The 65,096-nt window shown below is 39.5% G+C and overlaps 1 protein-coding gene across 1 annotated transcript; it reads left to right on the top strand.

Moving 5' to 3' along the window:
* Window positions 1-13,139: 13,139 nt before the first annotated feature.
* SLAMF6 (SLAM family member 6) lies at window positions 13,140-43,772 on the top strand. Its single transcript, XM_068538310.1, has 8 exons — window positions 13,140-13,245; window positions 33,024-33,347; window positions 38,340-38,603; window positions 39,074-39,139; window positions 39,536-39,574; window positions 40,619-40,698; window positions 43,217-43,291; window positions 43,641-43,772. Exons 1-8 carry the CDS (start codon window positions 13,140-13,142, stop codon window positions 43,692-43,694), a joined length of 1,008 nt encoding a protein of 335 aa, XP_068394411.1. The 3' UTR covers window positions 43,695-43,772.
* The last annotated feature ends 21,324 nt before the right edge of the window (window positions 43,773-65,096 follow it).

The raw sequence follows: 65,096 nt of genomic DNA, 5'->3' as shown, positions 1-65,096 counted from the left end.
TATCATAGGCAAATAATTACATAAATTATTTTCAGGGAATTTTTAAAAATACACATAATCTCAATCACTAATTTATAATCTATATTTCCAACTGCTTATGGGTCATTTCTGCATGGATGTCAGAAGTCACCTTAAATTCAGTGTGCCCAAAGTTGAACTCACAGGTCTTTCCTTGACCTCCCCAACTTGCTTTCTGTCTGTTTCCACTGTGCTAGTTAATGGCCCACCAAATCATAATAGCTGACACTTACTGAGTGCTTACTATGTACCATTCCCGCCCTGATGTTTTATATGTATTCACCCATTTAAAGCCCATAAAAAACATTAAAACTTATCTACCCCCAAAGTAGATGCAATCATCCTCCATTTTACAAGTTAGAAACTGAGTCACAGAAAGGCTAAGTAACTCAGACAAACAAATATTTAAACCAGGAATCAAATCCTAGTCTTCCAACACCAGGGGCTGTGTCCTGAACTGCTATTCTTCACTGCTTCACCAATCAGCAGCTACCCAAAGCAGAGAAATCTTTTATCCTCGAGTCTTCTTTCTTTCTTCCCATCACCTCACCTCCCCCCTATATCTAATCAGCTATTTGGTCCTGTCAATTCCAACTCCTCTATATGGCTCCTCTCAACCATGTCTCCTCAATCTGTCTAATTCTCAAACACACCCTCCCTCTCTATCCCAGTCTCTCAGTTCATTCCTTTATCATTTATTACCTGGGCTGCTATCACATAAAGAGCAATCTTTCTAAAACATGGAAGTTATCACTTCATTTTCCTGTGGGGCCAGACTCCTTAGCAATCTGACCCATCAGATTTTCCAGGCCCCTCACCTGCCTCTTCTCTAGGCTCCAGCCACATAGAAATATCGTGAGTCCATGAACACACCAAATCCTTTTCCACTCCCATGCTTTTGCCCATGCTGCATCCCCCACCTGAAATGCCTTTCTCTCCATTCCATCTCTGGCTCTTTCATATTTCAAGGATCAGACCAAGTATCCCCTCTTTGTGTAGCCTTCCAAAACCTCCCACTCAAAGCTAAATATATAGCTCCCTATTTACACTCCTACAGCATTTAGTACATAAGTGCATAATAGTAGCATTTATCATATTCTTTTATAATTATATAGCTGTGGCATTTTCTTAACTGTCTCCCCAACTGGTCAATAAGTTGTTTTGGCTCAGAAGACTTTCTCCTCTTCTTTGTGTCCACAGTACCTAATAAACCTTGGATCCTCAAAAACTTGGATTAATTAATACAAGCATGAAGATTATGCTCACTAGTAGCAAATGCTGCTAAACCTATTTCAGAAGCTAGGTGCCATGATTGTAACAGGGTATTTTATCCTTTCTACATGTTATCTTTTATTTCATGCATTTGTAAATTTCCATTAATAAACTATTGTCCACACCTTGTAAGTAGCTAAGAAATGAGACTACAAGCTCCATTTCAGCGAGTAAACCCAAAAATATTTGATGATGCATCTATTCTGTTTGTGTCTTACTTTGCTTTTTCAAGAAAAGGAGAGATAAAATAAGTAGCTGAAACGTCAAAGACTATCAACAATATGATAAAGGCTCTGAGCAGCTGAGAACTCAGACACTGAATAGACACAAAGTTACCATGGATTGAGTAGTCAGACAGAGAATGGGGAAAAGGAAGTCTGTTGTGAGAGAGATGACCAGGATCCTGAGAGAAGATGGAAAACCTAGAGATAGGGAGGACCAGGACCAGAAACAAGAAACCAGAGCACAGCAGAGGCATATGGCTAGAGGTAGAGCAGGGAGTTCTGCCTTGATCATCCTAGAAACAGAGAAATTGGACACTTAAATCATATGTTTTGGGGTCCATTTCCCTCCAGTACAAGAGCTTTGTCTTATTCATCTCTTCAGTAAGAGCGCTCATCACAGAAGCCAATGCCTAGGAGAGCTTAATAAATATTTGCTGATTCACTTTGTTATAAAGCAGAAGCTAGCACACCATTGTAGAGCAATTATACTCCAATAAAGATGTTAATAAATAAATAAATAAATAAATAAATAAATAAATAAATAAATAAATAAATATTTGTTGAACTGAACTCGGATTGGGACCCAGACATCAAGAGTAGAATAGAAGTCCTGGAAACCACTTTGAGTCTGTTTCTAGGGAATTTGAGAGTAAGATTGCATGGATCACCCACAGTGCCACTTGGAGAAAAGGGATAAAAGGACTAGGTTTTTCAATGACGAGACTAGGGTGTGGTTCCCTCAGAACTATGGGTGCAGGGCCTCAGGATGTTTTGTAAAACTTTGAAGAAATGACTTGCTAAGAGGTGGTATGTGAGATAGCAAACAGTACCTTCTAGATCTGAAACCACTTCCTTTACTCTCTACTTATCAAAGAAACTTCAGATCCTCTGCTCTGAGCAACTCTTTGCAAATACGCTTGGGCTCCCAGCTCCCACAGTTACATCTCTTCATCCGTTTCTTGTTGGGCTGAAATGGAACCACTACCCAGAAGAATTTCAGAGCCACCTGTGTAGCAACTTTATAAACAGATACAGATAATCTTGAGAAGACTTTTTAAAATTTTTGGTGGTGTTTTTCTAGTGCCCTCTGAGGTTCTGGCACATTTCATTTAATTTAATCTACACATTAGCCTTAGGACTCTCCCTCTGTCTGAAATGTTTTACCACCCACTCCGTACCTTCACTACCTCTAATACACACTTCACTTAGTTAATGCCCAGTCATCCCTCAGGGCTCAGCTCAAATGTCCCTTCCTGAGGGAAGTCTTCCTGTTCTTCAAACCATGTCTGATGCCCATTTTTACTCTCATTATACTAGATCTCTTTCCACCACAGCAGTTTTCAAATTTTATCTTTAAATATTTCTCCTTGTGATTATCTGATCAATGTCTCTCTTTCCCCACTAGACTGTGAGCTCCATCAGGGCACAGATCACATCTGATTTTGCTCATCATTTGTATGCACAATGTCTGATCCTGTGCAAGTTGCAGAGGAAGTCCTCAATGTATAATATTTTGATTAACTAGTGAAGATGCAACAGTTTGTACAGCCTTTAACTGTCTTACCTTACCTGGAATGAGTAATTCTTCAGCACGTGTCTCAATGACAAAGCTATTTATTCCAAAGTATATTCCCTTAATAAGTTTCCAACCTTCAGATGGAAATGCAATAGACAAATACTGGCTTTACTTCCTGTGTAGAAAACATAGTTAAGAATTAGAAAACACAGAAAAGAGTTAACATTAACAATGTGGGCCTAAGACTGCTATCCTTTGAAAGGTGTGCTTACAAGGTTGGCCCTTGGCTGGTGTCTGGGAACTTGGATTTGGGGAGAGTTCTACCATTCCCTGATAAGAGGGAGTCACTGAACTTAAACTGTTTATACAAACAATTTGCTTTGTGCTGAACACCTTCTTTCCTTCTGGGATTCTGAAATTTTGTACATGCTAGGTAGACAGCGCCTGCGTGACTACTGATAAAAACCCTGGAATCCTAGGCTCAGACAAACTTCTCTAGTAGAAAATATTTCACACTTGTTGTCATCACATGTCACTAGAAGAATTAAGCATATCCTGTGTGACTCCACTGGGAGAAGCCTCTTAGAAGCTTGTACCTTGATTTCTCCTGGACACCACTCTATATACCATCTCCTTTTACTGATTTTACTTTGTATTTATTCACTGTAATAACTCACAGCCATGCGTATAACTATATGCTGAATCCTATAAGTCCTCGTAGTGAACCATTGAACGTGGAAGTGGTCTTGAAAATCCCTGACATACCTCCTTGAATGTTTTTATAATCCATCCAACTTTTCTTCTTTCATCCAGCGGTAGCTACAGCAGTCAAGCCACTATCATCTCTTACCTGGACAACAGCACTTTACCTCCTGAAGTCACACTTGCCCTGGTCCAATCCATTCTCTACACCACAGCCAGAGTGATCTTTCCAAAGCACAAACATAACGCCATCTTGTGGCAGGGAGAACAAATGGATTGCTCTGGTATATAGATTTACATCCATAATAGTTCATAAGTTGAAAGGTTATAACTAGAAGAACTTCTTTAACCAGGGATAAAATGGAAAATATACTCAGTTATCTAATTCCCCAAGCGGCACCAAGCCTAGACCGTCTTATGAGCTAGCTCCACCACCTTCAATGAAAGGATAATTTCTATGTAATTTTAACTGTTCCAAAGTGTAAAAAATACTGGAAAATTTCAAAATTCATTGAGCACTATTAATATAGCACTGATTCCAAACTAGATGAGGATGATTCCCAAAATAGAAAAATATAGACCAGGGATCAGCAAACTACATCCTGTGGACAAATCCAGTCTTCCAAGTGTTTTTATATAGGTCGTGGGTTAAGAATAGTTTCTACAATTTTTAAAAGTTGGAAAAACTCAAAATAAGAATAATATTTGGTGACATGCAAAAATTATATGAAATTCAAATTTCAGTGTTAATAAATAAAATTTTGCTGGAACACTCCCAATACTCATTTATTTACATATTGACTGGGGCTGCTTTCATGCTACAACAGCAAAGTTGAATAGTTGCAGTGGAGACTGTACAGCCCCCAAAGTCTAAAAATATTCACTATCTTGACCTTTACGGAAAAAAATTTGTCAATTCCTGATATTGATCAGTCTCACTTATTAATATGAATGTTAAAAATCTTAATTCAAATTTTAGTAAATTGAACCAAGCAAGGAATTAAAAGGAAAAAATTGCAATCAAGTAGGGGTTCTCTCCAGAATGCAGAAATGATTTATCTTTAAGAAATCTTTTTTTTTTTAATTAATTAATTTATTTATTTATATATTTATTTATGGCTGTGTTGGGTCTTCGTTTCTGTGCGAGGGCTTTCTCTAGTTGCGGCGAGCGGGGGCCACTCCTCATCGCGGTGCGCGGGCCTCTCACCATCGCGGCCTCTCTTGTTGCGGAGCACAGGCTCCAGACGCGCAGGCTCAGCAGCTGTGGCTCACGGGCCCAGTTGCTCCGCGGCATGTGGGATCCCCCCAGACCAGGGCTAGAACCCGTGTCCCCTGCACTGGCAGGCAGGCTCTCAACCACTGTGCCACCAGGGAAGCCCAAGAAATCTTTTTTAAAAAATTTTTATTGAAGTATAGTTGATTTACAATGTTGTGCCAATCTCATGTAGACATTCTTTTTTTATATTCTTTTCCATTATGGTTTATCATAGGATATTGAATATAGTTCCCTGTGCTATATATTAGGACCTTGTTGTTTATCCATCTTAAATGTAACGGTTTTCATCTACCAACCCCAAACTCCCAGTCCATCTCTCTCCCTCCCCACTCCCCCTTGGCAACCACAAGTCTGTTCTCTATGGCTATGAGTCTGTTTCTGTTTTGTAGATAGGTTCATTTGTGCCATATTTTAGATTCCACATATAAGTGATATCATATGGTGTTTGTCTTTCTCTTTCTGACTTACTTCACTTAGTATAATAAGATCTAGATGCATCCATGTTGCTGTAAATGGCATTATTTTGTTCTTTTTTAGGGCTGAGTAGAATTCCATTGTATATATGTACCACATCTTCTTTATCCATTCATCTGTCGATGGACATTTAGGTTGTCTCCATGTTTTGGCTATTGTGAATAGTGCTGCTATGAACATAGGGGTGCATGTATCTTTTTGAATTATAGTTTTGTCCAGGTATATGCCCAGGAGTGGGATTGCTGGATCATATGATAATTCTATTTTTAGTTTTCTGAGGAACCTCCATAATGTTTTCCATAGTGACTGTACCAACTTACATTCCCACCAACAGTGTAGGTGGGTTCCCTTTTCTCCACACCTTCTCTAGCATTTGTTATTTGTAGACTTTTTAATGACAGCCATTCTGACTGGTGTGAGGTGGTACCTCACTGTAGTTTTGAGTTGCATTTCTTTAATAATTAGTGATGTTGAGCATCTTTTCATGTGCCTACTGGCCATCTGTGTGTCTTCTTTGGAGAAATGTCTATTAAGGTCTTCTGTCCATTTTTCGATTGGGTTGTTTGTTTTTTTGTTGTTGAGTTGTATGAGCTGTTTGTATATTTTGGAGATTATGCTCTTGTCCATGGTATCATTTGCAAATATTTTCTCCCATCTATTCCGTAGGTTGTCTTTTGTTTTTTGTTTGGTTTTTTGTTTGTTTTTATGGTCTGCTGTGCAAAAGCTTGTAAGTTTGGTTGGGTCCTATTTGTTTATTTTTACTTTTATTTCTACTGCCTTGGGAGACTGGCCTAAGAAAACATTGGTACAGGTTGTGTCAGAGAATGTTTTGCCTATGCTTTTTTCTAGGAGTTTTATGGTGTTATGTCTTATGTTTAAGTCTTTAAGCCATTTGAGTTTATTTTTGTGCATGGTGTGAGGGTGTGTTCTAACTTCATTGATTTACATGAAGCTGTCCAACTTTCCCAGCACCACTTGCTGAAGAAACTGTCTTTTCCCCATTTTATATTCTTGCCTCCTTTGTTGAAGATTAATTGATTGTAGGTGTGTGGGTTTATTTCTGGGCTCTCTGCTCTGTTCCATTGATCCATATGCCTGTTTTTGTACCAATATCACACTGTTTTGATTACTGTAGCTTTGCAGTATTGTCTGAAGTCTGGGAGAGTTATGCCTCCTGCTTTGTTTTTTTTTTTCCTCAGGATTGCTCTGTTAATTCTCGGTCTTTTATGGTTCCATATAAATTTTTGGATTATTTGTTCTAGTTCTATGAAAAAATGTCATGGGTAATTTGATAGGGATCACATTAAATCTGTAGATTGCTTTGGGTAGTATTGCCATTTTAACAATATTAATTCTTCCAATCCAAGAGCATGGGATATCTTTCCATTTCTTTGAGTCCTCTTTTATTTCCTTTATTAATGTTTTAGAGTACTCAGCATATAAATATTTCACCTCCTTGGTCAGGTTTACTCCAGGTATTTATCTTTCTTTGGTGCAATTTTAAAAAGTATCTTTTTTTGCATTCCCTTTCTAATATTTCGTTGTTAGTGTAAAGGAATGCAACTGATTTCTGAATGTTAATCTTCTACCCTCCTACTTTGCTGAATTCATTTATTAGATCTAGTAGTTTTTGCGTGGAGTCCCTAGGTTTTCTATATATAATATCATGTCATTTGCATATAGTGACAATTTTACCTCTTCCCTTCCAATTTGGATAACTTTTCTTTTTCCTGTCTGATTGCTGTGACTGGGATTTCCAATACTATGTTGAAGAGAAGTGGTGAGAGTGGGCATCCTTGTCTTGTTCCAGATTTTAGCAGGAAGGAAGGCTTTCAACTTCTCACCATTGAGTATTATATTGGCTGTGGGTTTGTCATAAATGGCTTTTATTATCTTGAGATATGTTCCCTATATTCCCACTTTGCTAAGAGTTTTTTTACATGAATTGATGTTGAATTCTGTCAAATGCTGTTTCTGCATCTATTGAGATGATCATGTGGCTTTTGACTTTTCTCTTGTTAATGTGGTGTATTACATTGATTGATTGATTTGCATATGTTGAACCATCCTTGTGAACCTGGGATGAATCCCACTTGGTCGTGGTATATGACCATTTTTATGTGTTGCTGGATTCAGTTTGCTAACATTTTGTTGAGAATTTTTACATCTATATTCATCAAAGATACTGACCTGTAATTTTCTTTTTCCATGGTGTCTTTGTCTGGTTTTGGTATCAGGGTGATGGTGGCTTCATAGGATGTCTTTGGGAGTGTTCCCTCCTCTTCAGTCTTTTGGAAGAATTTGAGAAGAATCAGTATAAGTTCTTTGTATGTTTGGTAGAATTCACTTGTGAAGCCATCTGATCCTGGACTTTTGTTTGTAGGAAGTTTTTTTATTACAGATTCTATTTCACTTCTAGTGATAGGTCTGTTCAAATTATCTATTTCTTCTTGATTCAGTTTTGCTGGGCTGTATGTTTCTAGGAAGTTGTCCATTTCTTCTAGGTTGTCAAATTTGTTGGCATATAATTGTTCATAGTATTCTCTTTTTTTTTTAATTCCTGTGGTATCAGTTGAGCTTTCTCCTTTTTCATTTCTTATTTTGTTTATTTGGGTTCTCTCTCTTTTCTTCTTGGTGAGCCTGGCCAGGGATTTGTTAATTTTGTTTTTGCTTTCAAAGAACCAGCTCTTGGTTTTGTTGCTTTTTTCTATTGTTTTTTTTAAATCTCTATTTATTTATTTTCTCCCTGATCTTTATTATTTCCTTCCTTCTGCTGACTTTAGGTTTTGTTCTTCTTTTTCTAATTCTTTTAGGTGGTGAGTTAGGTTGTTCATTTGAAATTTTTCTTCCTTTTGATGAAAGTCTGTATCGCTATGAACATCCCTCTAAGAAACGTTTTTGCTGCATCCCATAGATTTTGTAGGTTATGTTTTCATTGTCATTTGTCTCAAGGTATTTTCTAATTTCCTTTGTGACTTCCTCATTGACCCATTGGTTTTTTAGTATCATGTTATTTAGTCTCCATATAATCATTTTTTTTCTCATTTCTTTTCCTGTGGTTGATTTCTAGTTTCATGTCATTGTGGTCAGAGAAGATGCTTGAAATAATTTCTATACTATTAAATTTCTTAAAGTTAGTTTTGTGCCCTAGGATGTGGTCGATTCTAGAGAATGTTCCATGTGCACTTGAAAAGAATGTATATTCTGTGGTTTTTTTGGATGTAGTGCCCTGAAAATATCAATTAAGTCTAACTGTTCTATTGTATCATTTAGGACCTCTGTTGCCTCATTGGTTCTCTGTCTGGAAGATCTGTCCATTGATTTGAGTGGGGTGTTAACGTCTCTTAGTATTTTTGTATTCCTATCGATTTCTCCATTTATGTCTGTTAGTATTTGTTTTATGTATTTGGGTCTTCCTATATTAGGTGCATATATGTTGATGAGTGTAAAAGTCTCTTCTTGTATTGATTCTTTTATCATTATATAGTGTACTTCTTTATCTTTCTTTATAGCCTTTGCTTTAAAGACTATTTTGTCTGATATGAGTATTGCAACTCCCACTTCCTTGTCATGTCCATTTGCATGAAATAACTTTTTTTTTTTTGGCTGCATTAGGTCTTCATTGCTGCATGTGGGCTTTCTCTAGTTGTGGCAAATGGGGGTTACTCTTTGTTGTGGTGTGCAGGCTTCTTATTGTGGTGGCTTCTCTTGTTGTGGAGCATGGGCTCTAGGCGTGCGGGCTTCAGTAGTTGCAGCATGTGGGCTCAGTAGTTGTGGCACATGGGCCCTAGAGCACAGGCTCAGTAGTTGTGGTGCACAGGCTTAGTTGATCCGTGGCATGTGAGATCTTCCCAGAGCAGGGATCAAACCCATGTCCCCTTCATTGGTAGGCAGATTCTTAACTACTGCACCACCAGGGAAGTCCCTGCATGAAATATCTTTTTCCATCCCCTCACTTTCAATCTATGTGTGCCCTTTTCCCTAAAGTGGGTCTCTTGTAGGCAGCATAGTGTAAGCTCTTGTCTTTTAAATCCAGCCTGCCACTCTATCTCTTTTGATTGGACTATTCAGTCCATTGACATTTAAAGTAATTATTGATTATATATGTATTTATTGCCATTTCAAACCTTGTTTTCCAGTTGATTCTTTATTTCTTCTTTGTTCCTTTCTTTTTTCTTTTTGTGGTTTGATGATTTCCTTTTATTTTATGCTTGTGTTCTCTTCTTTTAGGTTTTTGTGACTCTTGTAAGTTTTTTATTTGTGGTTACCCTGTTTTTCCAATATGTTAACCCCTTCCTATATCTCCTTGCTTTAGACTGATAGTAATATAGACTCAAACACATTCTAAAAAAAAGGAAAAAGAGGGCTTCCCTGGTGGCGCAGTGGTTAAGAATCTGCCTGCCAATGCAGGGGACATGGGTTCAAGCCCTGGTCCGGGAAGATCCCACATGCCACAGAGCAACTACATCCGTGTGCCACAACTACTGAGCCTGTGCTCTAGAGCCCGCAAGCCACAACTACTGAGCCTGCATGCCTAGAGTCCATGCTCCGCAACAAGAGAAGCCACCACAATGAGGAGCCTGCGCACTGCAATGAAGAGTAGTCCCTGCTCGCTGCAACTAGAGAAAGCCTGCATGCAGCAACAAAGACCCGACACAGCCCAAAAAAGTAAAAATAAATAAAATAAATAAAATTTAAAAAATAAATTAAAAAAAAGAATCTGGATTTTCTTACTCTCCTTCCCCACACTTTATGATTTTGATGTCTCTTTTTACATCTTCATGTTTATCCTTTGGCTGTTCCTTGTGTTTACCATTGCTTTCACAAATAAGTTTTTTTTTTCTTTTCTATCTGTATACTGGGTAATTTAAGTGATTTACTTTCCAGTTGGATTTACTCCTTCTTATTTCTTCTTGCTTCTTTTCTATTTAGAGATGACCTTTCAATATTTCTTTTAGGATAGGTTTAGTATTGCTGTATTCTTTTAGTTTTTGTTTTTCTGAGAAATTCTTTATTTCTCCACTTATTTTAAATGATAGTCTTGCTGGGTAGAGTATTCTAGGTGGCAGATTTTTCTCTTTTGAGACTTTGAATATATTTTGCAAAAGAAATCTTTTATTGCAAGGTTTTCTTTAAACACATTAAAGGGGAGGGAAAAAATAATCATCTGGAGAGATTCCAAAAAATGTATTTGATTTAATTCAACCCTGAATGACCAAAACAATCCTGAAAAGGAACAAAGTTAGAGGGTTCACACTTTCTGATTTCAAAACTTACTACAAAGCTACAGTAATCAAAACAGTGTGGCAGGGGCTTCCCTGGTGGCGCAGTGGTTGAGAATCTGCCTGCTGATGCGGGGGACACGGGTTCGAGCCCTGATCTGGGAAGATCCCACATGCCGTGGAGCAACTAGACCCATGAGACACAACTACTGAGCCTGCGCGTCTGGAGCCTGTGCTCCTCAACAAGAGAGGCCACGATAGTGAGAGGCCCGCACACCGCGATGAAGAGTGGCCCCCGCTTGCCACAACTAGAGAAAGCCCTCGCACAGAAACGAAGACCCAACACAGCCATAAATTTTAAAAAAATTAATTAATTAAAAAAAAAAAAAAACCAGTGTGGCAGGGGCATAAGACAGACACAGGGTGCTGTGGAATAAAACAGAGGAGACCAGATATAAACCCTCAAATATATGGCCAAATGATTTTTGACAAGGATGCCAAGAACATTCAATAGGGAAAGGACAGCCTTTTCAACAAATGGTACTGTGAAAGTTAGATATCCTCATGCAAAAGAATGAAGGTGAACCTTGCCTTAAATGATATAGAAAAATAACTCAAATGTATCAAAGAGATAAATACAAAAACTAAGACTATAAAACTCTTAGAGGAAACACAGGGGAAAATCTTCATTACATTGGATTTAGCAACGATTTCTTGAATATGACACCAAAAGCATAGGAAACAAAAGAAAAAACAATTAAACCAGCCTTCATTAAAATGAAAAACTTTTGTGCATCAAACCATACTATCAGGAACTTCCCTGGTGGCACAGTGGTTAAGAATCTGCCTGCCACATATGGTCACCTTATCTTTGATAAAGGAGGCAAGAATATACAATGGAGAAAAGACAGCCTCTTCAATAAGTGGTGCTGGGAAAACCAGACAGTTACATGTAAAAGAATGAAATTAGAACACTCCCTAACACCATACACAAAAATAAACTCAAAATGGATTAAATACCTAAATGTAAGGCCAGACACTATCAAACTCTTAGAGGTAAACATAGGCAGAACACTCTATTACATAAACCACAGCAAGATCCTTTTTGACCCACCTCCTAGAGAAATGGAAATAAAAACAAAAATAAACAAATGGGACCTAATGAAACTTAAAAGCTTTTGCACAGCAAAGGAAACCATAAACAAGACCAAAAGACAACCCTCAGAATGGGAGAAAATATATGCAAATGAAGCAACTGACAAAGGATTAATCTCCAAAATATACAAGCAGCTCATGCAGCTCAATATCAAAAAAACAAACAACCCAATCCAAAAATGGGCAGAAGATCTAAGTAGACATTTCTCCAAGGAAGGTATACAGATTGCCAACAAACACATGAAAGGATGCTCAACATCACTAATCATTAGAGAAATGCAAATCAAAACTACAATGTGGTATCACCTCACACCGGTCAGGATGGCTATCATCAAAAAATCTACAAACAATAAATGCTGGAGAGGGTGTGGAGAAAAGGTAACCCTCTTGCACTGTTGGTGGGAATGTAAACTGATACAGCCACTATGGAGAACAGTATGGAGGTTCCTCAAAAAACTAAAAATAGAACTACCATATGACCCAGCAATCCTACTACTGGGCATATACCCTGAGAAAACCATAATTCAAAAAGACACATGCACCCCAATGTTCATTGCAGCTCTATTTACAATAGCCAGGTCATGGAAGCAACCTAAATGTCCATCGACGGATGAATGGATAATGAAGATGTGATACATATATACAATGGACTATTACTCAGCCATAAAAAGGAACGAAATTTGGTGATTTGTAGAGACGTGGATGGATCTAGAGACTGTCATACAGAGTGAAGTAAGTTAGAAAGAGAAGAATAAATATCGTATATTAACGCATATATGTGGAACCTAGAAAAATGGTACAGATGAACCGGTTTGCAGGGCAGAAATAGAGGCACAGATGTAGAGAACAAACATATGGACACCAAGGGGAGAAAGTGACAGGGGGGTGGGGGTGGGGGTGTGATTAATTGGGAGATTGGGATTGACATATATACACTAATATGTGTAAAATGAATAACTAATAAGAACCTGCTGTATAAAAAAAATAAATTAAATAAATTTCAAAAATTCAAAAAAAAAGAACCCAGTAAATTTTAGGTTGCATAACCACAACACGTAATTTAGGTTGTTTTACTACCATAAAAAATAGAAAGAGAAAAGGATATAGATAGTGAAAATTCCAATTCACAACACACACAAGATTTTTGCACTTTGCTCAGAAAAGAAGTAAATAGAGTAATAAAATAAAACTGGGACTCTTTGTATGTGGGAAGGAGGCCTTGCCACGCCTCTGAGAGGAAGAGAGCAATTTCGGTAGAAGCACTTTCAGTTTGTGAGAGAATGCCAAGAACATTGACTGCCTTGAGGTCTCCAGCACCATTCTCCACTGCTAAGAGCATGATCTGGCTGTTCCAGTTTCTCACGCTTGTCTTCTGCCTTGGCCCAGGTAAATGCTGAAGTGAACCCATGTAGTCATGAGTCACTCCTGGTTTTGTGCAGCTTGCTCAATCTAAATCACCTATTTATAGGTGTCTGTCTCTCTGCCAAGGGATCCGGTGGGGCTCACAGTGGTGCCTGATGAACTGCCATTGCCTCTCAACCTAAAAGCTTATGGCCTGAGATGGTTCAGAGTTAACAGCTTCAACTGTGTTTTCATTTAAGTGAATTATCTGCTGGGGCATGGGAAATGTGTTTTTATGAGACAAGGCTGTTTGGGGTTTATGACCAGCATGTTGTGGAATAAAGAGACCTAAAGTTAAGAAAAGAAGCCTTCTTACCAAATTAGCTACTATCTTACTGTGGTATCACAGGTAGGTTACATGTTCTTCCTGAGCCTCACGATCTTCATTGGAAATATTGAAACTCTATGGTTCAGCTTAGCCGAAATTTCTGAACCCAACTAAAACACGAGAAATAGTCCTCTCAGTTTTTGCTTACTGTGATAAAAAGCGTTCTCCAGCTTTCCTTTCCTTTGATGCAAGTCAGGAGCTATCTAGTCCAGCAGTACCTAATTTGGCAGACGGAAAGGAATTCTCTGATCCTGCCTGCTTCTCATTCCCTGCTGTCCATTCCGTGGAAAGCATGAAGGTTCATGTCAGGTTTGGAGAACCACAAGTGGTCAACTGGGGCCAAAGCATAGGATGGGGCAGAAGACGAAACAGGAAAGCTAGCCCAGAACTAGCCCAGGGTAGCAGATAAAAATAGTTAATATTCACTGAGGGTTCATACTGTTCCAGGAACTGGGTCAAATGCTGTACATACATCATATACAAAAGCCTTATGACAGTTCTATGAATCTATACTATTATTACACCCTTTTTAAATAACTTGCCCAAATCTCATTAGCCAGTAGGTGGCAAGCTCTTGCAATATTTTTGAGGAACAGTGACAGCTGAATAAACACGGTAGCAGCACAAGAGAAAGAAGGACAGAAGCAAAAATCACCATAGAGGTAGAATTAACTAGATTAACTGGCAATGGGAATTAGGGGGGAAGAGACTTCACTGTCATCCAATAAATATTCATTGAGCACCTACTGGATGTCTGGCACTGTTCTAGTTCCTGGGGATACACCATAAACAAAGGAGGCAAAAATTCCTGCTCTCGTGGAGTTAACTTTTTAACAGGGGAGACAAACTATAAACAAGATAAATAAGTGAAATAGTATATTTGATAGTGATAAATGATAAGAATGAAATAAATCAAGCAGGGAAAGGTGATATGAAATATTGGGGGGGGGGGTGAAATTTCAGAGTAGCCAAAGAAGCTTACAAAGTTGCGGGGATGAGGGAGCAGGCATGAAGAGAAGGTGATTTCAATTTTGGAGCTACTAATTTTAAGATGTTAGTGTGATATCCATGAGAAGATTTCCTGAAAGCAGCCGGAAATTTAGGACTGGAGGTAGAGCTGAGGCTGGAAGCTTAGAAGTCACAGCATAGAAGTAATAAATGAAGTTAAGGAGAAAAGTGTAAGGAGGACAGAAACTTGGGAAATATGTATAAGATGCAGAAAGAGGGAGAATTCACTTACACATTCAAGAGCCACTCCCCAGAGTAGGAGCAGAGACCCATGTCTTTGCCTCCTTGCAAAATTGAACCCATCTCTAGAATTAAATATTCTGAATGTCCTCAGGTTAAAATTTCCCTGCTTCTCCTCATTCCCATCTATACTTCTCATAAGGGCCCTATGAAATATACACTATCCTCACTTTAAGGAAGAGGAAAGAAGGCATACAACACTTAACTAACTTGCTTAATGTCACACTGTTATGGGGGAAGTGGGGATGGTGCAGAAAAGAAACATACTTGAATGTGTTTTGCAGGTGTTCTGAGGCCCAGGAGGAAAGCAGTGATTGCCAGGGTTAGAAATCAGGGAGCCTGGCTCCAGAGTCTGTGTTCATAACCACTTTACTCTGCTAGTTAGTTTATACACAGTTATATATTCACATAAATGTATATATAATTATAAACTGTGATGCTAGGAAGAAAATAAGCAGGGTACTGATGCCGAAAACTTGGCTTCTGTACACTGGTGCTGAATTGAATCTCAGAGACAGAGTTTTGGGTGAAATTGAAAAGTATAGCTTTATTGCTTTGCCAGACAAGGGAGACACAGCGGGCTCCTGTCCTCAAAATCTGTGTGTCCCAACCTGGGAGAATTTGGTGAGGAGTTTTATAGCAACGGTTCAAGGTTGGGGTTGCTGACAAGATTAGGGTGTGTGCAGGACCTGCACTCCTTTAATTTGGTCTCAGGTAATCTGATGAGTTTCTATGGTTCCTTTAATCTGGCCTCAGGTGGTCTTCTTGAAGAGTTCTCTGGTTCCTTTAATCTGGAATGAAGAATGCTGATATCTTCCATTTGTTGGGTTTTAGTTCTGTAGAGCAGCTCAAAGATATTGTTGTGTATCCCTTGAGGCAGAACCAGGACCCTGCCCCAAGGCTGCACTATTGTTTCTTGGCTGCTCCTCTCTCGTCTCTGCATCCCCTCTCTTCCCTGATTAGCAACTGTTCTAATCTGCCCTTCGGAACTCAGGGAAGGTCATGGAGGCTGGAGTCTATTCCCTACAAACAAGAAATGGGGAACATAAAGCCTTCCATGCCCAGGAGTCCCCACAGTGTCCTTCTTGGTTTCAGTACCATTGGAGAGAAAAACAAGAGGATCTGCTTTGGATGAGGTGATGTGGAATGGATTTTCTGGAAAAGTAGCATCTCCTCTGATATTTAAAGAGTATGAGGAATCAAACGGGGAGGAGTCTAATGAAGAAGCATTCAAAGCAGTGGGAATTACATGTGCAAAGGCCCTGGTGCAGGGAAGAGTTTGGAGTGATTAAGGAAGGGGAAAAAACCACTGTGACAAGAGTATGGCACAAATAAAATCAATCTTGAAAACAAGCATGAAGGAAGATGACTCATGCCAGCCTACATTCTTTCAAGGGGCTGGACACCATAACTTTTTCCTTCGAAGAAATGTATCTGAAAAGATAAACCATGCTAAGAAATAATCCCCAACTGGTATAACTGAAATCAGACATTATCATGCCCTGGAGAAAATGAATCTCATTTGCTTCTCCGTTTTATTCTTTATAGGTGGGAACTTACTTATCAAATGTTAATATGAATACAAAGTATTAGGGAATCTTATTATAATGCTGATTCTGGAATGGAGACTAAGATTCTGCATTTATAACAAGCTCCCAGGCAACCCCAATCCTGCTTCATGAACCATACTCATGAGACTTTAGTCACAGTGGAGTTGGAGGGATGGAGAAATAAGAACAAATTCTTCAAGTGTGTTTGCAAGAAGCAGATACATGTATTCTGATGCTGAAGAGAGAACAGTAGTAGGAAATATATGTACAGCCAATACACATGGGCCAACCAAATGATTCTGACGTTTTGAGTCAAAAACTTACAGGCTCTTCTGCTAAAAGATTGTAATCCAATGACTCCCCTTCCCCTGAGGAGCATTATCTACTTCTTACTAACCATCCACACCTTCAAATGTTTATTGTTGCTCACCATAGGCAGAGAGTTGTTTATATTTTGTCACTATCCTCAAGGACAACTGTGTCTTTCCACCTCTCAGAATCTGTGGTCTGTGCCCACTGGACTGCCAGCCTTCCACACCTCCCAGTTTTCAGCCTCCCACTACAGATCTAGCCTCAGTTGTGTCTCCGTGTGCACACAAAATTTTTGTCTTTCTTTTTTTTCATTAAGGTGAAATTCACAAAACAAAATAATAATATTAAAATGTACAATTCAGTGACATTTAGTAAATTCACAATGTTGGGCAACCACCACTTCTATTGCTCCAAAACACTTAGTCACCCCAAAAGGAAACCTTGTACCCATTAAACAATCAGTTCTCATTTCTCCTTCCCCCTATCCCTCTTCAAACACCAATCCACTTTCTGGCTCAATGGGTTTACCTATTCTGAATATTTCATATAAATGAAATCATGCAACATGTGACTTTTTATGTCTGACTTCTTTCACTTAGTACAATGTTTTCAATGTTTATTCATATTGTATCGTGTATCAGTACTTTATTCCTTTTTATTGCTGAATAAGATTCCATTGTATGTGTGTACCATATTTATTTATCCACTCATCTACTGATGGACATTTGTGTTGTTTCCACCTTTTGGCTTTTGCAAATAGTTCTATTATGAAGACTTTTGTACAAGTATTGTTTTCAATTTTTCTGGGTATATACCCAGGAATGAAATTGGTGGATCATATGGTAATGTTGTACTTAATTTTTTGAGGGATCACTAAATAGTTTTTTCCACAGTGGCTGTACCAGTTTACAATCCCACCAGCAATGTATAAGCGTTCTAATTTCTCCACATCCTTACCAAAACTTATTTTCCAATTATTTACTATTATTATTGTTGTTATTATTATTAATCACCATCTTAGTACATGTAAAGTCTCTTGTGGTTTTGATTTGCATTTCCCTAACAACAAATGATATTGAGCATCTTTTCATGTGCTTATTGGCTGTTTGTATATTTTCTTTGGAGAAATGTCTATTCAAGTCCTTTGTCCCTTTTTGATTAGATTATTTGTCTTTTTTTTTTTTTTGAGCTATAAGAGCTCTTTAACTACTTTGAATACTAGACCCTTATCAGATATATGATTTATAAATATTTTCTCCTATTCTGTAAGTTTTCTTTTCATTACCTGATAATGTCCTTTGATGCACAAAAGTTTTTAATTTTGATGAAGTCTAATTTATCTATTTTTTCTTCTCCTGCTCACACTTTTGTTGTCATATCTAAGAATTCATTGCCAAATCCAAGATCATGTAAATTTACCCCTATGTTTTCTTCTAAGAGTTTCATAATTTTTTGCTTTCATATTTAGGTCATTGAAACATTTTGAGTTGATTTTTGTATAGGTGTGAGGTAGGTGTTCAACTTCATTCTTTTGTTTATAGACATCTGGTTGTCCCAGTACTATTTGTTGAAGCAACCATTCTTTCCCCATTGAACAATCTTGGCATTCTTGTCAAAAATTAGTTGTCCATAAATGTATGGGTTTATTTATGGACTCTCAATTCAATTCCATATAGACATCTATATGTCTATCCTGATACCAGCAATACACTGGCATGTGATTAACATAGCTGTGGAAATTTTTAAATTGGGAAGTGCGAGTTCTCCAATTTGTTTTTATTTTTCAATATAGTTTTGGTTAGTTGGGGTCCCTTACAATTCCATATGAATTTGAAGAATGGCTTTTCTATTTATGAAAAAAAAGTCACAAAAGTCATTGGAATTTTGATAGAGATTGAATTGAATCTGTAACTTGCTTTGGGTAGTATTGCCAAATACATAATCTTAAGTCCTACAATCCAGGAACATAGGATGTCTTTCCATTTATTTAGGTATCCTTTAATTTCTTTCAAAATGTTTCATAGTTTTCAGTGTGTAAGTATTGAATCTCCTTGGCTAAATTATTCATAGATATTTAATTATTTTGGATGCTATTATATATGGAATTGTTCTCCTAATTTCCTTTTCAGATTGTTCATTGCTAGTGTTTAAAAATACAATGTGTATTTGTAAAATACAAATTAAAAATATACAATTGTAAAAATACGTGTTGTAATTGTAAATTTTTGTAAATTGATCTTCTATGCTACAACTTTGCTTAATTCATTTATTAGTTCTGATAGTTTTTTTGTGGATTCTTTTTTTTTTTTTTTTTTTTTTTTTTTTACTTTTTATTTTATATTGGAGTATAGCCGATTAACAGTGTTGTGATAGGTTCAGGTGCACAGCAAAGGGACTCAGTCAGCCATACATATACATGTAACCATTCTCACCCAAACTCCCCTCCCATCCAGGCTGCCACATAACATTGAGCAGAGTTCCCTGTGTAATACAGTAGGTCCTTGTTGGTTATCCATTTTAAATATAGCAGTGTGAACATGTCAATCCCAAACTCCCTGACTATCCCTTCCCCCGATCCTTCCCCCCTGTAACCATAAGTTCATTCTCTAAGTCTGTGAGTCTGTTTCTGTTTTGTAAATAAGTTCATTTGTATCGTTTCTTTTTAGATTCTGCATATAAGGGATATCATACAATATTTTTCTTCCTCTGTGTGACTTATTTCACTCCATATGACAATCTCTAGGTCCATCCATTTTGCTGCAAATGGCATTATTTCATTCTTTTTAATGGCTGAGTAATATTCCATCGTATATATATATATACCACATCTTCTTTATCCATTGCTCTGTTGATGGACATTTAGGTTGCTTCCATGTCTTAGCTATTGTAAACAGTGCTGCAATGAACATTGGGGTGCATGTATCCTTTCAGACCATGTTTTTCTCTGGATATATGCCCAGGAGTGGGATTGCAGAGTCATATGGTAGCTGTATTTTTAGTTTTTTAAGGAACTTCCATACTGTTCTCCACAGTGGCTGTACCAGTTTACATTCCCACCAACAGTGTAAGAGGGTCCCCTTCTCTACACACCCTCTCCAGCATTTATTGTTTGTGGATTTTTTGATGATAGCCATTTTGACTGGTGTGAGGTGATATCTCATTGTAGTTTTGATTTGCATTTCTCTAATAATTAGCGATGTTGAGCATCTTTTCATGTGCCTGTTGGCCATCTGTATGTCTTCTTTGGAGAAATGTCTATTTAAGTCTTCTGCCCATTTTTTAAATTGTGTTGTTTGTTTTGATGATATTAAGCCTCATGTGCTGTTTGTAAATTTTGGAGACTAACCCCTTGTTGGTCACATCATTTGTAAATATTTTCTCCCAATCTGTGGGTTGTCTTTTCGTTTTGTTTATGGTTCCCTTTGCTGTGCAAAATCTTTTAAGTTTAATTAGGTCCCATTCATTTATTTTTGTTTTTATTTCTATTATTCTGAGAGACAGATCAAAAAAGATATTGCTGCAATTTATGTCAGAGAGCGTTCTGCCTATGTTTTCCTCTAGGAATTTTATAGTTTAGGTCTTTAATCCATTTTGAGTTTATTTTTGTGTATGGTGTTAAAGAATGATCTGATTTCATTTTTGCACATGTAGCTGTCCAGTTTTCCCAGCACCATTTGTTGAAGAGACCGTCTTTCCACCATTGTGTAGTCTTGCCTCCTTTGTCATAGATTAATTGACCATAGGTGTGTGGGTTTATTTCTGGGCTTTCCATCCTGTTCCATTGATACATATTTCTATTTTTGTGCCAGTACCATACTCTTTTGATGACTGTAGCTTTGTAGTATAGTCTGAAGTCAGGGAGCCTGATGCTTCCAGCTCCGTTTTTCTTTCTCAAGATTGTTTTGGATATTTGAGGTCTTTTGTGTTTCCATACAAATTAAGATTTTCTTTGTTCCAGTTCTGTGAAACATGCCATTGGTAACTTGATAAGAATTGCATTGAATCTGTAGATAGCCTTGGGTAGTATTGTCATTTTAACAGTACTGATTCTTCCAATTCAAGAACATGGTATATCTTTCCACCTGTTTGTGTCATCTTCGATTTCTTTCATCAGTATCTTACAGTTTTCAAAGTACAGGTCTTTTCTCTCCTTAGGTAAGTATATTCCTAGGTATTTTATTCTTTTTCATGTGGTGGTAAATGGGATTGTTTCTTAAGTTTCTCTCTCTGAATTTCATTGTTAGTATATAGAAATGCAACAGGTTTCTGTGTATTAATTTTACATTGTGCAAGTTTACAGAATTCACTGATTATCTCTAGTAGTTTTCTGGTAACATATTTACGATTCTCTATGTATAGTATCATGTCATCTGCAAACAGAGACAGTTTTACTTCTTCTTTGCCAATTTGGATTCGTTTTATTTCTTTTTCTTCTCTGATTGCCATGGCTAGGACTTCCAAAACTATGCTGAATGAAAGTGCTGAGAGTGGACATCCTTGTCTTTTTCCTGATCTTAGAGGAAATGCTTTCAGCTTTTCACCATTGAGTATGATGTTAGCTATAGTTTTGTCATATATGGCCTTTATTATGTTGCGGTATGTTCCCTCTTTGCCTACTTTCTGGGGAGTTTTTATCATAAATGGGTGTTGAATTTTGTCAAAAGATTTTTCTGCATCTATTGAGATGATCACATGGTTTTTTTTCTTCAATTTGTTGATGTGGTGTATCACACTGGTTGATTTGAGGATATTGAAAAATCCTTGCATTCCTGGGATAAATCCCACTTGATCGTGGTGTATGATCCTTTTAATGTACTGTTGGATTCAGATTGCTAGTATTTTATTGAGGAGTTTTGAGTCTATGCTCATCAGTGATATTGGCCTGTAATTTTCCTTTTTTGTGGTATCTTTGTCTCGTGTCAGGGTGATGGTGGCCTCATAGAATGAGTTTGGGAATTTTCCTTCCTCTGCAATTTTTCGGAACAGTTTCAAAAGGATAAGTGTGAGCTCCTCCCTCAATGTTTGATAGAATTCGCCTGTGAAGCCATCAGGTCCTGGACTTTGTTTTTTGGGAGTTTTTTAATCACAGTTTCCATTTCAGTACTTGTGATTGGTCTGTTCATATTTTCTATTTCTTCCTGGTTCATTCTTGGGTGACTCTACCTTTCTAAGAATTTGTCCGTTTCTTCCAGGTTGTCCATTTTATTGGCATACAGTTGCTTGTAGTAGTCTCTCATGATCCTTTGTATTTCTGTGGTGTCATTTGTAACTCCTCCTTTTTCATTTCCAATATTATTGATTTGAATCCTCTCCCTTTTCTTCTTGATGAGCCTGGCTAAACGTTTATCAATTTTGTTTACCTTTTCAAAGAACCAGCTTTTAGTTTCATTGATCTTTGCTACTGTTTTCCTTGTCTCTATTTGATTTATTTATGCTCTGATCTTTATGATTTCTTTCCTCCTAGTAACTTTGGGGGGTTTTTTTGTTGTTATTCTTCTTCTTTCTCTAGTAACTTTAAGTGTAAGGTTAGGTTGTTCATTTGAGATTTTTATTGCTTCCTGAGGTAAGATTGTATTGCTATAAACTTCCCTCTTAGAACTGCTTTAGAGGCATCCCATAGGTTTTGAATCATTGTGCTTTCATTTTCATTTGTCTTTAGGTATTTTTTAATTTCCTTTTTATTTCTTTAATGATCCATTGGTTCTTTAGTAGCATATTTTTTAGCCTCCACATGTTTGTGTTTTTTATAGTTTTTTTCCTGTGGTTTATTTTTAATCTCATAACGTTGTGATCAGAAAAGATGCTTGATATGATTTCAATTTTCTTAAATTTACTGAGGCTTGCCTTGTGGCCCAGCATGTGGTCAATTCTGGAGAATGTTCCATGTACACTTGAGAAGAAGATGTATTCTGCTGCTTTTGGATGGAATGCTCTATAAATATAAATTAAGTCCATTTGTTCTAATGTGTCATTTAAGGCCTGTATTTCCTTATTGATTTTCTGTCCAGATGACCTGTCCATTAATGAAAGTGGGGTGTTAAAGTCCCCCATTACTATCGTGTTACTGCTGATTTCTCCCTTTATGGCTGTTAGTACTTGCCTTATATATTGAGGTGCTCCTATGTTGGGTGCATATATATTTACAATTGTTATATCTTCTTCTTGGACTGATCCCTTGATCATTATGTAGTGTCCTTCTTTATCTCTTATAACAGTCTTTATTTTAAAGTCTATTTTGTCTGATATGAGTATTGCTACTCCAGCTTTATTTTGGTTTCCATTTGCATGGAAGACCTTCTTCCATCCCCTCACTTTCAGTCTGTATGTGTCCCTAGGTCTGAGGTGGGTCCCTTGTAGACAGCATATATACAAGTCTTGTTTTTTTATCCACTCAACCAGTCTATGTCTTGTGGTTGGCACATTTAATCCATTTACATTTAAGATAATTATCAATATATGCATTCGTATTGCCATTTTCTTAGTTGTTTTGGGTTTGTTTTTGTTGGTCTTTTTTCTTCCCTTCCTCTTTTGTTCTTTTCTCTTGTGACTTGATGACTGTCTTCAGTGTTGTGTTTGGGTTGCTTTTTCTTTTGTGTGTGAGTATCTGTTGCAGTTTTTGGGTTTGCTGTTCCCATGAGGTTTTGATATATCAGTCTATATATGTGCAAGGTTTTTTTTGTGGTTGTTGTTTTTTGTTTGTTTGTTGTTGTTTTTTTAAGTTGCTAGTCTCTTTCCTGCCTAGAGGAGTTTCTTTAACATTTGTTGCAAGGCTGGTCTGGTGGTGCTGAATTCTCTTAGCTTTTGCTTGTCTGTAAAGGTTTTGACTTCTCCTTCAAATCTGAATGAGAGTCTTGCTGGGTAGAGTATTCTTGGTTGTAGATTCTTCCCTTCCATCATTTTAAATATATCATGCCTGAGAGACCTTCAAGATGGTGGAGGAGTAAGACGTGGAGATCACCTTCCTCCCCACAAATACATCAGAAATACATCTACACGTGGAACAACTCCTACAGAACACCTACTGAATGCTGGCAGAAGACCTAAGACTTCCCAAAAGGCAAGAAACTCCCCACATACCTGGGTAGGGCAAAAGAAAAAAGAAAAAAACAGAGATAAAAGAATAGGGAAGGGACCTGCACCTCTGGGAGGGAGCTGTGAGGGAGGAAAAGTTTCCACACACTAGGAAGCTCCTTCACTGGTGGAGATGGGGGATGGGCGGGGGGGGAAGCTTCAGAGCCATGGAGGAGAGTGCAGCAACAGGGGTGCAGAGGGCAAAGTGGAGAGATTCCCACACAGAGAATCGGTGCCGACCAGCACTCACCAGCCTGAGAGGCTTGTCTGCTCGCCAGCCGGGGTAGGTGGGGGCTGGGATCTGAGGCTTGGGCTTTGGAGGTCAGGTCCCAGGGAGAGGACTGGAGTTGGCTGCATGAACACAGTCTGAAGGGGGCTAGTGCTCCACAGCTCGTGGGGAAGGAGTCCGGGAAAAAGTCTGGACCTGACTAAGAGGCAAGAGACCATTGTTTAGGGGTGCATGAGGAGAGGGGATTCACAGCACCGCCTGAGCTCCAGAGACAGGTGCGAGCTATCAACACAGACACCAGAGACGGGCATGAGATGCTAAGGCTGCTGCTGCAGCCACCAAGAAGCCTGTGTGCAAGCAGGTCACTATCCGCACCTCCCCTCCTGGGCGTCTGTGCAGCCCGCCACGACCAGGGTCCCGTGATCCAGGGACAACTTCCCCAGGAGAACACACGGCACGCCTCAGGCTGTTGCAATGTCACCCCAGCCTCTGCCGCCGCAGGCTCACCTGGCATTCCGTACCCCTCCCTCCCCCCAGCCTGGGTGAGCCAGAGCCCCCTAATCAGCTGCTACTGTAACCCCATCCTGTCTGAGCAAAGAACAGACGCCCTCAGGTGACCTACACTCAGAGGCGGGGCAAAATCCAAAGCTGAACCCCAGGAGCTGTGCAAACAAAGAAGAGAAAGGGAAATTTCTCCCAGCAGCCTCAGGAGCAGTGGATTATATCTCCACAGTCAACTTGATGTACCCTGCATCTGTAGAATACCTGAATAGACAACAAATCATCCCAAAATTGAGGCGGTGGATTTTGGGAGCAACTGTAGACTTGGGGTTTGCTTTCTGCATCTAATTTGTTCCTGGCTTTGTGTTTATCTTAGTTTAGTATTTAGAGTTTATTAGCATTGGAAGATTTGTTTATTGATTTGGTTGCTCTCTTCCTCCTTTTATATATAGATAGATAGATAGATGATAGATAGATAGATAGATAGATTTTTTTCCTTTTTCTCTTTTTGTGAATGTGTATGTGTATGCTTCTTTGTGTGACTTCGTCTGTATAGTTTTGCTTTTACCATTTGTCCTAGGGTTCTGTCTGTCCGTTTTTTTGTTGTTGTTGTTTTTTTAGTATAATTTTTAGCACTTGTTATCACTGGTGGATTTGTTTTTTGGTTTGGTTGCTCTCTTCTTTGTTTCTTTTTTTTTTCTTTTTTTATTGTTTTTTTAATTTTAATAATTATTTTTAATAACTTGTATTTTATTATTTTTTTTCTTTCTTTCTTGTTTTTTGCCCTTTTCTTCTGAGCTGTGTGGCTGGCAGGGTCTTGGTGCTCCGGCTGTGTGTTAGGCCTGTGCCTCTGAGGTGGGAGAGCTGAGTTCAGGACATTGGTCCAACGGAGACCTCCCAGCTCCACGTAATATCAAACAGCAAAAGCTCTCCCAGAGATCTCCATCTCAACACTAAGACCCAGCTCCACTCAACGACCAGCAAGCTACAGTGCTGGACACCCTATGCCAAACAACTAGCAAGACAGGAACACAACCCCACCCATTAGCAGAGAGGCTGCCTAAAATCATAATAAGGCCACAGACATCCCAAAACACACCACCGGACGTGATCGTGACCACCAGAAAGACAAGATCCAGCCTCATCCACCAGAACACAGGCACTAGTCCCCTCCACCAGGAAGCCTACACAACCCACTGAACCAACCTTAGCCACTGGACCACTGGGGGCAGACACCAAAAACAACGGGAACTACGAACTTGCAGCCTGTGAAAAGGAGACCCCAAACACAGTAAGTGAAGCAAAATGAGAAGACAGAGAAATACACAGCAGATGAAGGAGCAAGGTAAAAACCACCAAACCAAACAAATGAAGAGGAAATAGGAAGTCTACCTGAAAAAGAATTCAGAATAATGATAGTTCTTCTGCCTCAGTTATTCTGCTATTGATTCCTTCCAGTATAGTTTACACTTCAGTTGTTGTATTGTTCATCTCTGTTTGTTCCTTAGTTCTTCTTGGTCTTTGTTAAACATTTCTTGCATCTTCTCAATCTTTGCCTCCATTCTTTTTCCAAGATCCTTGATCATCTTCACTATCATTATTCTGAATTCTTTTTCTGGGAGGTTGCCTAGCTCCACTTCATTTTGTTGTTTTTCTGGGGTTTTATCTTGTTCCTTCATCTGGGACATAGTCCTCTGCCTTTTCATTTGGTCTATCTTTCTGTGACTATGGTTTTTGTTCTGCAGGCTGTAGGATTGTAGTCCTTCTTGCTTCTGCTGTTTGCCTTCTGATGGATAAGACTATCCAAGAGGCTTGTGCAAGCTTCCTGATAGGAGGGACTGGAGGTGGGTAGAACTGGGTCTTGCTCTGGTGAGCAGAGCCTGTGCTCAGTAAAACCTTAAACCACCTGTCTGCTGATGGGTGGGGCTGTGTTCCCTCCCTGTTAGTTGTTTGACCTGAGGCGACCCAGCACTGGAGCCTACAGGCTATATGGTGGGGCTAGTGGCAGCCTGTGGGAGGGCTCACACCAGTGAGTACTTCCCAGAACTGCTGCTGCCAGTGACCTTGTCCCTGTGGTGAGCCACAGCTGCCCCCTGTCTCTGCAGGAGACCCTCCAACACTAGCAGGTAGGTTTGGTTCAGTCTCCTATGGGGTCACTGCTCCTTTAGCCAGATCCTCATGCACACAAAACTTTGTGTGTGACCTCCAAGAGTGGAGTCTCTGTTTCCCCCAGTGCTTTGGAGGTCCTTCAATCAAATCCCACTGACCTTCAAAGTCAGATTCCCTGGGGATTCCTAGTCCCATTGCCAGACCCCCAGGCTGGGAAGCCTGATATTGGGCTCAGAACCTTCTCTCCAGTGGGAGAACTTCTGTGGTATAATTGTTCTCCAGTTTGTGGATCGCCCACCTGGCAGGTATGGATTTGATTTTATCATGATTGTGCCCCTCCCACTGTCTCAGTGCAACTTCTCCTTCGTCTTTGGATGTGGGGTATTTTATTTTTGGTGGGTTCCAGCATCTTCCTGTCAATGTTGTTCAGCAGTTAGTTGTGATTTCGGTGCTCTCGCAAGAGGAGATGAGCGCATGTCCTTCTACTCTGCCATTTTGAACCAATCTATTTTTGTGGACTCTAGGATTTTCTATCTATAAGATCATGTCCTCTGTGAATAGGAATAGTTTCACTTCTTCCTTTCCAATTAAGATACCTTTTATTATTTTTCTTGTCTAATTGCTGTAACTAGAACTTCCAGTACAATGTTAAATAGAAGTGATGAAAGTAGGCATTGTTATCTTGTTCCTGGTCTTAGGTGAAAGGCTTTCAGTCTTTCATTCTTTTTTTTTTTTTTTTTTTTTTATTTATTTATTTATTTTTGGCTGCATTGGGTCTTTGTTGCTGTGGGTGGGCTTTCTCTAGCTGCAGTGAGCTGGGGTTACTCTTCATTGCAGTAGGCAGGCTTCTCATTGCAGTGGCTTCTCTTGTTGTGGAACACGGGTTCTAGGCATGCAGGCTTCAGTAGTTGTGGCACATAGGCTCAGTAGTTGTGGTTCGCGGGCTCTAGAGCACAGGCTCAGTAGTTGTGGCGCACGGGCTTTGTTGTTCCACGGCATGCGGGATCTTCTGGGATCAGGGATCAAACCCATGTCCCCTGCATTGGCCGGTGGATTCTTAACCACTGCACCACCAGGGAAGTCCCTTTCATTTTTGAATAGAATGTTAGATGCGCGTTTCTCAAATGCCTTTTATCAAGGTGAGGAATTTCCCTTCTATTCTTAGATTCTTATGTGTGAAACAGTGTTGGATTTAGTTAAATGTTTTTTCTGTATTAATTGAGATGATAATGTGTCTTTTTTCCTTAATTCTATTAATGTAGTATATTGCATTGATTGATTTTCATATGTTGAATCACTCTTGCATTCCTGAAATAAATTCCAATTAGTCTTGGTGTATAATCTTTTTAATATGCAGCTGGATTCAGTTTGTTAATATTTTGTTGAGGGTTTTTACATCAATACTTATAAGGGATAGTGGTCCATAGTTTGTGCGTGCATTCGTGTGTGTGTGTGTGTGTGTGTGTGTGTGTGTGTGTGTGTATGATATCTTTGGCTTTGGTAAAGGTAATGCCGGCCTCATAGGATGAATTAGAAAGTGTTTTCTCCTCTTCTTTTTGGGGGAAGTGTTTGAGAAGTATTGATGTTAATTATTCTTTAAATATTTGGTAGAATTCACCAGTGAAGCCATCTGGTCCTGGATTTTTCTTTGCCAGAAGGTTTTTGATTACTGATTCAATCTCTTTACTTGTTAAAGGTCCTCTTAGATTTTCTATTTCTTCTTAAGTCAGTCTTGGTAATCTGTTTGTGTATAGAAATTTGTCTATTTCATCTAGGCTATCTAATTTGTTGCCATACAGTTATTCATAATATTCTCTTATAATCGTTTTTATTTCTATAAGGTCTGCAGTAATGTCCACTCTTTCATTTCTAATTTTAGTAATTTGAGCTTTCTCTATTTTTCTCTTAATTAATCTAGCTAAAAGTATGTCAATCTTCCTGATCTTTTCAAAGAACAAATTTTCCCTCTGAGCACTGTGATCGCTGCACCCTGTAAGTTTTGGTATGTTGTATTTTCATTTTCACTTGTCTTACTCAAGATCCTGCCTGATATATCTCTTCCCTTCTCTATTAAAGCTCTTGAGAAATCAGCCCCTACCCTCCTTCTGAACTTGTTTCATACTGAGCTGAAACAACCCACTGTATCTCTTTTTCCTATAGATAGGACTAAGCCAGTCCTAGGCCTAAGCCATTCCCCTAGGTTAGATATCCCAAAGTTTCTCTGACTTTTCTCTTTTTCAGAATCAGTTCAGCCTTACCTGCTTTTTTTTTTTTTTTTTTTTTAATTTTTGGCTGTGTTGGGTCTTCGCCGCTGCATGCGGGCTTCCTCTAGTTGTGGCGAGCGGGGGCTACTCTTTGTTGCGGTGCACGGGCTTCTCACTGCAGTGGCCTCTCTTGTTGCAGAGCATGGGATCTAAGCATGCAGGCTTCAGTAGTTGTGGCACATGGGTTTCAGTAGTTGTGGCTCACAGGCTCCAGAGCGCAGGCTCAGTAGTTGTGGTGCACGGGTCTAATTGCTCCAAGGCATGTGGGATCCTCCCGGACCAGGGATCGAACCCATGTCCCCTGCATTGGCAGGCAGACTCCTATCCACTGTGCCACCAGGGAAGACCCCTGCTTTCTTTATTCCTTTTCATTTCTCAAAAATACTCCATGTTCCTTAATACATTCAAAAAAAATCATTCAGATAATCATTCAAGACACTTTACATTCTAATCTCAACCTACTTAGTATTCCAAGTTCCCTGGGCCAGATTCTGGGGGCATAAAGAGCTGACTGATACATTACTCATGTTTCCAGAGTGAGTGAAACATGTAAACAAACATACCCCAAATTTCTGCTGACTGAACATCCACACCAGAGGATGGACCTCAGCACCACCCCCATGCTCCAAGTGGCTCCCAGTGACTTATAAGGGATGCTTCCCATAGGCCCCCAAAGCAGCCTTCTGTTAAGGTCATGAGGCATCCTCCCAATTCTTAGTCTCTTCTGGTTCTAGTCCCCCAAATCTGCTGCCCGCTGAACCACTTACAGAAGACCTCAATGCTCTGCAGAGGACATGGATATTCATGCCAAGGATGCTGACCCAGGACATTCCCAAAGCATCAGTGCTGATTCCAGGCAGGTTAGAGAAAAAGGCCTTCTTGTGCCTTCTGGGCCACACCACATCATCTGGGCCCCAAAGCAGCTCTCCTTCAGTCCAAAGTCTTTCAGAGGAGCCTTTGAGCTTTTTCAGTAACTTCTTACCTTCACCTTCCTTAAGCACTGTGGTTCTTCTTTTTTTTCTTAGACTTACAGGGAATTCTTCTACCAACCCCTTCTCCTCCTTCTATAACTTCTCCTCTTCTCCCACCACAAACTCCTTTCTCTTCCCCTGTACCAATGCAAACCCCACAAATATAAGCAAAGGCAAACAGATATTTGAACTTATCCTTGAAGGATAAATAGGAGCTCACCAGATGGGAAAATGTGAGCAAGGTATTTCAGGCAAAGGGAACAACAGAGCAAAGAAAGAGCTGGGCATTCTTGAAATAATCAAGCAATGGAGAACTTCTTGTTTTTATTCAAAACCATACTACAATGTTATCTTCTCTGCGAAGTGTTCCCTGACAACCCCCAACTCTTTCTGCCCCATCATTTTCACTATTTGTGCTCCTATAGAGCATTTATCTCTATCAATTCAACATTTATTGAGCTCAAAATTGTGCTAAATGCTAGGAATACAGAGATAATAAGCATAATCCCTACCCTCAAGATTACGAAAAATAGAGGAAAAGAACATTTTAATTATATCTAAGAGAAAGAAACACTTGATATTGAGTGTGCAGGGTGCAATTAGTGGTATGAGGGCAATGCAGAAGCAAACCCTATCCTAGGTCAACGCCTAACTCACCACACCATAGCTACATGTTTACCTGTCAGACTCCTCTACCACACGGTGAGTCCAGAGGACGGATAATGTCTTATTCATTTCTATATTCAGTCTTCAGTCCAGAAACTGGTACATAAAAGGAATCTAATAAATATGGTCTGAATGCCATGATTTCTAAGGCTTTTACTCACTGAATTGGCATAGAGCTGAGCAAATAGTACAATGAACGGCCTGTTAAATAAATGAATGATTTCAATCTATAAAAACAAAGGAAACTTAAAGGTCTGTGCTAGAGAAGGAAGAACATTTCCTGGAGAGTCCTTGGGCCACAGGGTATGCCGAGACCCCTTACAAAGAGAAACTTGTCCTAAACATCCTGGGCAGAGAACCTCCAAAACAAGGGATGGAGCTGTGCTCATTCACTCAGCAATATTCATTGGGTGCCTACTATGTGCCAAGCACTGTTCAAGAATGTCCATCACTGTGAACAAGACAGAAAAAACCCTTGCTTTCATGGAGCTTACATTCTTATAGAAGGGAAAAAGAACAAAAAAACAAATATGCAAATTGCAAAGTATGGTAGAAAGTAAGTATTACAGAGAAAAACAAATTCAAAGGCAGTGAGTACACAGGAGTGAGGGCTTGTGGTGAGGAAAGTGTGGTCACAGAAGGCCTCCTTGAGAGGGAATGTTTGCATTAAAGACCTTATGGAGACGAAAGAGTGAGCCATGTGGACACCTGGGGGAAGAGCATTCTAGGCAGAGGGAATTACAAGTGTACAACTCTGGCCTGTTCAAGGAATAACCAGGCCAGTATAGTGTGAGCAAAGGGAACAAGGGGGAGAGTTATAGGAAATTAGGCTAAAAAGAGAAAAATGACCGGATCATTCTGGCCCTCATAGGCCATTGTAATTGCTTTGTTTTGTTTTTTCTTGTTGTTTTAACCTCTTTTACTGAAATATAGCATACAAAGAGAAAATTACAAATCCTAAGTGTCAGCTCAATGAATGATCATAAAATGAATAAATCTGTGTATCCAGACACAGGTTAAGAAATGGCACATTACCAGCAGCCCAGAAAACCCCCTCTATGCTCCCTCCTACATGTTATCCTTCCCTCCACCTCAAAGGTAACACTATCTTGACTTCTAAAAGAATAGATTTGTTTTGCCTGTTTTTTAACTTTAAATAAATGTAAGCATGCCACTGTATTCCATTTGTATTTATATTTTCTTTTTTCACTCAAGATTTTGCTTGTGATATTCACCCATGTGATTCCAAGAGGGAAGAAGGGTCAAATGACAAACATCGGCATGTTAAAGTGCTGATGGGAAAGATGTAGTAAAGAGGGGAAACTGATGGCAGTGTTCATGTGACGGGCATGCATATGACAATTTGAGAAAAAGAGAGGAAATATGAGGTCACCCAGGAGCTGAGTGCAAAGATCCCAAGAGACATTTCCTCCCCTACTCAGATCCTCTCCTGAGAATTAAGAAGTCTTGAAAAGGTTGAGGTTGTGGTAATGGTTATTCATTGATTCACTCAAATATTTCCAGATCCTACTTTGTATCAGGCACAGTGCTGAGATATAAAGATAATTAAGGCATAGTCAGCTGGACAAACAAGTAAACAGAGAGCTAAAAATGGTATGATAAATGCTAGGAATTTGGCAAAGGATGGTAAAGAAACATCTTCTTTAAGAATGATTGTGACTATTTCACCTTTTTTGCTTGAATATTAATGGCTCTGAGATAGGCTCATGAGAGTATAGTCATTACATGTTACTTTGAAGTTATATGTATTACTTTTATGCTTATCAGTTTTTATCTCCTCAACTACTAGACAATAATCTTTTGGCAGAAGAAAAGATATCTTCTGGTATCATGGAAAGAGCACAAAGTAGTTAGAGTCAAAGGAGTTGGGTCTGAATCTTGACTCTGTTATTCCTTAGCTAGGTAACCCTGGGAAAATTAGGTAACCTCTCTGTGCCTCAGATCCTTGTCTATAAATGGAGATGGTAATAGCCATCCTCACAGAATTGTTGTCAGCGTCCAATGAAATAATGTGTAAGAACTGTAAATTCCTATTATTAGTCCTCTAAATCTCACAAACCTACTATACTGAACACAGTAGGTATTTAATAAATGTCGAGCTTTGATTATATTTCATCAGCAAAGACTTGTGGGTTTTGAAGTCTGTGCCAGAGGGTTGATATAGTTGTCCCTCTCTATCTCATGCCCAGATAACTCAGAGGCTGGGGTCAGATAGTGTGGCCATGACCCAGGAGTGACCAGCTAGTGTGGGAGGTTAGACTGGCCAGGATCATCTGGACCAACTACTCATTAAACAAGAGTGCCAGACATTTTGCTGGGGTGGAGCCTCTGTGATTGCCCATTTCAACACTCCTCTTAACCCTTTCCTTTTTCATCATATTTCTGGGCTTCAGTATCAGAGAGCCCTAACTGACTGGAAGAGTAGGGAGAAAGGGTGTGGGGAGCAGGGGGAGGGCAGGGAGAATTATAGCAGTTTCCTTTCTGTGTTCACAGGGAACACAGTTTCACAAACCAGCTCAACCCCATTGATTGTGAACGGGGTCGTGGGGGAGTCTGTAACACTTACCCTGAAGTCTCCTGTGGAAGAGAAGATCATGTCCATCACCTGGCTTCATGATGGAAAATCTATCATCTTCATAGAGCCAAATGAAGCACTAAACAGGGTGACTGACCCAAAGCGGAAAAATCGATTGAAGGTCACCAAGTCCTACTCCTTGCAGCTCAGCAACCTGACGATGGCAGACACAGGAACTTACAGCGCCCAGATAACCACACTGACCTCTTCACTGTTCACCAGTTATGATCTGAGGATCTTCAGTGAGTCAAATCATGGGGTTTAATTGTGTATGGACTGAAAAATAGTACATATTTCAATTCTATGTGACTGCAAGTGTGCACTATAGCTTAGTGGTAAAAAGCATGGCATTTGGAGCTAGACTGAGGTCCAGCAACAAAACAATTCAATGGCATTGCACAGCAGTTAGTGACAGAGCTAAGATTAGAACCTAAATCTTGTGACTCCTAGACCCTGTACTAGGCTCCATTACACTTGTTGAGACAAGTTTCTTCTGTCACTATTTAGGTGACCAAGCACAACTTCTTCTGCAACAACCACACTCCTGAGGCTGAATGCCAATGCCAATGCCTTCTCAGGGCCTTTTGGAGTACCTCTCCTTCAAAGGCACATACACAGAGAGATGTGTAAGCTACACCAACATGTTTTACAATTGTGTAAAGGAATTTTAAGATATAAATTATATAGGTTTTTTAAAAAAAAAAAAAAACACTGGTCAATTGTTCTGTATGTACTAGGCTAGGGATGGCAAAGATTTGATCTTATGGGCCAATATCACTTAATTGGGGGTAACTGCCTAGGATTCAGTGTTAAGAAAGATATCAGAGTCATGTTGTTTATTCACTGAGTCAACAATATTTGTTAACCAGGGATAATATACAAGACACTGTTTTAGACCCTTGAAATACATCAGTGAACAAAACAAAGATCCCTGCCCTCATGGAACTGACATTCTGGGTAGGGAATATGGGAGCAATAATAAACAGTACACATAATATATAAACAAATGACACAGTAAGCTGCGAGTGTTATGGAGAAAGAGAGATTAGAACAGAATAAGGAGCATCAGAAATGCCAGAGAGCTGTGGTCAATTTTAAATGGAGTGGTCATAATAGGCCTCTTTGAGAAGATGACATTAGAGCCAAGACATGTTGGAGGTAAAGAGTGAGCCATGCAGATATCTGGATGAAGAGCCATCCCGCACAAGCACTCCCTGTGTCTGGCAGCTCAAGGAATATAAAGAAGGTCAAACATCAAGGAGCAGAGTAAGAGAGAACAATAGGAAATGAGGTCAGTAAGGAAGTAGGGGGCCATATCTTCTAAGGCTATGAGAGCCATCCCAAGGACTTTGGCTTCTATTTTGGGGGAATAGACAACTATTGGAGGATTTTGCGGAGAAGTAATATAATTTAACTTACTTATTTAAAGGATCTCTTTGGACAAGGGTGGAAGCCACTGAACCAATTAGGAAGCCATTGCAACTATCTAAGCAAGAGGTAATACTGGCTTGGACGAGAGTGGGAGCAGTGGAGGTAGTGAGAAGTGGTTGGATTCTGGATATATTTTAGAGGTAAAGCCACCAGGATTTTGTGATGTGGGAGTATGAGAGGAAAAGATGAGTCAGGGATGACTCCAGGGCTTTTGGCTTGGATGACTGGAAGGATGCAGTTGTTGTCAACTAAGATGGGGAAAGTTGCAGATTGAGAAGGTTTTGGAGAGAAAAACAGGAGTCTTTTTGAACATGTTGAGTTGGAGATACACATTATAACCAGGTGGAAATGTCAAGTCAATAGTTATACATTCATCAAGTGAAGAAAGATATCAAGATAGGTTTTTGAGGTCAGCAACAGACATTGGCTGAAGGAGATGTAATATTCATGCCAAATATTTGCCATTTCTGTGCTACATGCTATCTCATTTAATCCTCATAATTACCCAAGAAGTAAGTAGTATTGCCCAGTTTTTTTCTTAAACATCTTTATTGAAGTAAAATTGCTTTACAATGGTGTGTTAGTTTCTGCTTTATAACAAAGTGAATCAGTTATACATATACATATGTTCCCATATCTCTTCCCTCTTGCATCTCCCTCCCACCCTCCCTATCCCACCCCTCTAGGTGGTCACAAAGCACCAAGCTGATCTCCCTGTGCTATGCAGCTGCTTCCCACTAGCTATCTATTTTACATTTGGTAGTGTATATATGTCCATGACACTCTCTCACCCTGTCACATCTCACCCCTCCCCCTCCCCATATCCTCAAGTCCATTCTCTAGTAGGTCTGTGTCTTTATTCCCATCTTGCCACTAGGTTCTTCATGACTTTTTTTTTTTTCCTTAGATTCCGTATATATGTGTTAGCATACTTTGTTTTTCTCTTTCTGACTTACTTCACTCTGTATGACAGACTCTAACTCCATCCACCTCATTACAAATACCTCCATTTCATTTCTTTTTATGGCTGAGTAATATTCCATTGTATATATATGTGCCACGTCTTCTTTATCCATTCATCTCTTGATGGACACTTAGGTTGCTTCCATGTCCTGGCTGTTGTAAATAGAGCTGCAATGAACATTTTGGTACATGACTCTTTTTGAATTATGGTTTTCTCAGGGTATATGCCCAGTAGTGGGATTGCTGGGTCGTATGGTAGTTGTAATTTTAGTTTTTTAAGGAACCTCCATACTGTTCTCCATAGTGGCTGTATCAATTTACATTCCCACCAATAGTGCAAGACTGTTCCCTTTTCTCCACACCCTCTCCAGCATTTATTGTTTCTAGATTTTTTGATGATGGCCATTCTGACCGGTGTGAGATGATATCTCATTGTAGTTTTGATTTGCATTTCTCTAATGATTAATGATGTTGAGCACTCTTTCATGTGTCTGTTGGCAATCTGTATATCTTCTTTGGAGAAATGTCTATTTAGGTCTTCTGCCCATTTTTGGATTGGGTTGTTTGTTTTTTTGATATTGAGCTGCATGAGCTGCTTGTAAATTTTGGAGATTAATCCTTTGTCAGTTGCTTCATTTGCAAATATTTTCTCCCATTCTGAGGGTTGTCTTTTGGTCTTGTTTATGGTTTCCTTTGCTGTGCAACAGCTTTTAAGTTTCATTAGGTCCCATTTCTTTATTTTTGTTTTTATTTCCATTTCTCTAGGAGCTGGGTCAAAAAGGATCTTGCTGTGATTTATGTCATAGAGTGTTCTGCCTATGTTTTCCTCTAAGAGTTTGAGAGTGTCTGGCCTTACACTTAGGTCTTTAATCCATTTTGAGTTTATTTTTGTGTATGGTGTCAGGGAGTGTTCTAATTTCATACTTTTACATGTACCTGTCCAATTTTCCCAGCACCACTTATTGAAGAGGCTGTCTTTTCTCCACTGTATATTCTTGCCTCTTTTATCAAAGATAAGGTGACTATATGTGCGTGGGTTTATCTCTGGGCTTTCTATCCTGTTCCATTGATCTATATTTCTGTTTTTGTGCCAGTACCAAACTGTCTTGATTACTGTAGCTTTGTAATATAGTCTGAAGTCAGGGAGCCTGATTCCTCCAGCTCCATTTTTCGTTCTCAAGATTGCTTTGGCTATTCGGGGTCTTTTGTGTTTCCATACAAATTGTGAAATTTTTTGTTCTAGTTCTGTGAAAAATGCCAGTGGTAGTTTGATAGGGATTGCATTGAATCTGTAGATTGCTTTGGGTAGTAGAGTCATTTTCACAATGTTGCTTCTTCCAATCCAAGAACATGGTATATCTCTCCATCTATTTGTATCATCTTTAATTTCTTTCATCAGTGTCCTATAATTTTCTGCATACAGGTCTTTTGTCTCCTTAGGTAGGTTAATTCCTAGATATTTTATTCTTTTTGTTGCAGTGGTAAACAGGAGTGTTTTCTTAATTTCACTTTCAGATTTTTCATCATTAGTATATAGGAATGCAAGAGATTTCTGTGCATTAATTTTGTATCCTGCTACTTTACCAAATTCATTGATCAGCTCTAGTAGTTTTCTGGTAGCATCTTTAGGATTCTCTATGTATAGTATCATGTCATCTGCAAACAGTGACAGCTTTACTTCTTCTTTTCCGATTTGGATTCGTTTTATTTCTTTGTCTTCTCTGATTGCTGTGGCTAACACTTCCAAAACTATGTCGAATAATAGTGGTGAGAGTGGTATTGCCCAGTTTTATAGATGAGGAAACTTAGGCATGAAGAGACTAAAATTTGTCCATGTAGCCAGTAAATGACAAAGCCATGATTCTAACCTAGGTCTTCCTAACTCCAAATCCAACACTCTTGCCATGACATGAAAATTCTGTTATAGCAAGGTATTGTTCCACCACTCCTACTCAGCTAGGCTTAAAGCATTACTTAATCTCTTCTAATCAGACAGTTGGAGTCATTCTGTTTCTATTGGGTCACCTTTATTTCAACCCTTGGGCAGAGTCTAGGTCAGACGGCTTTTCTGTACTGCTTTCATGTTCCCATTGATTCACAGCCACTGACACCTTACTAGGTAATATTTTCTGGTCTCTGCTCTCAGATATTTCTGCAACATATGTAGTCTCAAATATATTGCACTTCTTTCTTCCCCAGAATTTCATGCTTGCTCTCTGTTTCTTCACTTCTTCCTTTCCTAATTCTTTAGTTCTCAACATTTCCCTTTCTGACTTGGTGACACTCTACATCAAGGTCTCTTTGTCATCATTTGAGCCAGCATCAGCTCCAGTGAGAACCAATATTCCCACAGATTTGTGGGAAATACAGTTCTCCAAGAGTGTTAAGCTTTTATCTTCCATCCCATCTAGGGAATTCTTACAATGGAGAAGTGTGCCTGGTCTTCTGGTTTCTGACCTGGTTAAGGTAGGGCTGGCCCTTAGCTTAGTCTCCAAATTATCTTTACATGAGGGGCAGTGAACAAGGGCTAGAAGGACCCCCAGGAATAAACTGGAGCTCCAAAAGTTAAAGTGATCAGCTCAAAATCACCCGACTAGTTGGCGACAACCCCAGTCTTTCCCTTCCCTCTCTCCCACTGCCTATTCTGTCTCATACTGATGTCCCTTATAACTTGGTCACCCCAGACCTTGATGTCATCAACTAGGCAGTACATGCAGAGTTATTTACAGAGTACACAGCAGTGCCAGGTGGAATACAGAAACATCGAGGTGAGAGATATTTTTCACAGAGGGCTGAGCCAAGCCATTTGTCCTTAATACAGGCCTCTTCTCTGCACACAGGACGACTGAGGAACTTACAAGTTGTCCCTCACACCAAATGGTCTAAAAATAGGACCTGTGAGATCCACCTGACCTGCTCTGTGGAGAATCCAAATGATAACATCTTATTCAGGTGGCAGGTCTCAGGAAACACACTTGAAAGTGAAGCAAACCTCACTATCTCCTGGGACCCCAAGAGTTTCGATGAAGAGACCTACACCTGCGTAGCTGAGAATCCTGTCAGCAATTCATCCTTCTCTGTCTCTGTCCAGAGTCTTTGCAAAAGTAAGTCTGTCTCAGGTCTCTCTGAGAGCTTTGAGTGGCTGTGGGGTGTGGGGTGTCTCTCCTGCTCTTTATGATTCCTAAAACAGCGGCCCAGTAGGAGACAGCCAAGTGACACTGGGAAGGGACAGACATCCCCAGGGGCTCCATGCCTCTCACTCCCCCAGAGGTCTCTCCTTCCTCCCTCCCCCTCCACCAACCCTTTCTCCAGCCCATTCAGAGCCCAAGAGCAAAGTCCTTGGGAAGTCAGGATTGCTTCCTCCCATTGGCTCTACCAGGCTCCACCATGCCCTGTCTGCCTAAATGGACTCCCACTCCCAGAAAACCTGCTCAGACCCCCAGAGCCTCTGGGTATAGACGAACCCACCCAACCCCCAAAGATGGTCTAGAAGAGATGCAGTAGAGGCTCTAAAAAACCACTCTGGGCCTCACTCGATGTGTCTCAAGTGCAACTTCTTTTTTTTTCTTTTTAGGTGTTACTAATGAAAAAAATGAACACCTGGATACCATGTGGATTGTAGTGGCAGTTCCTTCAATATGTATAGTCGTAGTCATCATCGTGTCGTTATTTGTTTGCAGGAAAAAAATAGGTTTCCTTTCTTCCTACTTACTGTCTCTTCTCCAAGGTTCCAGAGACTTAGCGTTTGGGACCTCCACAAGACTCTGTCTTGTAGAAGATAGATAAAGGGAGGGAGGATGAAAACCCTGGCTCAGCTGGTCCACTGGGACAACACCTGGGTTGTGAATACACATGTGCTAATCTCCTAGAAAAGTGTCTTACTGGAAAATGCAGGACCCAGTCTCAGGGCCTGCCTGCCCTTCCCTTTCGGGTCCCCTTCCACCACACTCTCTAGAGAGACACCTCTAGGGGTAGGGGGTGGAAGGCTTCTCTCAGTATAGTCACAGATTTCAATTTCCCTGATTTTATTTTTCAGGTTTCTTTCAATTCTCTACTCAGCAAACCCAGTGTCCTGGTAAGCGTCCAGACTCTTAACTCCCAATCATAAAACAGATGGGAAGAACCAAGTGGAAAAGGAAAGGGGGGCGGTCAGAGGGCTGGATAATGAGAGAGGAGGGAGTCAGAATGTCATTACTCAGATGGACCAGATGGTGCAAGGGGATAAGACCTGGAACTGTGCAAGTTTGTCTCCTGTGCGACTTACAGGGTCCCTTACAAGAATGCAAACCGGTCACTCATGCAATTTCTTGGGGGTAGGATTAGGGTCATTCCCCACTCTGCCAATGGAGAGATTAAGCACCAGTGAAAGGACTCATGACTTGTCCATTATCAACAGGAGGTGCAGGGTAAAGACAGAATTACAGCATCAAATGCCCAAAGACAAACTGCCTGACCCCATCACTCTCTTCAGCCGGGGTTTGGGCATTGAGTGGACACAGTCAAAAAAGAAAGTATGATATAGACACAGAAACACAGGCTCTGGACTCAGATTGGCATTGAGTCTCATTTCATGGGTGAGAGATACATGACTTCATGCGTGGAGGACCCGGCATGAGGTTTGGAGTCAGAAGGCATGCATTCAAATTCTTGTCTGATCACTTCCTGTGTGAGTTTGCACCAAGTCTGTAAAACTTTCTGAGCCTCCAGTTCCTCATCTCTAGTATAATCAAACCCACTCTAAGGAGCTCTGAAAAGTTTAATAGTGTTATATATGTGAAATAATCTGGCTCCATTATGCTCACCAGTGAGGTTCTCTAGCTCCTGTGTAGGCAGTGCTATTTGGTCCCAGAAGCTTCCCTTCCTGTGAGACTCTGAGGCTTTAGGATAGCTCAAGACCATGTGCCCCTGAGGAGATGAGGTCAGAAATAGATCACATGGCTGAGAATGTTCTGGTTCAACCCAGAACTCCAAAGACTGTCAAAAATGAATGAACCCTAAGGAAGGGCCATGCTTTGAACAACTGCCTCTCTGGGGTCAGAGAATGGCCTGGGGTAGACAAGGTCCTGGGAGAGCAAACCAGAGTCCTTCAGCTACTGACTGTGCCTTCCTGTGTTAACAGCAGAGACTGTGAGGAACTTAGAGTATGCTTCCTTCTCTCCAGGGAACACTGTGTATGCTCAGGTCACCCATTCAAACAGGGTGAGTACTTTCAGGTTTATACTCCTTCATGGTCATTACTTTTACCATCATTATACATGACCTTGTCACCAAACTTTTCTAAATCCAAATGACATACACCATTAAGGAGAGGCAAAGGCAGCGACAAGAACTGCAGAGTTATGTGCAGGACCTTTCTAGACCTCACTGCTCATACCTCAGTAGAATGTTGACTCATACCCTGCTTTACATTGCTTAATCTAACTGCTTAATGCATCAGTAAGTCTTGTCCCTTCAGCTTAATTACAAGCTGCCTGGAAGTGAAAATTATGTCTTCCTCTCTCTTCTCCTACGTCTTAGCATGATGCTCAGTAAATACTTGCTGGATGGATCAGAGTTCATTTAAGTTTGAGAGCCCCCCAGAAGACACGGTTCTGTATCAGGGGGCTTCTCATCCTGGAGGTAGGGGAAATAGGGGAGCTCAGAAGAGTCTCTAAAGAGGGAAAGAGGGGCAAGAATTTGCAATCCCTCAACAGTAGAGGACACTAAAGGCATGAGCAGTCCTCAATCGTCCCCTGCCCTCTAGCAACATAACAGGATGGCCTTGGTCAGGCATCAGGAACTCCTTGCCATGCATCAGTAATTCCCCATTAACCCCAAAATAAAGCACCTGCAGGTGGTACATTTCTAAATAACACTAAACATCCTGGGAGGCCATTTCCCATGTCTTCTGAAAAATAAGCCAAGAGAGCCAGCATTCTTCAGTTGATGGAAACAATGGTCTGGCTAGAAATCTTGGATTCCACAAGCAAGTCTCCCTTCACAAAGCCCCTCACAGATGTTTGCAAAGTAGACTCTGAAGCTAGCAAACAATAAGAAGTGCTCTCATTTCAGATATTTCAATTGCCTTTCCAATTTCCTCTTGAAGACAAGATGAATTACTCTCAACAAAACAAGAAACTCTCCGGCAAGTTTGTTAACTTTTTCTTAGCAAAACATGGTACTTTGAAGAGTTTCAGAGGTTTTGATAACACCCCAAATATACCTTAATTAATTTAAAATGCCAAAAACTATGAGCATGGGGGACTTCTGTTACTGCCGGACTTTTTATTCCAAGCAGAGACATTCTTAAAACAAGATATTCCTGCTCTACCAGTTCCCCATGCTTGAGGAGAACCCCAATGACATGATGACCAGGCAAATAGAATCACAGGGGCAAAATGAAGCAGGCAATAACTCCAGTTATAGGTAGTAAAGATCTGAGACAAAAGATGTAATACAATAACCATCTGGTGTGTAGGTTAGTTCCTAAAAATGGAGGAAGGAGAGTAGAGTTGGATGCAGGACAAGAATGCTTTCTTTCCTTCACACCACCTGCCAACAAGGTCGCCCTTCTGTCTCTCTCTTGTTCTTGAGCCCACCGGTTTGCTGGAGTGTTGTGCTTCTGTTTGGGGCTCAGGAAATGTGACTAATCCTTCACAGGTTTAAGAGCTAGTGGTGCTTTGTTTCCAGCTTCTCTTGCTAAACACTCCCTAGACTTCCTCCTGAAGAACTTTGACATCATCCCTCTTTTGTCACACTGCCTTTCCCAAGAATATACAGTAAGTCCCTTACATACGAACGAGTTCCGTTCCGAGAGCGTGCTCGTGAGTCCAATTTGTTCTTAAGTCCAACAAAGGTAGCCTAGACACCCAACTAACACAATCAGCTATATAGTACTGTACTGTAATAAGTTTATAATACTTCTCACACAAATAATACATAAAAAACAAACACAAAAAATAAAGAAAACATTTTTAATCTTACAGTACAGTACCTTGAAAAGTACAGTAATATGATACAAGAGCTGGCATACAGGGGCTGGCATCGAGTGAACAGGCAAGAAGAGTTACTGACTGGCAGAGGAAGAGGACATGGGAGATGGCAGAGCTGAAGGATCTCCTGCAATAGGAGGTGGAGGGCAAGCTGCAATTTCACCCATGCCTGACGTTGATGGCACAGGTTCTGGTTCCTTGCTGCATTCAATTTCATCTATTCTCTTGAAAAAATGATCCTGTGATGTCTGGGTAGTAGCTTTTTTTTTTTTTCTCACCATAGATGACACAGTAGCACTGGATCGCATTCTGAACGGCTGCTGCAACCTTCATGTACTGTTCTATATTTGGGTCCTGTGCCTCAAAAACTAACAGTGCCTACTCAAATAAAGAAAATCCCCTTGCCATTTCCTGTATCATGAATCTCTTCAGTTCTTCAATTACTTCTTCTTCCTCTTGTCTCTCTTCTTTCTTTGAGCCTCCAGTTCTATCAGGTCTTCATTAGTAAGCTACACAAAGTAAGTACACAAAAGCTTGTGTACTTACTTTGTTGTCAAGTACACAACCACTTGACATGACAATGTACACCAGACACATGAACTAACTTACGTGATTGGACATGCAAACGCATGTTCACATCTTTGAAATATCACAACTTGAAGTCTCATAGGTAGGGGACTTACTGTATCTGTGCATGAGTACATTTCTCTTTATGTGAGCCAAATTGGTATGACTGTGTTTTACAGGAAATGGAAATCCCAAAACCTGTGAAAAACAGTGACTCCACCACAATTTACTCTGAAGTTCAACAGTCCCGAGAGGTAAGCCTATGATTGACACCTCTTTTTACATTCTTACCTCTCTTCTCAGACCTATGACTTTGCAAATATAGTAAAAGTAAAGGGGCCATTTTATAGATGCACAAATACCAGCAGGATACAGAAAGTCTCAGGACAGCTCCAAAACATATCCAAGAAGCTATCTTGTATTAGGATCACCACACATAACTGAGTTTTTAACCTACTTGTTTTTTAAATTTAATCCTGCTTATGCTGTCAATATCCTTTTCTGCCTGTTAGTGCTCTCCAAACCACCTCTATATCCATGAGGAGTGGCCTGATGCTCTAGTCCCTATTGACCTACTTTATTTTTCTCTTTTCTCCATTACAGAAAGCCCATCTATTCCAGGACAACTGCCCTTCACAATGTCATGTAAGTTGCTGAAAGTCTTCAAAGGAATTCAGAAACGACACATCTTCTCCTAATCCTATGAGAGAGAACAGAGCTTGGTTTCTGGCTGACAACAGAATTTGAATATCTAGGATTATCAGACTTGAATCTGCTTACCTAGGTCAAACATTTAAGGAATAACATCATCTCCAGCATATGACCCAAATAATAATTTCTAATCAGCTCCAAGTGAAAACATACATCAGATACCATGCTTGAAAAAATCCTCAACAAAATACTAGCAATCTGAATCCAACAATACATTAAAAGGATCATACACCATGATCAATATTAGTTGATCAATTTCAATATCTGCAAATCAATCGGTGTGATACACCGCATCAACAAATTGAAGAATAAAAACCATATGATAAGGGGGTGGAGTCAAGATGGCGTACTAGGAGGATGCAGAATTCGCGTCTTCTCACAGCTAGGGCACCTACCGGGCACCGGTAGGGGACCACGAATATCTAAGGGGACAGGAGGAACCCCCAGCAACCAGGTAGGGTGTGGGGGGAGTGAAGGGGTAGAAGAAGTGGAGGTCAGAGGGGACTGGCGCCCCTGAGGGGTGGCTGGAGGAGGGGAAGGGATCCCACGCTTGAAGGGGGAAATTGGGGAACCACTGGGAGGGCAGAGGATCAACAGGGAGCGTGGCCAGGTTTCTCCTTCCCACTTGGGCCCCGAGAAACCTGCTGAGATCCTGGGCCTGATCCTCTGCCCACCTAGGGACCCTCCAGCCACACGGGTCTGAGGGAGAGGGAAGGAGGGAAGGGGGAGCAAAAGTAAAGACCAGACCTCCAGGACCGGCACCCCTGAGGGTTGGCTGGTGGAAGGGAGGAGTTCCTACACCTAGCGGGACCCACCCATGGTTAGGGGTCCAGTGGCTACAGGGGAGACCCTGGAGATGACAGTGGGGGAGGGGTGCAAAAGAATGGAAGGGAATGTGGCCAGTGCTTTCCCTGTCCACTTAGGCACTGGAGAGCCTGTTGGGTTCCCTCGCCTAATCCTCTGCCCTTGGAGTCTCCCTCCTGCCCCGCAGAGCCCAAGCCCTGTTCCTACACCCCCACCCAGGGCTCTACCTCTACACTCAGAGACCCCTCTGAGACCCCCTCCAATGCGCTGGGCCTAAACACCATCCACACACGCTCACTCAGGGCCTTATCTACAAACTCCGGAACTCCACACTCCAGAGGCCCTCCTTTCTACGTGCTGCCTCTTTCCTTCCACACAGGTCCTAAGCAGAGGCCCCGCCCCACGCTTGAACATCGCCCAGCCTAGGCCCCGCCCCCAGGACCTTTGCCAGCTATGTGGGTCTTGAGCCTAGGCCCCGGCCCACACGCAAACGTCATGCCCATACCTGCCCAGGTCCCACCCCACCCTAAACCCCACCCCTGCCTAAGTTCCACCACCACCTAAACTCCACCCCCATAGCCAAGGCTGTTTTTTTTTCTTTTTTCCTCTTTTAGATTGGTGTTCTGTTTTACCTTTTTGATTCATTGTTGTTGATTTTTATATTTTCATTTTTCCTAATAAATCTTTTATTTTTCTAATTTTATTTTATTCTTTATACTTTGTTATTGTTCTCTCCTTTTGGCTTGTTGCCCTCCACCACGCTTTTTTTTTTTTTCTTTTTTTCTTTTTTCTGTTGTGGTTTTATTTTACCTTGTTGCAATTGTTTCAATTAAACTTTTATTTTTCCTAATATATTTTTTATCTTTCTAATTTTATTTTGGTTTTTAATCTTTATTGTACTGCTCCTTTTTATCTCTCTTTCTTTCTTTCTTTCTTTCTTTTTTTTTTTTTTTTTTTTTTACCGTGTCATGAAACTTACGGGATCTTGGTTCCAAGGCCAGAGGTCAGGCCTGAGCTCCTGTGGTGGGAGTTCCAAGACCAAATCGCTGGACTAACAGAGAATGTCAAATCCCAGGGAATATCAATAGGAGTGAGAATTTCTGGAGGTTCTTATCTCAGCACCAAGACCCGGCTCTATCCAACCGCCTGTAAAATCCAGTGCTGGACATCTCAGGCCATACAACCAGTAAGACAGGAACACAGCACCACCCTCCAAAAACAAAAGAAATGACAAAAAATTATGTTACAGATGAAGGAGCAAGGTAAAAAGCTATAAGACCACATAAATGAAGATGAAATAGACAACCTACCTGAAAAAGAACTCAGAGTAATGATAGTAAACATAATCCAAAATCTCGGACACAGAATGGAGAAAATACAAGAAATATTTAACAAGGATCTAGAAGCAAACAAACAGTGATGAACAACACAATTACTAACATTAAAAATACTCTAGAAGGAATGAATAGCAGAATAACTGAGGCATAAGAACGCATGAGTGACCTGGAAGATAAAATGGTGGAATTAACTGCCAGGAAGCAAAATAAAGAAAAAAGGATGAAAAGAATTGAGGACAGTCTCAGAGAGCTCTGGGACAACATTAAATGCACCAACATTCGAATTATAGGGGTCCCAGAAAAAGAAGACAAAAAGAAAAGGTCTGAGAAAATATTTGAAGAGATTATAGTCAAAAACTTCCCCAATATGGGAAAGGAAATAATCAAATCCATACAGCAGAGAGCACCATACAGGATAAACCCAAAGGGAAACACGCCAAGACACATATTAAGCAAACTATCAAAAATTAAATACAAAGAAAAAATATTAAAAACAGGAAGAGAAAAGCAAAAAAATAACATACACGGGAATTCCTGTAAGGTTAACAGCTGATTTTTCAGCAGAAATTCTTCAAGCCAGAAGGGAGGGGTAGGACATATTTAAAGTGATGAAAGGGAAAAACCTACAACCAAGATTACTCTACCCAGCAAGGATCTCATTCACATTCAATGGAGAAAATAAAACCTTTACAGATAAGCAAAAGTTAAGAGAATTCAGCACCACCAAACCAGCTTTACAACAAATGCTAAAGGAACTTCTCTAGGCAGGAAACACAAGAGAAGGAAGAGACCTACAAAAACAAACCCAAAACTATTAAGAAAATGGTAATAGGAACATACATATCGATAATTACTTTAAATGTAAATGGATTAAATGCTCCAACAGACATAGACTGGATGAAGGGATACAAAAACAAGACCCATACATTTGTTGTCTACAAGAGACCCACTTCAGACCTAGGGACACATACAGACTGAAAGTGAGGGGACGAAAAAGACATTGCAAGCAAATGGAAATCAAAAGAAAGCTGGAGTAGCAATTCTCATCGCAGACAAAATAGAATATTACAAGAGACAAAGAAGGACACTATATAATGATCAAGGGATCAATCCAAGAAGAAGATATAACAATTGTAAATATTTATGCACTCAACATAGGAGCACCTCAATACATAAGGCAAATGCTAACAGCCATAAAAGGGGAAATCGACAGTACAACAATCATAGTAGGGGACTTTAACACCCCACTTTCACCAATGGACAAATCAAACAAAATGAAAATAAATAAGGAAACAAAAGCTTTAAATGACGCATTAAACAAGATGGACTTAACTGATATTTATAGGACATTCCATCCAAAAACAACACAATATATTTTCTTCTCAAGTGCTCATGGAACATTCTCCAGGATAGACCATATCTTGGGTCACATATCAAGCCTTGGTAAATTTAAGAAAATTGATATCGTATCATGTATCTTTTTCAACCACAGTGCTATGAGAAGATATCAATTACAGGGAAAAAACTGTAAAAAATACAAACACATGTAGGCTAAACAAAACACTACTAAATAACCAAGAGATTATTGGAGAAATCAAAACAGAAATCGAAAAATACCTAGAAACAAATGACAATGACTACACGACCACCCAAAACCTATGGGATGTAGCAAAAGCAGTTCTACCAGGGAAGTTTATAGCAATACAAGCCTACCTCAAGAAACAAGAAACATCTCAAATAAACAACCTAACCTTACACCAAAAGCAATTAGAGAAAGAAGAACAAGAACAAACAAACAAACAAAAAAACCCAAAGTTAGCAGAAGGAAAGAAATCATAAAGATCAGATCAGAAATAAATGAAAAAGAAATGAAGGAAACAGTAGCAAAGATCAATAAAACTAAAAGCTGGTTCTTTGAGAAGATAAACAAAATTGATAAACCATTAGCCAGACTCATCAGAAGAAAAAGGAGAAGACTCAAATCAACAGAATTAGAAATGAAAAGGAGAAGTAACAACAAACACTGCAGAAACACAAAGCATCATGAGAGATTACTACAAGCAACTATATGCCAATAAAATGGACAACCTGGAAGAAATGGACAAATTCTTAGACATGCACAACCTTCCGAGGCTGAACCATGAAGAAATAGAAAATATGAACAGACCAATCACAAGCACTGAAATTGAAACTGTGATTAAAAATCTTCCAACAAACAAAAGCCCAGGACCAGATGGCTTCACAGACGAATTCTATCAAACATTTATAGAAGAGCTAACACCTATCCTTCTCAAACTCTTCCAAAATATAGCAGAAGGAGGAACACTGCCGAACTCATTCTACAAGGCCACCATCACCCTGATACCAAAACCAAACAAATATGTCACAAAAAAAGAAAACTACCGGCCAATATCTCTGATAAACATAGCTGCAAAAATTCTCAACGAAATACTAGCAAACAGAATCCAACAGCACATTAAAATGATCATACACCATGATCAAGTGGGGTTTATCCCAGGGATGCAAGGATTCTTCAGTATATGCGAATCAATTAATGTGATACACTATATTAACAAATTGAAGGATAAAAACCATATGATAATCTCAGTAGATGCAGAAAAGGCTTTTGACAAAATTCAACACCCATTTATGGTAAAAACTGTCCAGAAAGTAGACATAGAGGGAAACTACCTCAACATAATAAAGGCCATATATGACAAACCCACAGCCAACATCGTTCTCAATGGTGAAAAACTGAAACCATTTCCACTAAGATCAGGAACAAGACAAGGTTGCCCACTCTCACCACTATTATTCAACATAGTTTTGGAAGTTTTATCCACAACAATCAGAAAAGAAAAAGAAATCAAAGGAATCCAAATCGGAAATGAAGAAGTAAAGCTGTCACTGTTTGCAGATGACATGATACTATACATAGAGAATCCTAAATATGTTACCAGAAAATTACTAGAGCTAATCAATTATTTGGAAGAGTAGCAGGGTAAGAATTAATGCACAGAAATCTCTTGCATTCCTATACACTAATGATGAAAAATCTGAAAGAGAAATAAAGGAAACACTCCCATTTACCATTGCAGCAAAAAGAATAAAATACCTAGGAATAAAGCTACCAAAGGAGACAAAAGACCTGTATGCAGAAAACTATAAGACACTGATGAAAGAAATTAAAGATGATACCAACAGATGGAGAGATATACCATGTTCTTGGATTGGAAGAATCAATACTCTGAAAATGACTATACTACCTAAAGCAATCTATAGACTCAATGCAATCCCTATCAAACTACCACTGGCATTTTTCACAGAACTACTACAAAAAATTGCACTATTTGTATGGAAACACGAGAGATCCCGAATAGCAAAAGCAATCTTGAGAAAGAAAAACGGAGCTGGAGGAATCAGGCCCCCGGATTTCAGACTACAAAGCTACAGTAGTCAAGACAATATGGTACTGGCACAAAAACAGAAATATAGATCAATGGAACAGGAAAGAAAGCCCAGAGATAAACCCACGCACATATGGTCACCTTATTTTTGATAAAGGAGGCAAGAATGTACAATGGAGAAAAGACAGCCTCTTTAATAAGTGGTGCTAGGAAAACTGGACAGCTACATGAAAAAGAATGAAATTAGAACACTCCCTAACACCATACACAAAAATAAACTCAAAATGGATTAAAGACCTAAATGTAAGGCCAGACACTATCAAACTCTTAGGGGAAAACATAGGCAGAACACTCTATGAAATAAATCACAGCAAGATCCTTTTGACCCTCCTCCTATAGAAATGGAAATAAAAACAAAAATAAACAAATGGGACCTAATGAAACTTAAAAGCTTTTTGCACAGCAAAGGAAACCACAAAAATGATGAAAAGACAACCTTCACAATGGGAGAAAATATTTGCAAATGAAGCAAGTGACAAAGGATTAATCTCCAAAATATACAAGCAGCTCATGCAGCTCAATATTGAAAAAACAAACAACCCAATCTAAAAATGGGCAGAAGACCTAAATAGACATTCCTCCAAAGAAGATATACAGATTGCCAACAAACACATCAAAGGATGCTCAGCATCATTAATCATTAGAGAAATGCAAATCAAATCTACAATGAGGTATAACCTCACAGCAGTCAGAATGGCCATCATCAAAAAATCTACAAACAATAAATGCTGGAGAGGGTGTGGAGAAAAGGGAACCCTCTTGCACTGTTGGTAGAAATGTAAACTGATATAGCCACTATGGAGACCAGTATGGAGGTTCCTTAAAAAACTAAAAATAGAACTACCATATGACCCAGCAATCCCACTACTGGGCATATACCCTGAGAAAATCATAATTCAAAAAGAGTCATGTATATGGAAAGCTGGTTCACTTTGTTATAAAGCAGAAATTAACACACCATTGTAAAACAATTATACTCCAATAAGGATGTTTTAAAAAAATAAAATAAAATAAACAAAAAGAGTCACGTACCACAATGTTCACTGCGGCACTATTTACAATAGCCAGGACATGGAAGTAACCTAAGTGTGCATCGACAGATGAATGGTTAAAGAAGATGTGGCACATATACACAATGGAATATTGCTCAGCAGTAAAAAGAAATGAAATTGAGTTATTTATAGTGAGGTGGATGGACCTAGAGTCTGTCATACAGAGTGAAATGAGTCAGAAAGAGAAAAACAAATACCATATGCTAACACATATATAGGGAATCTAAAAAAAAAAAATCATGAAAAAAGAACCTAGGGGCAGGACAGGAATAAAGATGTAGACATAGAGTATGGACTTGAGGACACGTGGAGTGGGAAGGGTAAGCTGGGACGAAGTGAGAGAGTGGCATGCACTTATATATACTACCAAATGTAAAATAGATAGCTAGTAGGAAGCATCCTCATAGCACAGGGAGATCAGCTCCATGCTTTGTGACCACCTAGAGGGGTGGGATATGGAGGGTGGGAGGGAGACGCAAGAGGGAGGAGATATGGGGATGTATGTATATGTATAGCTGATTCATTTTGTTATACAGCAGAAACTAACACTCCATTTTAAAGCAATTATACTCCAATAAAGATGTTAAAAAAGAGAAAACATTCCACATATAAGTAAAAAAAAAAAAAAAAGAAATTAGATTATTCTTTAACACCATACACAAAAATAAACTCCAAATGGATTAGAGACCTAAATATAAGACCAGATACTATAAAACTCATAGCGGAAAACATAGGTAGAACCCTCTTTGACATAAATTGCAGCAATATCTTTTTCGATCTGTCTCCCAGGGTAATGGAAATAAAAACAAAAATAAACAGATGGGACCTAATTAAACTCAAAAGCTTTTGCACATCAAAGGGAACCATAAGCAAAACGAAGACAACCCACACAATGGGAGAAAATATTTTCAAACAATGTGACAGACGAGATTAGTCTCCAAAATTTACAAACAGCTCATGCAGCTCAATATCAAAAAAACACAACCCAATCCAAAAATGGGCAGAAGACCTAAATAGACATTTCTCCAAAGAAGACATACAGATGGCCAACAGGCACATGAAAAGATGCTCAGCATCGCTAATTATTAGAGAAATGCAAATCGAAAATACAGTGAGATGTCCCCTCACACCAGTCAGAATGGCCATCATCAAAAAATCCACAAATGGGCTTCCCTGGTGGCACAGTCATTAAGAATCCGCCTGCCAATGCAGGAGGTAAGGGTTCCAACCCTGGTCCAGGAAGATCCCACATGCCACGGAGCAACTAAGCCCGTGAGCCACAACTACTGAAGCCCATGCACATAGAGTCCATGCTCCTCAACAAGAGAAGCCACAGCAATAAGCCCACGCACCACAATGAAGAGTAGCCCCCACTTGCCGCAACTAGAGAAAAGCCCGCATGCAGCAACGAAGACCCAATGCAGACAAAAATAAATAAAATTAAATAAATAAATAAATAATTTTAAAAATATAAAAATAAAAAATAAAGTCTTTAAAAAAATATCCACAAACAATAAATACTGGAGAGGGTGTGGAGAAAAGGGAACCCTCCTACACTGTTGGTGGGAATGTAAATTGATACAGCCACTATGGAGAACAGTAAGGAGGTTCCTTTAAAAACTAAAATTAGGGACCGCCCTGGTGGCACAGTGGTAAACAATCTGCCTGCCGATACAGGGGACACGGGTTCGAGCCCTGGTCTTTGAAGATCCCACATGTCACGGAGTAACTACTGAGCCTGTGCACCACAACTACTGAGCCTGTGCTCTAGAGCCCACAAGTCACAACTACTGAGCCTGCCTGCCACAACTACTGACGCCCATGCTCCCAGAGCCTGTGCTCCACAATGAAGAGTAACCCCTGCTCTCTGCAACTAGAGAAAGCCTGTGCACAGCAATGAAGACACAACGCAGCCAAAAATAATCAATCAATCAATCAATCAATCATTCAATCAATGTAAATAAATTTAAAAGATAAAAATACAACAACAACTAAAAATAGAGCTACCATGTGATCCAACAATCCCACTCCTGGGCATATATCTGGAGAAAAACATGGTCTGAAAGGATACATGCACCGCAATGTTCATTGCAGCACTGTTTTCAATAACCAAGACATGGAAGCAATGTAAATGTCCATCAGCAGATGAATGGATAAAGATGTGGTACATATATACAATGGAATATTACTCAGCCATTAAAAAGAATGAGATATGCCATTTGCAGCAACATGGATGGACCTGGAAATTATCATACTGAGTGAAGAAAGTCAGAGAGAGAAAGACAAATATCATATGAACTTGTTTATATGTGGAATCTAAAAAAATGATACAAAAGAACTTATTTACAAAGCAGAAACAGATTCACAGTCTTAGAGAATGAACTTATGGTTACCAGTGGGGAAGAGTAAAAAAAAAATGTCTGGATATTGACTTTCTCTTTGGCAAATGGAGTTATGGTTGGCAGAGAGATTATAATTCAGAAGACAACCACTTCTCTCCTTTTAGAGAGCAGCGGGATTGTGACTCACTGGGAGGCAGTAGAGTTATATTGGTTATATGTGTTGTCTCTGGAGTTGAACAGGCCCATGCTCAAATCGTCATACATTATTTACTAGATATACCTCCTGGGACATGTTACCTAACCTCTTGGAGCTTTGGTCTCCTAGACTGAAAAAGGAGGCTAGCAGTACCTCAGCCCTGTTATTCAAAACAGGAACCTGAGTTATCGCTGGCTTCAGCTTCTCTATCACCAGGCCCTTTGGACTCTACCTCCAACTAGTGGACCTATCTACTTTTCTCAAAATCTTCAACCACCATCGTATATACAACCATCATCCTATCAACCCGGAATACTGCAATAAACTCTGAGCAACTCTCCCCAACATTTGCCCTTGGCTCCCTCCAATCCATTCTCCACGACACAACAAAAGTATTACTGTTAATATAAATCAGAGCCTTCACTTGTCTGCTTAAAATCCTGCAAGACTTCCCAATAACATAGTTTTGGATAGTCTGGCCCATCCCAGTCTCAGCTAGCATCACTCTCCCTCCACTGTCTCTATTTAGCCTCCTTGATCTTCTATCAGCTCCCCTATTAGAGGAAAGAGTACTCTATGTTAGAGTTATTTACATATGCCTCAAGGCCCTTCCTCTGCCTGCCTGGATCCTCGTTATTTTTAGGTGTCAGCTTACATATGTCACCTTCTAAGAGAGACCTTCCCAGGTCCCTCTATCTGAAGTAGATCTCCCTATTATTCAGTCACACCTTTCATGTCATTTATCATGTGTCATTAAATATTTAGTTTTATTTGTTTAATGTCTGTTTTTCCTTCTATACCATAAGCTCTTCAGGAATAGGGACCATGACAATTTTGTTTATCACTGTATCCCTAGCACCTAGCAGAGTATCTAGCACAATGTTCAATAAATATTTTTAATAAATAAATAAATAAAATATGTAATGGAGTTTTATGAGAATTAAGTAAAACAATGCACCCGAAACCCTTAGCATAATGGTTAGCACGTAAAAGAACTCAATAAATGTCAGCCAGTCATCATTATTGTTGTGTTGCTGTTGTTGTTATTATTATTATTAAATTACATTCTCCTGCACTGACAGAATCTTCTTACATGCCTTCAGCACAATAAGAAAGGAAAAAGGATACATTGTCTGTGTATGCCACTTCCACATTATTTCCTACCTTTCCTCTGCTCAAATTTTCTAATTCCATTCTTTCACCTCATATGAGAAATAACCCTCCTTTTCCTCTGGGGTGAATTCTCTTTTAAAAAATAACAAAACTTTATTGAGGAATGATCGACATACAAAAAGCTGTACATACTTAATGCAAACAACTTACTGAGTTTGAAGATAAGTATACATTCATGAAACCATCATCACAATCAATACTGTAAACATATCCATCATATCCAAAAGTTTCCTCCACCTTCTTTATTTTTTTAATTTTTAATTTTTTGTGTGTGATAAGAACACATAACATAAGATCTACCCTCTTAAATTTTTAAGTGTACAGTACAATATTGTTAACTATAGACACTATGCTATGCAGTAGATCTCTGGGACTTATTCCTTTTGCATAACTGAAACTTTATATCCTTGACAAACACCGAACATTGTAGCTTAGCTTAGCCTACCTTAAATGTGCACAGGACACTTATGTTAGCCTACAGGTGGGAAAAATCATCTAACACAAAGCTTATTTTATAATAAAGTGTTGACTACCTCCTGTAAGTTATTGAATACTGTACTGAAAGTGAAAAACAGAATGGCTATATGGGTACAGAATGGTTGTAAGTGTATCAGTTATTAACTTCATGATCATGTGGCTGACAGGGAGCTGTGGCTCACTGCCCTTCCCAGCATCACAAGAGAGTATCATACCACATATGGCTAACTGGGAAAAGATCAAAATTCAAAGTATGGCTTCTACTGAATGTATATCACTTTCACACCATTGTAAAGTCAAAAAATTGTAAGTTAAACCATCATGAGAGACAAACAGTAGGCAGCTTTCAAGTGAAAGACCTCACAGACTAATGGAGAGAGACACATGAAATGACAATTATAACGGAATGAGCCGTGTGGATGAAAGGCTCTTGGTGCTCCAGCCAGGCATCACAGTTGTGCCTCTGAGGTGGGAGAGCCAACTTCAGGACACTGGTCCACAAGAGACCTCCCAGCTGCACGTAATACCAAACGGCGAAAATCTCCCACAGATCTCCATCTCAACACCAAGACCCAGCTTCACTCAATGACCAGCAAGCTACAGTGCTGGACACCCTATGCCAAACAACTAGCAAGACAAAAACACAGCCCCATCCATTAGCAGAGAGGCTGCCTAAAATCATAATAAGGCCACAGACACCCCAAAACACAACACCAGACGTGGACCTGTCCACCAGAAAGACAAGATCCAGCCTCATCCACCAGAACACAGGCACCAGTCCCCTCCACCAGGAAGCCTATACAACCCACTGAACCAACCTTAGCCACGGGGGACAGATGTCAAAAACAACAGGAACTACAAATCTGCAGCCTGTGAAAAGGAGACCCCAAACACAGTGAGATAAGCAAAATGAGAAGACAGAAAAACACACAGCAGATGAAGCAGCAAGGTAAAAACACACCAGACCTAACAAAGGAAGAGGAAATAGGCAGTCTAACTGAAAAAGAATTCAGAATAATGATAGTAAAGATGATCCAATATCTTGGAAACAGAATAGACAAAATGCAAGAAACATTTAACAAGGACATAGAAGAACTAAAGAGGAATCAAGCAAAGATGAACAACACAATAAATGAAATCAAAAATGCTCTAGAAGGGATCAATAGCAGAATAACTGAGGCAGAAGAATGGATAAGTGACGTGGAAGATAAAATAGTGGAAATACTACTGCAGAGCAGAATAAAGAAAAAAGAATGAAAAGAACTGAGGACAGTCTCAGAGACCTCTGGGACAACATTATGCACCAACATTCGAATTAAAGGGTCCCAGAAGAAGAAGAGAAAAAGAAAGGGACTGACAAAATATTTGAAGAGATTATAGTTGAAAACTTCCCTAATATGGGAAAGGAAATAGTTAATCAAGTCCTGGGAGCATAGAGAGTCCCATACAGGATAAATCCAAGGAGAAACACGCCAAGACACATATTAATCAAACTATCAAAAATTAAATATAAAGAAAACATATTAAAAGCAACAAGGGAAAAACAACAAATAACACACAAGGGAATCCCCATAAGGTTAACAGCTGATCTTTCAGCAGAAACTCTGCAAGCCAGAAGGGAGTGGCAGGACATATTTAAAGTGATGAAGGAGAAAAACCTACAACCAAGATTACTCTACCCAGCAAGGATCTCATTCAGATTTGATGGAGAAATTAAAACCTTTACAGACAAGCAAAAGCTGAGAGAGTTCAGCACCACCAAACCAGCTTTACAACAAATGCTAAAGGAACTTCTCTAGGCAAGAAACACAAGAGAAGGAAAACACCTACAATAACAAACCCAAAACATTTAAGAAAATGGGAATGGGAACATACATATCGATAATTACCTTGAATGTAAATGGATTAAATGCTCCCAGCAAAAGACACAGACTGACTGAATGGATACAAAAACAAGATCCATATATGCTGTCTACAAGAGACCCACTTCAGACCTAGGGACACATACAGACTGAAAGTGAGGGGATGGAAAAAGATATTCCATGCACATGGAAATCAAAAGAAAGCTGGAGTAGCAATTCTCATATCAGACAAAATAGACTTTAAAATAAAGACTATTACAAGAGACAAAGAAGGACACTATATAATGATCAAGGGATGGATCCAAGAAGAAGATATAACAATTGTAAATATTTATGCACCCAGCATAGGAGCACCTCAATACATAAGGCAAATACTAAGAGCCATAAAAGGGGAAATCGATAGTAACACAATCATAGTAGGGGACTTTAACACCCCACTTTCACCAATGGACAGATCATCCAAAATGAAAATAAATAAGGAAACACAAGCTTTAAATGATACATTAAACAAGATGGACTTAATTGATATTTATAGGACATTCCACCCAAAAACAACAGAATACACATTTTTCTCAGGTGCTCATGGAACATTCTCCAGGATAGATCATATCTTGGGTCACAAATCAAGCCTTGGTAAATTTAAGAAAATTGAAATCGTATCAAGTATCTTTTCCGACCACAACGCTATGAGACTAGATATCAATTACAGGAAAAGATCTGTAAAAAATACAAACACATGGAGGCTAAACGTTACACTACTTAATAACGAAGTGATCACTGAGGAAATCAAAGGGGAAATCAAAAAATACCTAGAAACAAATGGCAATGAAGACACGACGACTCAAAACCTATGGGATGCAGCAAAATCAGTTCTAAGAGAGAAGTTTATAGCAATACAAGCCTACCTCAAAAAACAGGAAACATCTCAAATAAACAACCTAACCTTGCACCTATAGCAATTAGAGAAAGAAGAACAAAAAAACCCTAAATTTAGCAGAGGAAAGAAATCATAAAGATCAGATCAGAAATAAATGAAAAAGAAATGAAGGAAACAATAGCAAAGATCAATAAAACTAAAAGCTGGTTCTTTGAGAAGATAAACAAAATTGATAAACCATTAGCCAGACTCATCAAGAAAAAAAGACTCAAATCAATAGAATTAGAAATGAAAAAGGAGAAGTAACAACTGACACTGCAGAAATACAAAGGATCATGAGAGATTACTACAAGCAACATTATGCCAATAAAATGGACAACCTGGAAGAAATGGACAAATTCTTAGACATGCACAACCTTCCGAGACTGAACCAGGAAGAAATAGAAAATATGAAGAGACCAATCACAGGCACTGAAATTGAAACTGTGATTAAAAATCTTCCAACAAACAAAAGCCCAGGACCAGACAGCTTCACAGGCGAATTCTATCAAACATTTAGAGAAGAGCTAACACCTATCCTTCTCAAATTCTTCCAAAATATTGCAGAGGGAGGAACACACCCGAACTCATTCTACGAGGCCACCATCACCCTGATACCAAAACCAGACAAAGATGTCACAAAGAAAGAAAACTACAGGCCAATATCACTGATGAACATAGATGCAAAAATCCTCAACAAAATACTAGCAAACAGAATCCAACAGCACATTAAAAGGATCATACACCATGATCAAGTGGGGTTTATCCCAGTAATGCAAGGATTCTTCAATATACGCAAATCAGTCAACATGATACACCATATTAACAAATTGAAGGATAAAAACCATATGATCATATCAATAGATGCAGAGAAAGCTTTTGACAAAATTCAACACCCATTTATGATAAAAGCCCTGCAGAAAGTAGCCATAGAGGGAACGTTCCTCAACATAATAAAGGCCATATATGACAAACACACAGCCAACATCGTCCTCAATGGTGAAAAACTGAAACCATTTCCACTAAGATCAGGAACAAGACAAGGTTGCCCACTCTCACCACTATTATTCAACATAGTTTTGGAAGTTTTATCCACAGCAATCAGAAAAGAAAAAGAAATCAAAGGAATCCAAATCGGAAATGAAGAAGTAAAGCTGTCACTGTTTGCAGATGGCATGATACTATACAAAGAGAATCCTAAAGATGCTACCAGAAAACTATTAGAGCTAATCAATGAATTTGGTAAAGTAGCAGGATACAAAATTAATACACAGAAATCTCTTGCATTCCTATATACTAATGATGAAAAATCTGAAGGTGAAATTAAGAAAACACTCCTATTTACCACTGTAACAAAAAGAATAAAATATCTAGGAATAAACCTACCTAAGGAGACAAAAGACCTGTATGCCGAAAATTATGACACTGATGAAAGAAATTTAAGATGATACAAACAGATGGAGAGATATACCATGTTCTTGGGTTGGAAGAATCAACAGTGTGAAAATGACTCTACTACCCAAAGCAATCTACAGATTCAATGCAAACCCTATCAAACTACCACTGGCATTTTTCACAGAACTAGAACAAAAAATTTCACAATTTGTATGGAAACACAAAAGACCCCGAATAGCCAAAGCAATCTTGAGAACGAAAAATGGAGCTGGAGGAATCAGGCTCCCTGACTTCAGACTATACTACAAAGCTACAGTAATCAAGAGAGTATGGTACTGGCACAAAAACAGAAATATAGATCAATGGAACACGATAGAAAGCCCAGAGATAAACCCACACATATATGGTCATGTTATCTTTAATAAAGGAAGCAAGCATATACAGTGGAGAAAAGACAGCCTCTTCAATATGTGGTGCTGGGAAAACTGGTCAGGTACATATAAAAGTATGAAATTAGGACACTCCCTAACACCATACAGAAAAATAAACTCAAAATGGATTAAAGACCTAAATGTAAGGCCAGACACTATCAAACTCTTAGAGGAAAACATAGGCAGAACACTCTATGACATAAATCACAGCAAGATCCTTTTTGACCCAGCTCCTAGAGAAATGGAAATAAAAACAAAAATAAAGAAATGGGACCTAATGAAACTTAAAAGCTGTTGCACAGCAAAGGAAACCATAAACAAGACCAAAAGACAACCCTCAGAATGGGAGAAAATATTTGCAAATGAAGCAACTGACAAAGGATTAATCTCCAAAATTTACAAGCAGCTCATGCAGCTCAATAACAAAAAAACAAACAACCCAATCCAAAAATGGGCAGAAGACCTAAATAGACATTTCTCCAAAGAAAATATACAGATTGCCAACAAACATGTGAAAGAATGCTCAACATCATTAATCATTAGAGAAATGCAAATCAAAACTACAATGAGATATCATCTCACACCAGTCAGAATGGCCATCATCAAAAAATCTAGAAACAATAAATGCTGGAGAGGGTGTGGAGAAAAGGGAACCCTCTTGCACTGTTGGTGGGAATGTAAATTGATACAGCCACTATGGAGAACAGTATGGAGTTTCCTTAAAAAACTAAAATTACAACTACCATACGACCCAGCAATCCCACTACTGGGCATATACCCTGAGAAAACCATAATTCAAAAAGAGTCATGTACCAAAATGTTCATTGCAGCTCTATTTACAATAGCCAGGACATGGAAGCAACCTAAGTGTGCATCATCAGATGAATTGGTAAAGAAGATGTGGCACATATATACAATGGAATATTACTCAGCCATAAAAAGAAAAGAAATTGAGTTAGTTGTAGTGAGGTGGATGGAGTTAGAGTCTGTCACACAGAGTGAAGTAAGTCAGAAAGAGAAAAACAAATACAGTATGCTAACACATATATATGGACTCTAAGGAAAAAAAAAAAAGGTCATGAAGAACCTAGTGGCAAGACGGGAATAAAGACACAGACCTACTAGAGAATGGACTTGAGGATATGGGGAGGGGGAAGGGTAAGATGTGACAAAGTGAGAGAGTGGCATGGACATATATACACTACCAAACGTAAAATAGATAGCCAGTGGGAAGCAACCGCATAGCACAGGGAGGTCAGGTGAGTAACCAAAGAGCTTATAATAAAAATTAAGCTTACATTTCACTATAGACCAGGTAATAAATTATAGACTTCTTGATTCTTATGTTTCCTTGAACCTTTTAAACTTCCTTCATATTTATTATCAATGACACACTCTCTTCCTTTGGCGTCTATGACACCAGATTCCCCTAGCATTCCCCCTTCCCTAGTTGCTTCTCAGTCTTCTTCTGAATCTCTTTCTCCTCTGTAGGACCAGTAAGGACTGGAGATAAGGCTCAGACATGAGCCCCTTTTACTTCTCCATCTACGTGTTCTTATTATATGATGTCAACAATTCCCATTGTCTTAATACAATTTATATGCTAATGGTTCCCAAATTTATATCTTTAGCCCTGGCCTCCTGGCTTATCTCACAAACTGCCTACTTGGAATCTCCACTATATGTCTAATTCACATATCAAACTTAAGATGTCAAAAAGAAGAAAAAAAAGAAAACTCTGGATTTCCTCTCCAAGTCTTTTCTTCTACTACTCTTTCTCATAAGAGTAAATGGCACCACTGCTGTAGGACACTCTCAGTCAGAGCTCCTTTATAGGCCTGAAGACCACCCAACTCTCACCATGTAATTAATTACTTTTTCCTTTCTTGTGGGAAACAAGAGGAATTAACCAACTGTAACTAATCTATTGCTCTGTAGGTAAACACATGAAGACCTGGATGCCCCATTCCCAAAAGATAAATTATGCATTTTGCCATCAGGGAAGAAAATATGCAATGTTTACAAAATTTCTACCCAGAAAAAACATTTCTTTGTCCAGAAAGTAAGCTTGTTCTTTAATAGAATGGAGGAAACTACATCACCGTTAAACTGCTTTGATTGAGGTAAGATGATTGTGATTCGCTGTCCTGGGAAGGTAATAAAAGAGAAGAGAAGTCCTTTTCCCTTTTAAGCAGGCCCCAGTCACACCAACTGGCAGTCCCAAACCTTTGGCATGACCTCCAAGACCCCTACTACATCGTCACTCCTTCTTTCACAGTATCGCAGCCACACTGGCCTTCATTCAGCTCCTAGAATTATCCAAACTCTCTTGCTTCTGTGCCTTTACATATTCAGTTTCCTCTGCAATGCCTTCTAGACACACACACACACACACACACACACACACACACACACGCACCTATAGAGGCAGCCTGGCTAATTCTTATTTAGTCTTCAGGACATAGCTTCTACATCATTTCTCCAGAGAAGTCTTCTTGACATATTTATCCTTACCCCTAGTTAAGTCAGCTACTCCTGTTATATTGTCTCATAGCTCCCTGTATTTCTTTATAAAAATTGTAATTTTATAAGCATTTATGTAATGTTATGTTTGATATATCTGTATATCTAGACATATATCTCCACTGGCCTTGAAATTCCAAGAGGATAGAAAATTCCCCAGAACCTCACAAGGTACCTAGTTCATCAAAGTAGACACTCAGTAAATACTTGTTGAATGAATGGATGAACAATAGATAGAAAGTCAATGAGGGGGTTCCTTCAAACGGAGGGACAGCTCTTCAATGGAGTCACACCAGGATGACAAAACCCAAACTTTCTCAACACAATGGCCTGATCTGCCTCTGAAATCTCAAATTTGCAATTACCCTTATTCCTCTTCCTTACACTTCGCCTATGCTCACTGGTGTTTCCTCTCTCCTTCATGCATTTTAAGTCATCCATGTCCTTAGTCCTTATCTAAATATCTTTCATTCCCTTTCCACAGATCAATAAAGTCAACATTAATACTCTGTGTGCCCTCTTCCTTAGTTTTCCACTTTGCTGGGTCAGTATCCATCTCGATTTCCCAGTGACTACACTTAACCTGCAAAGTCCGTAGGAGAAAATCAGTGAAGCATGCAACACACCACAGATCCATTCAATTTCTCTTTGGGTCTTTGCTCCATTCAATGATGCTTTTACTCTCCTAGCCATTCCAAACTCTCACCCTTCACATATTCTCAATAATATCCTCCATATCATCTATTAAGGCTGCTCTTTAGAACCACTTGAGGAGTTTTTAAAACTACAGTGCCCAGAAATACTGATTTAATTGGTCTAAGCTGGGACTCAGGCATCAGTATAGTTTTTTAACTTTTGGGTGATTCTAATCTACTTAATAGGAGAAACATTCACTTTTGCATGTAGATTTCATGGGGTGGTCTTCAAGGAAAAATTAACCTTCTCAGTGAGGTTATGAGTTTATCTTCAGGTACTATAGGAGAAAACTGATAGCATCCTTGTGGATGTGAGAAACCAAACTGGAATTGAAAAAGCTACAATCTTTTCCCCATTCCTACCTGTAGGGTATTGCCCATCCTTCTACTTCCCTCAGAGCCAACAGATAAGGATGGATGAGAAAATAGTCCAAATTCAGTGAGTGCCTGAGGAAAGGGGGCCCAGGACTCCATGATGGAAGTGTTTTAGGGGTGGGGAGTGACCTGTAAGAATTAAGGAAAGAGGAAAGTATTCCCTTGTCATACTTCCTTAAGTTCTAAACTAGAAATCACAAACTGGGAATTCCCTGACAGTCCAGTGGTTAGGACTCTGCACTCTCACTGCCAAGGGCCTGGGTTCAATCCCTGGTCGGGGAACTAAGACTCCACAAGCCACGGGGCCACCGAAAAAAAAAAAAAATCACAAACTGGCAGCTGGAGATCAGGATCCTATCTACAGATGTTCACCCCCACTGTGCTTTTTTATAAATGAGAAATTGGGACAATTCACTTGAAGATCCTGATTTTTTTTAATGTTTTCCAGATATCTGACCACAGTGGAACCACATTTCTACAGGGCAACAACTATCTGGTGCTGAGTAGCATTCATCCTATTCTAAATGGAGTTTGCACTCTACACTTCATCCCTGGCCTGCCCTGCCTACTTCATTCATTTATTATACCTTCTGGATACCTATAAATGTTTAAGTTTCCAACTGCTAGCCTAAGCCGTGAAGCTTTGCCCCACCTCATGCTGGTCAAAGGAGCAAATTAGCCAGACCTAAAATAACAATGCCTGATCCCCCTTGCCCACTACCCAATCCACCCTCAAAACAACACTTGGACCCTGTGTGGCTTTAGAACATTCACCTGAAGCTTTCAGTAAAGAACCACTTAACCTCTCCCTCAGGGTCCAGTGTATATGTTGCTATAGGAAGATTGCTGCTGATGGATGCAGAACTGAGAGATGGGAACCCTGTTCCAGAATCACTAGGGAGACATTTCATCCTGAATTTCAAAGTGATGAGAAGAATAGGCTGAGAAGTGACTTCTCAACTAGAGGGGAAGGGAGTATGACCTCCTGACTTTCTTCTTCCCAGAGGTGAGCAAAAGACACTTCCTGTGTGAAGGAAGGACGGGGGCATTATAACTGACCTTTTACTACCAGACCTCTAGAATGAATGGCTCATGTCCAAAGCTTTCACTTCCTCACATCTAGCCCCACCACTCTTCTGAAACTGCAGTCTTAAAAGGTACAAATGTCCAGACACAGGGGTCTTTACTCTGTATTCTGGTTCTTGTTGCAGCATTTGACATTACAGAATCCTCCCTACCCTTAAGTTTCCCCCTTTTCAGCTCTCATTAAGTTGCACCATCCTAGTCTTCTTCTCATCTTTCTGGCTCTTCCTTACCTCTTCTTAACTTGGCTTCTCTTACAATTCCTGTTCCATAAACAGACTTGTCTCCCTAGACTCTGCTGACTGGACATCTCCTGAATGTCCCATAATCACCTTAAATTCTACTTTTCTCTCTCCCTTCATTCATTTCTATAGACTGAATATGATTAATGCTTCTAGTGACCCAAGGAAAGGAGAATATCTCTATCAAAGTCCCCCTCAGGGTCTGATGAAAATCCAAATCATAGAGTGAATTCATGACAATTGAAGGTAAAGGGAAAAGAAACTTTAATATCAAACTTCTTAGAACAGATGTTTTCAAAGGAGGAAGGGTACAGGAAAAGAGCCTACTTATGATAGTAGATAGAATATGTCTTTGAAAGAGCATAGTCAAAATTGTAATTTTATATTCAGAAAACAAAAAAGTACCTCTTCAACAGCTAATACTACAAATAAAATTTTTTATTAAATAGTTGTTATTTATTTATTCATTCAGTAAACATTAAACTACTCACTGTGTGCCAGGTGCTAAATATGAAACTTTAACAAGATAAACACAGCCTTGGTCCTCAGGAACCATGGGAATAAAAGACAATAAGCAAATATATAATAGATCCAACTAGGTAAACACAAATAAACATATGATTACAGTCTGTGATAAGTGCTTTGAAGGAGGCCTTCAGAGATATTGACAGCATCTTTGAACATGCCAAGCACGTATACCTCAGGGTCTTTACAATTGCTGCGCTCTGTGGAGATCTCTTCCCCGAGGTCCTTATGTGGCTAGCTTCTTTTCATCATTCATATCTACACTAAAACCTCATCTTCTCAAAGAGGCTTTCCCTGATTTTCCTACCTAAAATTGCTCCCAGCCTCCCCACCACCATTTATTCTGTTCTGTTATCTTTTATTTTCTCATAGGACGGATCACTATTGGAAAATACATTATTTATTTCCATACAGGTTTCTTGATTGGCTCCCCCACTAGACTCTAAGTTCAAT

The sequence above is a fragment of the Eschrichtius robustus genome, chromosome 3 (genome assembly GCF_028021215.1).
Source record: "Eschrichtius robustus isolate mEscRob2 chromosome 3, mEscRob2.pri, whole genome shotgun sequence".
NCBI lineage: Eukaryota > Metazoa > Chordata > Mammalia > Artiodactyla > Eschrichtiidae > Eschrichtius > Eschrichtius robustus.
The sequence above is the reverse complement of the archived record's forward strand: the minus strand, read 5'-3'. Positions and strand labels throughout refer to the sequence as shown.

Excerpts from the sequence above, each read along its gene's own strand:
- SLAMF6 (XM_068538310.1), top strand. The coding sequence starts at position 13,140 with ATGCCAAGAACATTGACTGCCTTGAGGTCTCCAGCACCATTCTCCACT. Across the intron at positions 38,604-39,073 it reads TGTCCAGAGTCTTTGCAAAA|GTGTTACTAATGAAAAAAAT; the intron begins GTAAGTCTGTCT and ends TTTTCTTTTTAG. Across the intron at positions 40,699-43,216 it reads AGGTCACCCATTCAAACAGG|GAAATGGAAATCCCAAAACC; the intron begins GTGAGTACTTTC and ends TGTGTTTTACAG.